The 72089-nt window shown below is 34.0% G+C and overlaps 7 protein-coding genes and 4 pseudogenes across 7 annotated transcripts; 9 read left to right on the forward strand and 2 right to left on the reverse strand.

Moving 5' to 3' along the window:
* The window catches only part of LOC120161437, a 1607-nt pseudogene extending 988 nt beyond the window's left edge, over positions 1-619 (reverse strand).
* Positions 620-10685: 10066 nt separating this feature from the next.
* On the reverse strand, positions 10686-12707 carry LOC120161559 (DNA-dependent metalloprotease WSS1-like). Its single transcript, XM_039171784.1, has 4 exons — positions 12331-12707; positions 12037-12232; positions 11107-11751; positions 10686-11004 (listed from the first exon to the last, which is right to left on the reverse strand). Exons 1-4 carry the CDS (start codon positions 12486-12488, stop codon positions 10813-10815), a joined length of 1191 nt encoding a protein of 396 aa, XP_039027715.1. The 5' UTR covers positions 12489-12707; the 3' UTR covers positions 10686-10812.
* A 201-nt stretch (positions 12708-12908) lies between these two features.
* On the forward strand, positions 12909-21070 carry LOC120161438. The gene is made up of 6 exons (XM_039171688.1): positions 12909-12912; positions 13631-13769; positions 19389-19910; positions 20229-20353; positions 20451-20690; positions 20811-21070. Exons 1-6 carry the CDS (start codon positions 12909-12911, stop codon positions 20885-20887), a joined length of 1107 nt encoding a protein of 368 aa, XP_039027619.1. The 3' UTR covers positions 20888-21070.
* Positions 21071-21404: 334 nt separating this feature from the next.
* LOC120161439 lies at positions 21405-22004 on the forward strand. The gene has a single exon (XM_039171689.1). The coding sequence runs from the start codon at positions 21405-21407 to the stop codon at positions 22002-22004; it is 600 nt and encodes a 199-aa protein (XP_039027620.1).
* A 2117-nt stretch (positions 22005-24121) lies between these two features.
* LOC120161560 lies at positions 24122-25209 on the forward strand (annotated as a pseudogene).
* Positions 25210-25466: 257 nt separating this feature from the next.
* On the forward strand, positions 25467-26400 carry LOC120161440 (annotated as a pseudogene).
* Positions 26401-32170: 5770 nt separating this feature from the next.
* LOC120161650 lies at positions 32171-33717 on the forward strand (annotated as a pseudogene).
* Positions 33718-37434: 3717 nt separating this feature from the next.
* LOC120161957 (nuclear transcription factor Y subunit B-9-like) lies at positions 37435-39201 on the forward strand. Its single transcript, XM_039172159.1, has 2 exons — positions 37435-37489; positions 38486-39201. The coding sequence occupies exons 1-2, from the start codon at positions 37435-37437 to the stop codon at positions 39142-39144; spliced, it is 714 nt and encodes a 237-aa protein (XP_039028090.1). The 3' UTR covers positions 39145-39201.
* Positions 39202-40793: 1592 nt separating this feature from the next.
* LOC120161441 lies at positions 40794-42431 on the forward strand. Its single transcript, XM_039171690.1, has 3 exons — positions 40794-41195; positions 41284-41337; positions 41793-42431. Exons 1-3 carry the CDS (start codon positions 40794-40796, stop codon positions 42429-42431), a joined length of 1095 nt encoding a protein of 364 aa, XP_039027621.1.
* Positions 42432-45397: 2966 nt separating this feature from the next.
* LOC120161682 (probable L-type lectin-domain containing receptor kinase S.7) lies at positions 45398-47423 on the forward strand. The gene has a single exon (XM_039171894.1). It carries the CDS (start codon positions 45398-45400, stop codon positions 47408-47410), a length of 2013 nt encoding a protein of 670 aa, XP_039027825.1. The 3' UTR covers positions 47411-47423.
* A 379-nt stretch (positions 47424-47802) lies between these two features.
* Positions 47803-48644, forward strand: LOC120161442 (early nodulin-like protein 1). The gene is made up of 3 exons (XM_039171691.1): positions 47803-47843; positions 48029-48183; positions 48265-48644. The coding sequence occupies exons 1-3, from the start codon at positions 47803-47805 to the stop codon at positions 48642-48644; spliced, it is 576 nt and encodes a 191-aa protein (XP_039027622.1).
* Positions 48645-72089: the final 23445 nt, after the last annotated feature.

Below are 72089 nucleotides of genomic sequence, written 5' to 3' on the forward strand. Positions count from 1 at the left end.
GATATGAAAGCTTCTTTTATCTTTGCACTTCTCCCCAAAGGCTGCCCTTGCTGTTATGGCATAAGTCATTGTAAATACTAAATACTTTCTCACTCAAATTCACAGGCATTCCTGCATTTGATTTTATCGTTTCCACGAGATTCAACACTTCTCCTTCTCTTATCAATTGGAACGAACCAACGCGAGCCGCGCTCAGAAGCTCTTCGTTGCATATTTTCCGCAGATGTCTCCAATAGTTTCCCTAGGGTGCAAATGCGATATCAGTGCACTCAAAAGTAGTAATCATGGTGACAACAAGGAAAGGCCTGTAAGCAAAGACGAGATCATGAGTTTTCATAATCTCTCTAGCCATTTCCGGGGAAGAAATGACCAAAGTGGAAACTTGACCGAGTTGGAGGTGCATAATGGGGCCATGTTTGCTAGCCAAGTCTCGTAGGGTGCGATGGAGTAAATCAGAAACGGCGAGCTGGTGCAGATTTCCGATCCATGGTAATTTCCATGGCCCTGGAATCACCCTTCGACTCACATTCCTAGCTCTTGTTTTCCTGGTTGCAATAAACAAAACCAGGGGCAGGAAGAAGGCGATGAGAACCTGGAAAAAGGATATGTGGAACTCCATTATTCGCAATAGCGTAAAGAAGAGAGAAGTTAAGTATACTGATCCTTAATCTCCACGGGTATCTATATAAAGTCCGCTCTCATTTTTTTTTATTAGTCATATTCAAATTTAGATTTCGTATTACGATTTAAATATTTGTGGTTATAAAAGCATATATAAAACTATAAACGATCATTGTTAAATATATATATATATAAAGTATTTCACCATATCATCTTATTAACTATATATATATATTTGATCAATGCTTCATTAAATATTACTAGATGAAGTGATTTTCAACTTGCATGATTTCGACTTTCTAGTTGACATTTAATTGTTTAAATCATTTAAAGGGACAACCTTCCCAGCTTTAGGCTATACGTGGTACAATAGAAAATTGAAAAGAAAGGGCGGAGAAAATAAAAATAAGAGTATATCATCTAATTTATTTAGTTTCTGATGTTAGCAGATCTGATGCGGTTTAAACCACTACAGATGGTTATCGTCATGCAATTCTAATTCCTGTTGACATTATTATATATATTTCTCGCTGTCGTTTCCTAAAGGCTTTCCAAATAAAAAAACTAAATAAATGGCAAGCCAAGATTCAACGAAAATAAATGATGGATGGTTATTCCAATGATTTCTGGGATCAAAACCAAATGACGTTAACAACATGGATTAAATGAAGCCCAAGTGTTCAAGGCATCAAATGTGTCTAATTCAATTGAAGATGAAGCTATTACTTTGCCAAGTAGGTAACTATAAAAACAGTGGAAAGAGTTGCTCGTGATTGTGGATTCAATTTTCAAGATTTGGACAGAAAGAATTCTCAAGATTTTGTGGACAACGATGATGATTGTCCCACCTTGCTAAAGATTTAGGATCACATTCTTTTTTTATATAATCTTGGATGATTATAAGCTGCCCCACCGAAAGGGTAAAACTGGTATTTTGAATACATAAATAGATTCTTTACTCAAGCCATCATATTCAACTTTCAAAGTATATATTCAAAAAAAAAAAAAAAAACTTTCAAAAAATACAAAAGATAATAAATAAATTAGTTAAGACAAATGAGAATAACTACTATTTTTAATATTCAAAATAATAAACAATATTTATAATTATTAGTCTACTTGATAAAAAAAAGACTTGTTTTTTTTACCATATCAAGGTTTAAAGTATTTTCTAAAGTTTAAAATTTTACGAGTAAAGAGACAATATAGATATTTAAATATTGAACCTAAAGCTAAATTTGGTAATTTTAAAATTTAATAATTTTGAAAAATAGTTCAATATACTTAATAATTAGGTCAATCTAGCATTTAATGGTAGATTTAAAATAAAAGAATCCAAATGCATTAAGAACAATATCCATAATTTAAAACAATAAGTAAAACTTAAATTAATCTAGTGGTCTAATTATTATCTCTAATATATAAAGCATGAGTTAAAAAAAATTGATTTGACTCAATTTTTTTTTGTAAACAAGAGTTTAAAGTAATAGAAGAAAATCAAGAAGTCAGGCCTAAATCATCTTCACGGGGAATTGAGAAAATAATGTCTGAAGACATGAAAAATTTCATCCCCGTAAAATCATTTTAAACTTTATCATGTAGTTTTAAAAATGATATTAATTAGATATATTAAAATAAACTTTATCGTCATATTAAATTATACTTATTTTTTAAATTAATTATCATTTAGTTAATATTACAAAATCGTATCAAATAAAATTAAGCTTTATGACAACAATATACTATTTATTGTATGTGATGATTTCATAAATTTTAAAATATTTTCATCATTTTATTACTGGCCTAACAAACCCCGATATAAATAGTAGAGATTTATTTCTTAAGGTAATTAAAAACAACGATTTTTATTAATTCTAAAATTCGAAAGGAATATATTACAGACATCATTTTGTTCATATATCAGTTGGATTTTTATATGAAAGTAGAAGCTCTAAGAATGCCCTTTGCCATTAAATGATTGTGAATAGAATGTAGTCCACTTGATGCTAACGTATTAATATTAATGGGGTACCTTTATTGTCAACAATTTACTGTCCTTATTATCCATTTTTTTTTGTTATATGTCTTTATCGGATGCTTTGAAATGATAAGGTAAACTCTATCGAATATCATTAAATTTTAAATTATATGCTAATTTTGTTATTAAGTTTTAATTTTAGAATCAATTAAAGTATTACGACGTTAAATCATCAATGACGTGATGATGTAGTCGTTCCTTTCTCGCGAACTTTAGTATATATCGATTTTATTACTAAATATTAAAATATTTCAATTTTAGACAAGGAATTTTAATTTACATATCAATTTGGTCCATCTAGAAAATTATAAAACCGTCTAATCATCTCTATTGGTTAATTGTCATCTATCATCGATCGTCATTTACAACAAGACCAATATCAAAGCATTTACATTTCTCTCCCTTTTATATTCTTTGGATTAGTTTTTCACGAAACACACAAATTTAACGAAAATTCATATAAAGGTTGAAAACAATCTTTAGAGCAAGTAGTTAAAAGTTCTTAGTTGGCATTTCCATCTCCCATGTTATGGGATTAATACCCACTAGTTTTAAGGTGTATTATTCATCTTCTCGAAATAATGTTTATCTCCATTTCAGTTTTGAACAAACACTACAAATCTCTCAAATATGAGAAAACTCCCAAAACATAAAATTGATGGATTTCATTTGTGTTAGTTCCACAAGTTTTAAAGATGTTTTGAGAAAATCTAAATCAATGAGATCAGTTCATTGGTTTCAATGATTACCACAAAAAAGCGCTAAATAATTATAATTTTTTTATAATGACAAAAAATAGATAGAAAAAATTCCAACTTTGATGAAGAAGATGATGACTATTTTTTAACTTCTATGTTAGTCTCATAATATCATGTCATTCTATTGGGATTTTCGGAAGCTCGAATCGATAACCGGAACGGTTTGCAAAGAGGGGTCAGAACGGTTTTGTGTTTAGGGAGTAAGGAGATTGAAAGATAGAGAATTACACAGCGATTTATAGTGGTTCGAATTTCTCAATCAAAGTCTGTCCACTACCTTGCTTCTCACCAAGATTTCCAACAAATTCACTAATTTGTTCTTTCTTTTGAGGATAAAGAGTTCTATTGGGATTTTCGGAAGCTCGAATCGATAACCGGAACGGTTTGCAAAGAGGGGTCAGAACGGTTTTGTGTTTAGGGAGTAAGGAGATTGAAAGATAGAGAATTACACAGCGATTTATAGTGGTTCGAATTTCTCAATCAAAGTCTACGTCCACTACCTTAGCTTCTCACCAAGGATTTTCCAACAAATTCACTAATTTGTTCTTTCTTTTGAGGATAAAGAGTAACCTTACAAACTCCCTAGTTTTTCCGGGCTAAACTAGAACCTTTCCCTAGCTTTTACACGGGATTAGCTAGAACCTTTCCCCTTTACAAAAGGATAAGAAATGTAAACAAGAAAACCTCTCTAAGGTAGGTGTTTACAAGAATTAAGTTCACAAGAACAAAATATTTACAAGAGAAAGATGAAATAAGATTGAAAAAATCTTCTCTTGTGTTTGATTGCTTGGATAGTTGTTCTGTTGCATCTTCAAGTGTCCTTAGGTTGTATTTATAGCTTGGAATGTGTTTGAAGTCGTATATAGCCGTTAGGGATGTTTTGGAGCCGTTGGAGATGAGAAACAATTAAGAAAACAGCTTGGAGCGTGGGGGGAATCGGTTCCCTAAGTGCAATCTATTTTCGACCGTTAGACAAGTGGGAATCGGTACCCCCTAGGGGGAATCTGTACCCCCTGGACATTCTATTTTCTCGGAGCCAAAAACCTACAGGGGGAATATGTACCCCTAGACAATATGATTTTTCTTGGCTTTGAAACGGTTCTAAATACTTTGTAAAATTGTTTTAAAAATAGTTTAAGTATAAAACACAATTTTACACTTTAGTAAGGATTAAAATGAACTTTGAAACACTTGGAGTAATATTTTGATATTCGAATAATTATATTGAATATACTAAGAAAATCTTTTGTAAAATCTTAAAATTCATTTAACTTAATTTGTTATATTGAAACATCAAAATGTTTTCAACAATCTCCCCCTTTTTGATATAACAAAACATTTGAGTAATTTTAAGATTTTGAAATCAAGTTTGAAATTACTCCCCCTTACTTTAACACTTCTCCCCTTTACCACCTTAACACTTAAATTTTACACTTTAGTAAGGATTAAAATGAACTTTGAAACACTTGGAGTAATATTTTGATATTCGAATAATTACATCGAATATACTTAGAAAATCTTTTGTAAAATCTTAAAATTCATTTAACTTAATTTGTTATATCGAAACATCAAAATGTTTTCAACACATTCAATTATGGTTTAATATTTTAACTAATCCTAATTTAAATTAAAGTATTTTAAAATTAGTGACAATACCAAATCACACTCTAAAATTTAATAATATCTAATATAATTTACTCAAACTAATATTACTTACCGTTAATTAATAAATTATTATTTACAATACAAATATCATTATATATGGCAATATTGTTATCTGTAGTTGAATTAAAGAATGGTATTATAACATTTATTAACAAAATTCTTCATTTTTAAATCTATAATTTCAATTTACCTTTTAACCTCAATGTTAAAAAATATTATTTTTTGAAGATTAGAGTTCAAGTAGTTATATTTGTAGACATTGATTAATCCATAAATACTTTGACACATAAATGCTCCCCATTTATGGAGTAATATAGAGTTTGAGCTTCTTATGTAACTGGTTACGTCTTCCAACTTTGAATTCAACCTCAACATATCCCCACATCATACAAATTCGCAACACAAAGTCAAATTCGCAACGGAATTTCCAATTCGCAACACAAAGTCAAATTCGTAACTGAATTTCAAATTCGCAATTGAATTTCAAATTCGCAACAGGTTTTAGTTTTGCCACACAAATATTTTGGGTATATAACAACGCAACAGCAGTAACTCATAACCTAAATCCCTAAATCACAACTCATTCCATATTCATCTATTACTCTCTCCGGCGACATCCATTCCTATATCCAACGACATCCTTCCCCATCTCTAATTTTTTTTTACATAATTTTATTTCTATATAATTTTTCAATGATTTCTCTGCCAAATTATCAACTATCAACTTAATAAAGGTATGTTTTTCTCTAAGTTAGTGATGATATCTAGTTTATAGCTCGTTTGTTTAGTAAATTAATTTACAATTTGTAGAATGAAATCATCTAATGTTGATTATGTTTGGATAGATTTGTGTTTTGGAGGGTCATGGGAGAATGTTCATGGTGTTTACAATGTTCCTTACCCATGAATCTTCAACTAAAACGGTCATTAAAAAAGTTAACTTATGAAACTCTAATATTACGTATTGCAAAGAAATTGAATTTAGAGCCTCTAAGTGGATTTAGGCTATCTTATCAGAGAAAATGTAAAGTTTATTTGTTAACCGACAATGAAGATGTTGAACGATTCATTGCTTACATTAGTGTTTCGCAAGAAGATGATGTTACATTGTATGTTGTTGAACCTAGAAGTAGTGAAGTTGGGTCACTAGCGGGTAGTAATCAACTAAGTTCTTCAACCCAAATTTTATTGGTTCCACCACAATTTCATCACCAAGCAAATTTTTTTTTCACCAAATTTCCAATACCAAACACAATATCAAACGCAATCTCAAAACCCACAACCTTTTCCTAATCTAAATCCCAATCAACTTTCAACACCAAATTCCGATTTTCGTATTGACCAGTTAGACGATTATGAGCCAACAGAAAAAATTGTGAGTACTAGTCAGTATTCGAATTTTGATCTTGGTCAATACCCAGACTTTGATCTTGGGGAATACTCGGATTTTGATGATGTGATGGAAAAAGAAACATACCATGCATGTAATGATTTTGATATTGGTCAATGCCCAAATTTTGATGATGAAACAGCCGTTGCCGAGGAAGATGTTGTTGATGATAATGAGGAGGAAGTTACGACTGTGAATGAACATGTTGAACATCCATTCTGTAATTCATATAACCCTTAAGGAGAAGAAGAAGTTCCCGAAGAAAGGAAAAAGAAGAAAATGCCACGGGAGTATAACTGGAATATGCCAGAATTACTTTAGATACCGGAAGAAGAGTTGGTAAAGATAGCAGTTGATTGTTACACAAAAGTTTTTCGTATCAAGAAAGATGATTATTTTGATACAAAGGAAGACTTGAAGATAACTTTGTATACTAAATGTGTGGAAGATGGCTATCAACTAAAAGTTAACAAATCAAGCAAAGATCGTTTCAAAACAAGGTGTATGATTGACAAAAATTGTACGTGACGTATGATTGCAAAGAGGATAAAAGATTGTAAAATGTTTCAAGTTAGGACTTTTATTGATAAACATACATGTTCAAGAACCCAAGTTTTTCCTCACCATAGACAAGAAAACAAAAATGTGTTGGGTGGTTTTCTGGCTGAGTTAATGTTTTTGAATGGAAGGGTATATCGGGGACATGAAATTATGACTGAAATGAATGATCGGTTCAAGATTAGTATCTCATATTCTCAAGCTTGGAGAGCAAATGTTATGCTTGGAATTGTTGAGGGGTCGCCAGAAGCATCATTTGCCCAACTGTCGGCTTATTGTCACAATTTAAAGTTGAAAAATCATGGGTCGGTAACTCATATCAAAACAGATAGAGATGGACGCTTTAAGTTATTGTTTATTGCCATTGGTGATGCGGTTAGTAAATAATTATAATTTTGTTGACTCATTTTTGTTAGTTGCATGCATTTCACATTTAAATGATTATATTTCTTGTGTATATGCTTTTGTAGATTCGTTCGTTTATTACTTGCATGCGCCCAGTTATTATAGTTGACGGAGCACATTTAAAAGGTCGATACCTTGGAGTAAACTTATTAGCAGTAGCCATGGATGCTAACAATGGGATACTGCCAATAGCTTACAGGTTGGCAAATGAACCTCTGATTCATGGACATGGTTTACTTTGGGTGTTCATTTGTACAGAAATCTAAATCAAGGTTGCTGGTATAAAAAATCACAAATGGACATACTGGAAGGCTGTAAAGCTTATCGGGAAGTGGATTTTAATAAGCATATAAATTGTTTAAGACGTGTTTTGCCTCAATGTGCTCAAAACTAGAAGATGTCGGGTTTGAAAGATGGTCTAGAGTACATCAACTTGGAGCAAGATATGGTTTCATGGCATCTAATAGTGCAGAATCAATCAACGCTCTAAGTTGTCATTCCCGGAAATTACCCATTACTATGTTAATGGAATTTTTTCGGCCTCTATTCAACAATGGTACTACAAGAAAAAACCATGCATGTATTTCTTTAAATTCGTAACTTATCATATATTTTACTAACTATTATTTATTTAATTCCAGGAACATTGGAACGTCGTGTTACACTATGGATTGAAAAAAATAACGAAACGTGTTGTGAAGTCAACGTCATGGAGAGTTGAACCATGTTCAAACACTTTGTTTAAAGTATTGGATAATAACTTAAATAAGCTTGTCGATCTAAATGCAAAGACGTGTAGTTGTAAGAAACGACAAACATCTGGTTATCCATGTGGTCATGTTATAAAGTTGCTCTCATCTAACCAAGATGATTCAAGCACATACGCTATGGATTGCTACACTACAGAAGTATATCGACAACTTATGCCGAGATTGTCTATCCATGTCCACATCCTTCTGAGTGGGACATACAGAGACTTCAAACAGTTTGCCACCAGTCATGGACACAGGCTACCTGGCTGACCAAAAATCACGACGTATACCGTCTAAGGGTGAAGAGAAGAGGATATCGACATGTAGTCGGTGCAAGGAAAGTGATCATACAAGGTTGACTTGTGGATCACCAGTGCCATCACAATCATCTTTTCCTCTACCAAAAAATGGATCCTCATCAAAATCCAAGCTCAGTGGTGCCAAGCAAATGGAAATCAAATCGCAATCAAAATCAAAATCCAATCACAACGGCTTCACCTTTTGGGACTTATTAACTTAGGTGATTTTTAATGCAAACGTTGTATTGTATTTATGTGTGAATGCATACATTTTCAGTTAGACATTCATTAGTAACTTGAGTTTGAACATTGCTATGATCTGTTCAGTTGTTATCATGTTGGTATTTTCTCTTGTGTTTGATTGCTTGGATAGTGTTCTCTTGCTTCTTCAGTATCCTTAGCTTGTATTTATAGCTTGGAATGTGTTTGATGTTGTATATAACTTGATGTTGTATGTTGCGATCAACGCGAAAGCCAAATTCGCAACGCGAAATAAGCGTTGCGAATTTGACTTTCGTGTTGCGAATTTGTACCTTCAACAGGTATTTTTTTGCCTTCAAACATAATGCAGATTGAATTTTTTAGACACAAATAACTTTTACAAATCAATTAAACAAGCAAAAAAAAATTCTTATTTACACATCAAATTAAACAAATCAACTTTTACAAATCAACTTTTACAAATCAATTAATCAAAAAATAAATCTTATTTCCTCAACAATCAACTTTCAATGTAAAATTCAATTAAACAGTGAAAACAAAGCCAAATATGTTTCAAACTAGCACGGTATTCAACCAAGTCATTATTCCATCATAGTTCACAAAATGCATCAGATAACATTCCAGAAGTAAGCACTTATATAAACATTTAAAAGGACAACATATAGGTTTAGTGCAAGGTTCAAGGACAACATAAAGAGTAGTAGTTTATTCTTGAAACTTAAATTAGCAACACTGTGAAGTTAGTATTTGTCTTTGTTTTTTGGTTGAAGTAATGCAATTCATTCAAGTTTCAATTTGCAGAATAAAAGAAGTTTCTGAAACTTAAATTCGCAACGCAAAACTAAAATCGCGTTGCGATTTTCATTTTTGCGTTGCGATTTTCGCTTTGCGATTTTGGTGTTACGATTTAGGGTTTCTTCAAAAAAAAGATAAAACAAAGACAAATACTAAGCAATTTAGCAGTATTGGCAGCAACCGAATGAATTTACTAAGCAATCTCAGTGAAATGATTAATCTATATATTGAAATTACAGTAAATTATCATCAATAAGAAAAATAATAATACAAAAATTTCAAAATAAAAATAAGAGATTAAAAAAACTAACCCTCGGTGGTTGATTTTCCATTTCTGACCGTGAATGGTTGTGAGGGTTGCTCTGAGAGATGGAAATAGACGGATTTCGTCGGAGATGGGGACGGATGTCGCCGTAGAAGTGAGAGATGGAGATGGGACTGAGTTGTGATTTAGGGTTTTAGGTTAGATATGGTTTGCGATAATAATGTTTACATTTGTGTTGCGAAATTAATATTGTGTTTGCGTAAAACATTGACTTTCGCGTTGCGAATTTGATTTATGTGTTGCGATTTACAAATTCGCGTTACGAATTTGACTTTTGTGTTGCGAATTTGACTATCAAGTTGCGAATTTGACTATCGCGTTGCGAATTTGACTTTAGGTTGCGAATTTGACTATCAAGTTGCGAATTTGACTATCGCATTGCGAATTTGACTTCTGTGTTGCGATTTACAAATTCGCATTGCGAAATTGGAAACTGAGATGCGAAATTGGAGTTCGCGTTACGAATTTGAGATGGCATTGCGAATTTGTTAGTCATTTGGCAAATCCAAAAAAAATTAGTTAAATTCATATATTATAAGGTATTTTTGGTCACTGAGATTATTTTCTCTTGTTTAAATGAAATGTACACATCATTGGGATATGTTTGATTTGTCTAAGAATTATTCATCCAAGTTGACTTTTAAATGAAGTGGTTTGTTATAAAAACCAGTTTGAAATTATTATTTAAGAATATAAAATATATTTATTTTTATAAAGTACAATGTTAGTGACAAAATAAGCTGAAATAAATTTTTCCTCGTTGATATTTCAAAAATTATAAAATAATCATTAAACTTTTGATTCGATTACGAAATGATTACAGTATCGTTAGACTATGTAAAATGCCCCCTGCCACTCTAAACTGGTGAACAGAACATAAAGCATTGCAAAAAGCAACCACAAAAACAGTTGAAAATGTTCCAAATGAACTGACTTGGATAAAAATGAAGAAAATTGGCATTGATGTTGATGAAATATTACTTCTCATGTGCCAGCATTGGGAGCTGGAGTCGATATAGGAGGGCCATGTGAATATCTCCATTGATCACATGCCGAGCATTTATCCAGTTTCACGCAGTTCTCCAAGGTGCAAAACTTGCAGGACCAAAATTTGCACTTGGTGCCGATGTCTCGGGGCCTTTCGGTGAAGCAAGCCTCACATATTGGGGCTAATGGCTGCAACATTTTAACACCAAGGATGTGCAAAGCACGTTCCTATGAGAATCATCATTACGCAAAGTATATGAACGAAGTGATATTGATAGATGAAACACTTACAGGATTCAGTAAAGTACATGATTTGCACTCCCACATTGAAGTTTCACCTTGCTTTTCTGGAGAATCATCATTAAGCACGGGGACAAACGACGAGGAACTTGAAGGTATAAGGTTATTGGATTTACAGCTTCGTTTAAGAGATTTGTCATCTTGATTAACAGCAGACCCAGATACTGGAGATATAGTTAAATCCACAAAGTTGGATTTTGGTTTATCTTGCCCATGGCTTCGTTTATGAGAATTTCCACCAAAAGGATGTCCGCTGGAAACATCTTTCACACTCGATCTCTCTGCTCTTTGATCCGTGTCCAAATGATCCTGCAAAGTATCAGCACTTCCATCATCCTCAGCAATCTCGGAACAATGAGAACCGCACCAGATATCATCTTGCAATCTCCTTTCGGCAGCCATTGCAGCTGCTTGTACAGGACTAAGTGCATTCTTAATGGTGCTGTCACCACCAAGACGTTTAGGTCCAGAAGGTAATAGAGACCCCAAGCGTGCTCTGTTCTCTGCTGCAGCTAATGCAGTCTGGCGAAGAGAAGAGAGTGGAGGTTGTCGGGAAAATCCACCCAAGCGCCTTCCAGGAAGATCAAACCCCTCCCCTGTGCCAGTTATTCCTTTTGACATGAGCTCCTCACATTCCTGCATCGATATAACAAGGAAAAATATGCAAATACATAAAAGAATAGCAAGCTGCCCTACTAAAATATAAATTTTCCAAACTACTTTCATAACTATAGACACTTAATAATTACTTTCTTAAGCCAGAATCTCTCATTTAGCTTTCTATGGTTCTAACGCAATAGCACGAACTTAGACAAGTCTTAACATGAAACTTACTAGACAAGATTCACAGGAACCATCCATAAAACAGCATTTGGCACTGGAAAATGATGATTAAGGACTATCTAAAAGAATGGAATGGACCTTTCTAAGTTCATCCCAAAGCTTGTAAAAACTAGAATTATGTGGACCATGAACATTATGGCAAAGCTCATGAAGCATTGTATCGAGAACTTGATCAAAGGGATAAAAATCCCAATCCCTGTTCGGTCTCCTCAGCCTTAACTTCACATGGATGCCACCTCCCACATTCAACCCTAGCAAACGGGGATTGTTCGGACTATAAATAAGAAAAAAAAATCATCGTATTGAAAGAAAGAAAAATCCTTTCCTTTAACAAAATAAAAGAAAAAATGAATAATTTTTTAAAAAAGGTACCAGAATTCTGAGAGGAGCTTGACTCTCCATTTATGCTTACACATAATGGGTTGAACTTGTTTGGCGATTTTCTGTAAGAATTTTTTGGCTTCTTCTTCTCCAGGTTTCCTTTTCAATGTTTTGATTTCCCACACCCTGTGTAAATCCCCCAAATTCATTTTCTTTTTCAGCTATTTTGGGCAAAATCAAAACCCGAATTCAAATAAAAATCCTTGATTTCTAAAAGGATGAAACTTGAGGGATAATATTCGAACCCAGTGGATTTTGGGGTTTTTATTTTGTAGCGGGATTTTAAATTGGTTTGTGTGGGAAGAAGATCTCTGTTTGGATGCAAAGATTTGGCTTTCCGGAAGAAGTTTAAAAGCCTTTTCTGTTTGTTTGGCAACTTAAGAATATTAATATTTTATATAATAATTAATATTTGATTTCTTAGTTAGTCGATTTAAATTAATATTCTAAATATTTGAGATAAAATAATTCTCTGAAAATAATTTTGTTTTTAAAAATATTGCTTTAGTAATGAAAAATTAACAATACGGGGTGAAATTTCGAAGTCTGCATAGATTGTTAAGAATTAAATGTGTTTAGATAGTTAAAGGGGCAGAGAAAATAAATTAGTGAAAGAATTATTTTCTTTCAAATATTCAATAATTTTGAGATTTATTTAATATCATACGTGTTTATAATATTTTATTTTTAAAATAATTTTATAAATAATTTAATTCCATTCAAATCAAGAAAAAAATATTATATTATTGTAACTTGCATCATATCTAATGATTAGTTACGAAATTCTCATTTGTTAATCAATATATTTGAAGAATTCATTACAAGTTTACTATAATTCAATTTATCTTAAATTAATTGTTTGGATGAGATTAAGAATTTTATAAGACTGTAAAATGAAATTTTAATTATAATTACAGAATTAAATAATATATTATTTATTAATTTTAGTATGTCATATTATTTCAATAAAAATTAATTTTTAAATATTTAATATTAAAATTTATTATAAAATAATTTAATGATTAATTTTAAATTATATCCTACAATAATAAAAAAAAATATATAAAAACTTTAAAAAATTCCCTATTCTTACAAAAATTGGATTAACACTTTAAATTTTCCAATCAAAAGCTAAAAAGCCCTTAAAAGCCTAGATTTTTCCTAAGAAAACCAAACGGTAGAAAAGCTGGAGCTGATAATCATTATGGTAGTGATATAAACCAAAGCTCTCTTTTGTTCATCGTTTTTGGCTGAAGAACAACAAATGTGGCGGGGATAACTATATTGCTAGATCTATACCGTAAAAACCCAAGCTTTTGCTCTCAACAAAGCTTCCACTCTTCTGGGTCCTTCTTTGCCTCAGCTTTCGCTGCATCAGTCGCCGCTACCGTCGCTGCTGGAACCCCTTTTGCCTCCAGGTTCCTTTTTGGGTATGTTTATTATATCCATGTATTTGTTTACTTCGTTTGTTATTTATTTGCTTCGTAGACAGTGGCCATTAGCAGTGTTGGATCATAAACTTGATCCATTATGGGAGCCTAAACCCAAACCCAAACTAAAATGATTAATTACATATTAATTAAATGTTTACATCATTTAAGTAATGATGTCATTGCTTACATCAATTTAGTTAGGTGAGAGTTAGATATTTGTTGAATTTGCAATGGTTTAAATTAGTTTATTTGTGTGGTGTAGGATTGTTTTTGAGTAGTATAAATACACCTTCCCATTTTAGTTTTAAGCATCAAGAAAAATTAAGAGCTTCTAAGTGAGTGAAGAAGCAAAGTCATATAAGAGTAAGTTGTAGTTCTTGTTTTTGAGTGAGAGTGCTCTTGTAATATTTGTTTGAGTTTCAATAAAAGTTGTTTGTGTGAGTGTTTTATTTCCAACAAAGTGGCATCAGAGCGAGTTGGAAAGATCGAAGGTCTCGACGAGAAGAATCCGACGCCGCCAGAATTTTCTCAATCTGAGTTCTGACGCACCGCCAGAAGACTGTTGCCAGAAAATCGAGTTGACTCACCGAGTTGAGCCGAGTCAGCCGAGTTGGAGCCCTTGACCGAGTTGTCCAAGTCCCTCCAAAGTTTTTTTCAGCGTTCCGGATTCATCCGTGCAATCGGATTACAAAATCTATATTGAGAATGGCAAATGGTTGGCACCATTCCAAGTTCCGACACTCAACAACAACAACTACGACAATTGGAGTATCAAAATGAAGGCACTTCTTGGATCACAAGATGTGTTGGATATCATAGAGAAAGGCTACAACGAGCCTGCGGATGATGATGTTTTTGCTACTCTTACACCATCAAATACAACTTTGAAGGATTCAAGAAAGAGAGACAAGAAGGCTCTCTACCTCATCTATCAAGCATTAGATGATGATGGTTTTGAAAAGATTTCAAGTGCAAGCTCTAGCAAGGAAGCGTGGGAGAAGCTGCAAACCTCTTACAAAGGATCCGAGCAAGTGAAGAAGGTTCGTCTCCAAACATTAAGAGGTGAGTTCGAATCCTTAAACATGAAAGCATTTGAGTCTATTTCAGATTATTTCTCAAGAGTAGTAGCTGTTTCTAATCAATTAAAAAGAAATGGTGAAAAGTTAGATGTGGGATAATAGAGAAGATACTCTGTTCGTTGGATCCCAAATTTGAGCACATCGTCGTGACGATTGAAGAAACTAAAGACTTAGAAGAAATGACGATCGAGCAACTCCAAGGATCATTGTAAGCATACGAAGAGAAGCATAAGAAGAAGCATGAGTTTACTGAGCAACTCCTCAAGCTGCAACTCAAAGATATGCATGAAAGTCAACGCAATGATAGAAACCAACGTGGTCAAGGCAGAGGTAGAGGACATGGACGAGGCGGAAGTCGAGGTCGTGGACAAGGCTGTAATTACAACAACAACAATTCCAACAACAACTATGAGAAAGGAGAAAGCTCAACACGAGGCCATTGAAGAATCAATCCGAACTCAAGGCATGACAAATCTCAAGTTCGATGTTATAATTGTCAAAAGTTTGGGCATTATGCTTCAGAATGTAGAGCTCCCAACAAAAAAATTGAGGAGAATGCTAACTACGTGGAGGAAAAGACAGATGGCAAAGAAACTCTTCTTCTAGCACGAAAGGAAACTGATGGTGGCCAAGCAAATTCCTGGTATCTTGACAGTGGTGCAAGCAATCACATGTGTGGAAGGAAAGACATGTTCGTGGAGCTAGACGAGCCAGTAAGCGGAAATGTTTCGTTTGGAGATGATTCCACAATAGCAGTGAAAGGGAGAGGTAACATTCTTATCCGTTTGAAAGATGGGAGGCATCAATTTATTTCAAATGTCTACTATGTGCCCAATATGAAAAGTAACATCTTAAGTTTAGGGCAACTGGTAGAGAAAGGTTATGATATTCACATGAATAATTATAATCTTTCTATAAAAGATGATAAGAATAACTTCATTGCTAAAGTGCCGATGTCAAAGAATATAATGTTCTTGATCAACATACAAAATGATGTTGCAAAGTGCCTGAAAGCTTGCTATAAAGATGCATCATGGCTTTGGCATATTCGATTTTGGGCATCTCAATTTTGGAGGTCTAGAGCTGCTATCTAAGAAGGAGATGGTGAAGGGACTACCTCGCATCAACCATCCTGACCAGCTTTGTGAAGGGTGTCTAGCTGGGAAACAATTAAGGAAAAGCTTTCCAAAGGAGTCAGAGACAAGAGCCAAGAAGCCACTTGAGCTCATCCATACCGATGTGTGTGGACCGATCAAGCCGAGCTCTCTCGGTAACAGTAACTATTTTCTTCTCTTCATTGATGATTTTTCAAGAAAAACCTGGGTATATTTCTTGAAACAGAGGTCAGAAGTTTTTGAAGTCTTCAAGAAGTTCAAAGAAGCAGTGAAGAGAGAAAGCGGTAGAAAGATCAAAGCCATGAGATCTGATTGAGGTGGAGAATTTACTTCCAGGGAATTTCAAGAGTTCTGTGAAGCAAATGGAATTTGTCGACCAATGACAGTTCCTAGATTCCCCTAGCAAAATGGTGTGGCAGAAAGAAATAACAGAACAATCCTCGACATGGCACGAAGCATGCTCAAAAGCAAGAAACTACCTAAGGAATTTTGGGCTGAGGCAGTAGCGTGTGCAGTCTACTTGACAAACCGATCTCCAACAAGAAGTGTATGGGGAAAGACAACCGCAAGAAGCATGGAGTGGAAGAAAGCTTGGCATTTCCCATTTGAGAACTTTTGGAAGTATAGCACATGTTCACGTACCAGACGAGAGAAGAACGAAGCTTGATGATAAAAGCGAGAGTTTTATCTTCATCGGCTATGATGCTAATTCGAAGGGCTACAAGTTGTACAATCCAAACAATAAGAAGTTTGTGATTAGTCGAGATGTGGTATTCAACGAAGAAGGAGAATGGATTTTAACTCTCATACAGATGACTTCAATTTCTTTCCTCAGTTTGAAGAAGATGAGCATACAATGAGGGAACAACTAGATGAATCTCAACAAGAGCTTGCAACTCCACCCACTTCACCAACATCAACCACTCAAGGAGACTCATCACCTTCGTCATCGTCAAGTGGGAGTCAAAGTGAAAGAGTTGTGCAACGCACAAGAAGCCTTAGAGATCTCTATGAGGTAACTGAACGACAAGATAATCTTACATTATTTTGTCTGTTTGCCGATTGTGAACCAGTGAGTTTTCAAGAAGCGGTACAAGAAAAGAAATGGAGAGATGCGATGGATGAAGAAATCAAGGCCATCGAGAAGAATGACACATGGGAACTTACCTCACTTCCCAAGGGACATAAGGCGATAGGTGTCAAATGGGTGTACAAAACAAAGCAAAACGCCAAAGGAGAGATTGAAAGGCACAAGGCGAGGCTAGTTGCTAAAGGCTATAGTCAAAAGGCTGGAATTGACTATGATGTGGTATTTGCTCCTGTTGCTCGATTGGAGACTATCAGACTAATCATTTCTTTGGCAGCTCAAAACAAGTGGAAGATACAACAGATTGATGTAAAGTATGCCTTCCTAAATGGAGTTCTTGAAGAGGAAGTTTACATTCAGCAACCATCATGCTATGAAGTCAAAGGGAACGAAGACAAGGTGTTGAAGTTGAAGAAGGCTCTTTACGGGCTAAAACAAGCACCAAGGGCATGGAATAGCCGAATCGACAAGTACTTCCAAGATAATGGCTTCAACAAATGTCCCTACGAGCATGCTCTATATATCAAGATCAAAGATGAAGATATTTTGATCGTGTGTCTCTATGTGGACGATTTGATCTTCACTGGAAGAAACCCAAGCATGTTTAATGAATTCAAGGATGTGATGATGAAAGAATTCGAGATGGCAGACATGGGGCTCATGGCGTACTACCTTGGCATTGAAGTTAAGTAACAAAATGATAGAATTTTCATTTCATAGGAAAGCTATGCAAAGGAGATACTGAAGAAGTTCAAGATGGAGAACTGTAAGCCAATAAGCACATCGCGGCAGAATACGGGATCAAGATGACCAAACATGAAGAAGGCGAAAGTGTAGATCCAACATTCTTCAAAAGTTTGGTAGGAAGTCTATGCTATCTAACTTGCACGAGACCTGATATTCTTCACACAGTTGGATTGGTTAGTCGCTATATGGAATCTCCAACAACCACCCTTTTAAAGCCACAAAGAGAATTCTTCGCTATCTGAAAGGTACAATTGACTTTGGCTTGTTCTATTCAGCTTCTAACGATTACAAGCTTGTTGGATATAGTGACAGTGATTGGGGTGGAGACATAGATAATCGAAGGAGCACTACTGGATTCGTATTTTTCATGGGAGATATTGCGTTCACATGGATGTCAAAGAAACAACCGATTGTCACATTGTCCACTTGTGAAGCGGAATATGTTGCTGCTACCTCATGCGTTTGTCATGCAATTTGGCTTAGAAATCTATTGAAGGAGATAGGTTTGATACAAGAAGAGCCTACCAAGGTTTGTGTCGACAACAAGTCAGCCGTTGCCTTAGCGAAGAATCCAGTATTCCATGATCGAAGCAAGCACATTGATATTCGCTACCACTATATAAGGGAGTGTGTTGCAAGAAAAGATGTGGAAGTTGAATACGTGAAGTCACAAGATCAAGTTGCTGATATTTTTACCAAGCCACTGACCAGCGAAGACTTCTTAAGATTAAGGAACCTACTAGGGGTCACGAGATCAAGTTTAAGGGGGGGTGTTGGATCATAAACTTGATCCATTATGGGAGCCTAAACCCAAACCCAAACTAAATTGATGTCATTACTTACATCATTTAATTAAAGATGTCATTGCTTACATCATTTAAGTAATGATGTCATTGCTTACATCAATTTAGTTAGGTGAGAGTTAGATATTTGTTGAATTTGTAATGGTTTAAATTAGTTTATTTGTGTGGTGTAGGATTGTTCTTGAGCAGTATAAATACCCCTTCTCATTTTAGTTTTAAGCATAAAGAAAAATTAAGAGCTTCTAAGTGAGTGAAGAAGCAAAGTCCTATAAGTGTAAGTTGTAGTTCTTGTTTTTGAGTGAGAGTGCTCTTGTAATATTTGTTTAAGTTTCAATAAAAGTTGTTTGTGTGAGTGTTTTATTTTCAACATGCAGAACATTTTGGTTTTTGATGTTATTTAGGCAACTGTATCAGTGTCCATGTCATCATGTGTATGTGTATGAGTTACTGAATTTAGGCAGTTGGGTGTTTCTTTTATTTTAGGTTTCATATACATATTTTCATTTGTATATATGTATATTATGTTTCTGAAAGTACATGCCATCATCTGTGTGTACAAGTAACAGTATGCCTTGTGTATTGACAAATGAAAAGTGCTGATTTTGATTGGTTTGGAGTAGGGTTTATGTTAGACTGGTTTGATAGTTTCAACATTTGGTTTTTATTACCGTAATAGGCGGCTAGTTCTGTTCACTATGTTCTGATTATTTAGGAAATTGTTGAAGTAAATTTTCTAGATTTTCGCACATGAATTTGACACCGATAGCCTAGTGATTGTGCTGCAGTTATCCCAAGGTTTCTCATTGTGATGCTGTTGCGGCATTGCCTGAAGATTATATTTCAAATATAAACAAAGTATCCGAAGATATCATTAAGAATGCTAAGAGCTTAAAGGATGATGCTCTTAAAGACTCCGCAAAGGAGTATAAGGTTGAGTTGAAGCCTCTTTATTCAGCCTTTGAGTTGAGGCCACTTGCTATGACAACTTTGAGGTCGTTTCTGATGTTCTATTTGCCTCTTTTGGAGCCTGCTACAAATGTAGACGAGGATGATGACGACGACTTCCTGAAGGACCATCCAGAAGAACAACGTGTGGATTTAATTGTTCCCTTTAAAAAGTCGATGAAGCAAATAGTTCGTGAGGTGTGTTGTTTTCTTTTGATCTTTCCTTTGGCCTTCTTTCTATGGTATCCCGAAGTCTGCCACGGAGCCAATTGCTCGATAGTGTTCATCTGCTTCTCTCTTTATTGCTTGTATCTTATGACGTCTTATATGTTTTCTCAACGAGAGTTAAGCAAAAGCCAGTTGTTTGTATAATTCATGAATAAAAGCAATTAAAGTTCATATACATATATGGAGTTATACAGTTTAGATGATAATTAAATTCAACTTTATGCATGAAGAATATGAATGATTCTTCTTTAAGTGGTGTTCATCAAATCTAAGCTCCAGTCGTAAGTTTTTTGTTGTCGTAGATTATCGAGTCTCCATATTTGAAGCACATTGACTACAATTGAGGAATTCCTTTGCTGTTTTAAGTAATAGCTCAACTTTATCATGTTTTGACTTCTCAGACTACTGTTGTAATTCCACAAAGCCATTATTTGAAAACTTCTTGCTGATAGTTATTATAAGCTTCTCATGAGTTTGACAACAAAAGCAGATGTCCCGAAATCAGCTGTCCGGAAGTCCCAAAGAGGATTGCCTACCACAGTGTACTTCTTCAGAGTTACCAGAACAACTTTCCGAGGTCAATACCATTACCGATATGTCCTCTTATATTGTAAAGAAGTTGCTTTAGCCTTGTAACACCTCTTTCTTTTTCTGTTTTCCCAATGTTTATCCAGGCCACCTTCTTGGAGTTGTGGCTGCGGGGCTTGTTCAAACTGGTATTGAAATCTACAAATTCTTTGCTCGCATAAAGGACTCGGAAGAGGGTGATGGGGTCAACACAAAAAAACAAGCTAAACTTCTTGGAAAGAAGATTTCTGGTATAATCATCAGGTGTGGAGCATCATTGATATTTGCTTCCATTGGAGCCGGGATCGGTGCTACACTTCTCCGTCCTTCAATCGGTCAATGGATCGGTAAGTTACTCACCTACACAGATCGATAATAGTTACCACTGTTGTCGATATCCCGAATTCGCTTACAAGTTTAACTGTCTTATAGTAGCATCATTTTAAATTATGCATTTTTCCCTGTAGGCTGTGCTGCTGGAGACTTGGCTGGGCCAATTATAGTTTCCGTTTGCCTCGAGAAAGCTTTTCACGTCAACCTCTAGAGCACATCAAATTTCACATGTGAATTTTTAGTACCTTCTTTTTCAGAGAATTAAATGAAATTTTACCAATAATATACACACTGAATTGTAGTTTTTTTCTGAAGCAGAAACTGCTTCTCTAGCTGCTAATCCGAATTTTTCCGGTCCGGGGACGATTATTTTTCTCGGATTTTTACCATTGAACTCTTCATTCAACACTTGTACTGTTAGTCTAATATAAGAAAGCAAAACAAAGCTAAAAGTAAAGCATTAATGGCATAGGAGAACAGACCCTTTCCATGAAAAAGAAATCCAAGAAATGTGGCAGAAATGGTGAACACATGTATTACATAAATTAACCCTTACAATTAATATTTTCAGAAACATCGATTATAAGATAATGACATAAGCTATTAGTCTATAAAATTAATGCATTTGGATTTTTTGAAAATAATTTACATATAAATGTAAGAATTTGATCATAAGTCATCCCAGCTTCAACTCAAAAACAACAAAAGAAATTCAAGAATTTGGCAAAATGGATCAAACAGAAAATTGGAAGCAGCAATCTTTGAGTCAGTTTATGAAATCTCGGTTTCATAGAAGACTGACTCATTTGTTTCTTTCAGTTTCAGTCTTTTCCCTATTCTTTTCCTATTCATATTGGCCTTCTTTGCTCCACTCCTTTAACTTCAACTTCCATGATTCACTTCCTTTCCAGTTGTTTAGCCATGCCATAGACAAAAACTGCATATTCCTTGTTTGCAATGGATTGCTTGTTTTTCTTGCCAAATACTCAGGTCTAATCAGTTCTTCATCTATGTACAATGATGATGATCCATCTTTCAATAGCTATGAAGATGTTCCACGAGCTGATCAGTCAGTTGATTTGGAGCCAAAAGCACCATTGTTGGACGACAAGGCTACCTTGGAGAGCACCGTTGATGAGGCAATAAAAAACAGCGTTGAGATAGTAGAGGAAGAAGAAGATAATAAACGGGGTTTGGAGATAACTGTGGAAGAAGAAGAAGATGGGGTCTTGAGTACAGAAGATCTAAACAAAAGGTTTGATGAATTTATTGCAAAGATGAAAGAAGAACTCAGGACCGAAGCTGGACAGCAATTAGTCACGGTTTAAAGATGATTCCAATACAAAGTAATGTGTTTTCTTAGTACTGTATTCTTTTAGGGGATTGTGGCTGCAGTTGCAAGTACATTATCAGTTTTGTGTTCTGTTTATGAAATGTTTAGCTTTTGGTCCTAATGGTCACTTTGCTAGAGAATCACGTAGGCAAATGTGCTAAGAAAGATTCATAATCATAATCCAACTTCAAAGATTCCTACGTCCAAAGAGAAACAAAAATTCATGATGGAAGAGATCAAAGAAGAAGAAGAAATTAGGTATGAAAGGGAATAGCCCTAGGCTCCTAGGTCCCTTCGGTTTCTATGTTAAGTATTGAAATGATATTAATTTAGGGTTCCATTTCAATTAGGCAGAAACGACCCTTTGAAAATGATGGCAATTAAGGATAGCTTCTATTTTCAAAGCCACCGTTTTAGTTGTGGATTTATTTTGATTCGGTGTTTAGAGTTTAGGGTTTAATATAATTTAACTATTTACTTTAATTTAGATCAGTTTACGGAACAAGTAAGTTTCCAATCCTTGAAACGGATTATATAATGTATTTCATCTGTTGGGTTATGATGGGAATTTTACCAAAGGTTTATATTGTATCACTTTACTTTTGTGTATGTGATTCCTATTGAAGGATATACTCGAGTGCAAGTATGAGCAAACGATTTCAAAGTGGACTTCGTGTTCATTAGATAGAGAAGATCGCTAAGATCTTATGGTTCGTTGTTGAACTTATTTCAATTTAATGTGCATTCTCAATATTATGTTTTGAAGATGACTCAAACTTCCACTCTCTTTAGCATGATATTTCGAGTTTTGTGTACGTCTTTATTATTTCACCATCGAGATATCTTGAAAGTCAATTGTATTCTATGAATATGATATCCATCTAATGTAATGTATGAAATATATGAGAAAAGTGAAATGTAGGAGTATTTCTATTAATCGGTTCAATTGAGTTGTTGGTTTTGTTTTATTTTGCGAGAGAGTTAGGGATATTTGCGCACAACTTACCAGTTTCTTTGGGAAAACAGACAAGTTAAAGGCAGGTAGGTAAGAAGAAAATTTATGTACACACCGCAAAACTAGTAGGATAGACCAGTCTAATAACTGCAATATTTAAGAGCTTCAAGATTTCCAAAGCAGCAACATGAAATCTGCAAATTTGATCATATATTAATGGATCTGAGATGTAGGGTTTTAGGGTGCTTTTTTTAAGCCACAAAAGTTGACACTTGGTGTGGGGTGAATTTCCTCCAATATGCATTTTTTCAAAGAAATAATAATGGCATGGAATCAATGATTCTCGTCTGTCCTAATCTTAGATCCTACTTTAAATATATATATATCAAACAACAAGAGATGTTAAAAGCTGAAAACGATATGGTTTTGTTACAACAAATAGTCACAACCATTTGTTTCCGCATAGATTGAAATCTGTATCTGCTAACATTGGACACTCAAAAGAAAGTGACCAAAGCCATTATGGTCCCTTTACACATATATGGCTAGAAACTGAGGACCATTCGTTTTCAATGCCCATATGTGGATTCATTCAACAAACTTTCGATACTTGAGGTCGGATAAGGTGAAAAATCCGATCCAACCCGATTCATTCTCATTCCTAGACACCAAGAGTAGGGGCGGATGTACATGTCTCCTTAGGGGAGCCATTACACACCCATTATTTTGAGAAAAGTGTCAAATTTAGTTTAATTTGTTAGTGAAAATAAAAAATAAAAAAGTAAATTTGTATACCTAATTTTTTTTAGAATAGGATATTAAAATTTTGAACCCCATTATTTAATTTCTAGATCCGCTACTGACCGATAGCATGGGCCTTGCAGACCTCTTGTTTCTTTGAGTTCTTAAACCAAGTTATTTTTGGCTATTGCCTGCTGTTCTGTAACAGATTTCTCATAAATTCCTCATTAACTACTGAATTCTTCTCATTTTGGATGTTCATGCGAAATTTCCCATAAGTTTTATTTGCATGTCAAAACGACATCAACTTGTGATCTTTCCAGGAACATTCCAATGTGTTTGGAACCTAATTTACTTCTATTTATAAGCATTTTAAATTGAATTTCAAACTTGCCATCTCAGGCTTATAACTGAAGAACCATAGCTCAATACCAGATTCTTATACAATTGTCATAATTTCGTTGAAGTCGGTTAATTTCCGGTGTCCTTATCATCATTTTCTAGCTCTATAAAGTTATTTAAATGTCTATAAAGATGTTTTAACCATTAATTTTTATGTTGTAATTGCTTCCATCAGGCGGTCTTAATCATGACAATGGCTGCTGCAGGCTCTCCGAACTTAACAAATGATGGAAATGATTCCAAGGAAAAAAGCACTCAAAGTTTCAAATCCGCTTCCGTCGCTGCGAATCGTACCGTTCCGAGTGCTATCCGGACCGTTCTCCTGGACCTTAAGAAGCTCGGGAAGTACTACGGCATCTATACGAGTCTCGGAACACGAAGCCTTTTGGTATTGAAGGACCATATCGGAGGGAATAAAACAAATGATTTCATTGATTCTCTTTACATGTGTGTGGTGACAATGGCCACCGTTGGTTATGGAGACCTTTACCCCCACGGTATCGCTCCGGAGCTGGCGTGCAGTGTTCACATAGTCGCAGGGGTGTTGCTGTTCGGAATAGCAGTGAAAATAGCTGCTAAATACTTGGTTTTCAAGCAACAAGCGGCGCTGCTCAGTGCCCTGCATGTGGATCTCGGAAAATCGGACCGATTGAAGCCCTTAAAGAGATTGAAACTCTGAATATAGACTACACCAAGTGTATAACATCATTGATCGTCATGGCAGTGCATTTCGTCATCAGAATCTTGGTGCTCTGTACTGTCGAGAAAATGGAGTTCGATGATGCATTCTATTGTGCTGTTAGCACCATGACAACCGTAGGGTTCGGAGACAAGAGCTTCTCGTGCGCATTCGGTCGGATGTTCGGCATGATATGGATATTCACCGGAACGTCCTTTGTATGCCAGCTGTGTCTCTACATGGCAGAAGTTTATACAGATATTGAAGCAAAGAAATTTGTGAAGTGGGTCATTGCAGGCAACGTTATTGACAGGAACGAAATTGAGGATGCCGATGATCTTGAGAAAGACAAAGTTCATGGGTAAAATTACTATGATTTACACCCACAAAATCACTTCATTAATACATTTTTAATGTTGGTTAATCGTTGAAAAACACAAATATAATGTATTTTTATTGCAATAATGATAGGATTTTCTTTTATCTTGCAAATCTATTTGATTTTTTAAAATATTAATTAAAGATAATAAGATTATTTCATAGAGTAAAATTTAATAAAATGTGATTAGAGGTGTAAATGAACATAATATTTAATGAATTGTTAATGAACTATTCCTATAACATTTACTTGTAATTTAAACAAACAAGTGTGGATAAATTTTTTTTGCTTATTTTAATAAATGAACAAATACGAACAAAGGTGTATTTATTTGTTTATGTTCACGAACAAACTCGTTTATTTGCTTGTTTATAAGTTTGTTTATCAACTCGTTGATAATCTTGTTTATTGACTCATTCATAAGCTCGTTTATCCGACTCTCTTTTTCTTTTATTTTTTTATATTTTAGATATTAGGTAAGGAATTAACAAAATTGAACACATGGTAACTTTTGAGTACAAAATGTCAAGCCTAATAAGATTAAGGACTACTGACATTATTTCACCATTTCTAAACATATAAACGAATATATTTACTAAACTGAAATACTCACGAACATTAAATGAATAAATTCACAATTATTAAATAAATCAAAACACAACGCTTTCAAGAATACAAAAAAAATATAAGCACATATAAAAAGAATAAATGAATATGATAACAATCTTATTTGTTAAATTCCTATTCATATACACCTATAAAAGAACTAGATCCAATATGGCATATTGACAGGCTAATCTCAGCCCTGTGTTATTTCTACCCTTTCTTTGATGGTATTCAATATGGCAAGTATGACATAACACAGTTCACCCCAATCCAAGTGCTAATTCAACCGCTTTTCCCTGCCATTACAGTGTTCAAAAGCTTCCCCTTGAATGGGTTTTTGGTGTTCTTGACTCTCTACTTTGTGGTTGTTAGGAACCCAATTTCAGTAGGTATGTGAGGTCCAACTCGATGCAGGCTGTGGTGCTTGATGTTCTGTTGATATTCCCTGATTTGTTGGAGAGGAGTTTCAATCCGAAAGAAGGGTTGGGTTTGGATTTGGTGATGAGCGTGGATAGCACTGTGTTTCTCTTCCTTTGGTTTGTTTGGTTTATGGTTCGTCTTCTTGCTTGTTTGGGCAGTTGCCCAGGTTACCTATTGTTGCTGAAGCAGCTGATAGGCAACTTCTTTGAAACCAATTTGTCGTTTAGATTTGAGAATTTTCATATTTGGGCAGCTTGATTTGCTTCCCCAAACCAGAAAACAACAAGATATAAATCATTCATTATTATTGCTCTAATGTTTTTGTCTGAATGAAAAAGATTAATTTGCTAAGATTATTTTATAATGAAAAATATGTTTCTAATTCAACTTTGTACTCCATTTTATAAATATTGTTGTATATTATATTTTATAAAATAAAATTAAAAGGTTAGATAATTCAATAATATGTACATCCAATTCAATAATATGCCCACGAATAAATTAAGATTAGTAATGAATTAATTGACAAATAAAATTAACAGCATCACTCTCATGTATAACATGTGACACATCCAATTCAATCAATAAACAAATACAATCATAATAATATGGGCTTCAATGACACTCGCATCACCCAATTCAGTCACTAGCAGCGCATGCCCAACAATAGACGTTCTCCGTGCGGGCAATGATCCCGGTAGATGCTACACCCAATGTAATCGAACAATCACTTTGAACGTATGCGAAGGAGGCCTCATTGAATAAACTCGAACATGATTTTAATGTACACTTAATGTAAAAAATTCTACTACTGTGGCAAAAAAATGATTTTTTAAAATGAGATATAAATATCATAAGTCCTTTTGCAAAAGGAAGGATTTCTTCATTTTATAATATATAATTTTATTTTTTATGTTATTTGTAAATGCATATTATATTTTGAATATCTATTCATTATGATTAAATTTAGAGTAAGATGTATGTTTCATATTAGCTCCGATATGTTGTATCTCAAGTTTTTACATGTCTTATGTAAATTATCACAATATTCCAATAACACTAGGATATTTTTATATAAAAAGTAAAATGAGATATACAACTTAATTTAACTTCGTAAATTTTTTAAAATGTATTTATATTTTTTTATTTCAATGTTTAATTTAATACTTATATTTTCTTAATTCGATATTTGAATTTGATTTTTGTTATATAAGTTATTTCACAATGTAATTTCATTAAAAATTTTAAGAGATGAATTTTAAACTGATGTCTAAATTTTTTATACTTATAATTTTAACTAATTTAAACAGGAAAAACAAATTCAAATACTGATTGAATCTTTAAACCTTAAAGTTGAAATTCTAATAGAATTATATTTTTATTACTCATAATATAATTAAAATTAATGGGGCTAAAGGAATTAGGCAAGGAGATCCACTTTCTCCTTTATTATTTGTTCTTTCAATAAATGTCCTCTCTAAGCTCATAAACTTAGCAGCTACTAGAGGAATATTTGGGTATCATCCTAAATGCAAAAGAATAGGCCTTACTCATCTTTCATTTGCTGATGACATTCTTATTTTCGGCAAAAGGTCTACTGAATCTGTTATTGGTGTTAATAGTGTTTTAGACATATTCTACAAAATGTTTGGCCTTAAACTCAATGCTTCTAAATGTGAGTTATTTTTTGCTGGTATGTCCATCCCTAAACTGGAAGAAATTAACCTGCTTACTGGTTTTAAAAATAGCAGCCTGCCTGTTAGATACTTGGGCATTCCCCTGGTCACCAGGAAAATTTCTGAAAATGATTGTTCGACTCTCATTGATAAAATAAAAACAAGATTGTATCATTGGTCTTCTAAATCTCTAAGTTACACTGGAAGGTTGGAACTTATTAAAAATGTTTTATCTAGTCTTACCAACTTCTGGTGTAGACAAATTTTCCTGCCACACTCTGTTCTTAAAAAAGTTGAACAATTATGTTCAAGGTTTTTCTGGAAAAGAGCTGATCAAAAAGCTTCTGGAGCTAGAGTAAGTTGGCACAATATTTGTTTCATGAAATCTGAGGGAGGCCTTGGAATCAAAGATACGAAGACTTGGAACAAAGCTTGCATGCTACTACTCATTAAAAATATTCTCGCAGGTGAAGGTTCACTTTGGGTGGCATGGATTAAATGCTATGTCCTCAAAGATAAAGACTTCTGGAATGTTAACATCCATTCATCCCTAAGCTGGAACTTAAGGAAACTCTTCAAATTGCACCCAAAAGCTTACCCTATTCTGTTTATTGGAGCTACGACAGTGAGAGCTATTTGGGTTACTATTCGAGAAAAGAGACCCCTTGTTCCTTGGCAGAAGATTATTTGGTTCCCACTGCATATTCCTAAGCATATTTTAATCTCTTGGATGGCTTTGCTTGATATACTTCCTACAAAGGAAAGACTCCACCGTATGAGGTTGATTAACGACTGCAAATGTGTTTTTTGTGATGAACCTACTGAAACAAGGGACTATTTGTTCCTCCAATGTTCTATGGTTGACTTCATTTGAAAATCAATTTTCTCTCTTTCTAGCATTCAATTTTTTCCTTGTTCATGGGATTCTTTTTGTGCGTGGGAAATTACTTCTTGGAAAAGAAAATCTTTGCTCACTTCAATTTTGAAGATAGCTTTTAATGCTACTATCTACTTTATGTGGGATGAAAGAAACAAGAGACTGTTTCAAGGCAGATCTAAGAATGCTTAAGAACTGTTCCAAGTCATTAGGGATATAGTAGGTCTGCACTTAAGGAATAGGAACTTCAATAGAAATGATAATGTTAATATTACTCTTGCTAGGAATTGGGATATATGTGATTCTTGATTATTTTTGTAAGTAGGTTGCTCAATGAATTCAAATTCTGTTTTTTGTAGCATGTTACTGTAGCATATTTGCTATTAGGGTAATAAAATTGAAATTATCAAAAAAAATTAAAATTAATGTATCTAAACTTTAATTTAAATTTTGAATTAATGTATCAAAAATTATATTTACCCAAAATATGTTGAGAGTGCAACTGAAGTTTTTTTTATCATGTGATGTACAAATAATTAGTTAATTAAAAAAAACATTAACTTTTGGAAATTAGTTCTAAAGTTCAGCGTTAAGACATGGAGAATCATAACCGTCAAATGTTTACCAGGTTGTGAAACCTTTTTGTCAGTGGTATTACGCTTACGTCACATAGCTCATTCACTTTCGATCCACGTGGCATCGTCTCATTTAACATTTCCCGTCCTGGCTGTTCTTGGGGCACGTAATATTGGTCCCACCACATGCATGAAGCTTAACTCAAGTCCCCCTGTATTACCAAATTTGTCCTTATATTTCCAATCAAACTACGATAATACTCCTAATGTTGACTGGTTATTTCTTATTTTCTCATGAAGTCTTGACCATTTTGAATCTTCGCCGACATCCGGGCACCGTAAAGTTGGCACATGTTGTCAGATCGACGGTGGTAATTTATCCAAGTTTCGGGATCAAAAACATTGACTAACTAACCTTAAACAATTAGATTGATTGCAACCTTAATATAACCGTTGCTGAAGTTGGAGAATATCTATGCAAAATAATTATTTATTTAAAATAAACTTTTAAAGATTCGATATCGCTGTAAATTTTGCTTACAGGGTTTGATATTATATAATAATAGTTTTTATAAATATTTATTATAAGTTTTATACATAAAATGGTGATGAAAATAAGATGAAATAGTCAATCGTGAGTAGTTCATTCTTTTTGTTTTGAGCGATTAATCATAGTCTATGGTAGTACTTTATCGGAAAATATTTTTGAGCTTAGATACACATGTATTAATAATATAAATTTTTCATATAAGGTGAATAAAAACAAAATTTTAGAGTTGACACGATTAATAAAATAATTAATTAATGGAAGAAAATAAATTTCAAAGTGAATTTGTCAATATTTGGTGGGAGACGATCACTAGTCGACATTTCCATGTGAAAGATGATTGGAATGGGAGAAAGAGAATGAATAAGCTCCCCTTCAGTCCTGATCGTGGGATATTCATAATTGTTATAGTTAGTTTTATCATGCATAAAATAATAATGGATATTCGTAGGTAAGTTGGTAGAGTAATTAAATCTTTAAATTTCACACTGATAGTTTATTTTTAGGTCTTTCACCGTTTTATCTGAATGTCTTATTAACACAATATATAGTTAGAAAGATCGATAATCTCACAAGATGATATTCAAAAATTTTAATCTCCGATTGAATAACATAAAAGAAAAAAATAATTTATATTAAAATTGAATTTGATATGATATCTGATCCTGAAATTTTGTAAAATATATGAACCAATAAAAAGGAAGTACATGGGATTGGGTGATACTATTCTATGCTTGCAAAATGGTTTAAGGTGTATGCAATTTAGGCAGCATGTGTACTTAAAATAAGAATGCCTTGATTTCTGATGAAGAGATGCTAATAGCACGTGACTTGTTTCCTTATGCTTCTTTACTCAACCCCAAAACTTTCATTTTTATTTCTATTCATTCATTAATTGTTTTCTTTTTCTTTTTCATTCCCAAAGTGTATCCCTTCATTTTGCAGGTATCTGTGTTTACTTTAACATCAAGTTTGGGTCTTTAAATCCCACGTCTCTAAGCATAGATCCAATTGCTTCCCATCATTTATCCTTTCTTTCTTTTGGAAGCACAATACCCAGCTTTTTAGTTTGACCATAATGATCATAGTTTGCCAAAAGTTGAACATAATTGAAGTTCCCATTGGAACTCACACTTTTAGTTAATTGTTAGTACACAAATTTTCTCTTGACTATAAGACGTTTTATTGATTTTTCGATTATATAAAGCTACAAAATAATCTATTGACTATATGAGGTTGTTTTGTCGATTCTCATAACTATTGACAGTTACAAAATGGTCACATGACTATTCATATGTTTCAAACTCTTTATTTTCCATTAAAAAATGATGATTTCCTGAACTTGACATCAACCTGTTGATCGATATATGATAAAATCATATTTTAACGATGCCTATTGGCATCACTATTTCTTTCAAGCATTGATTCAATGGTACAGTGTAAACAGAGAATCGATACACAAAATACATCCCAAACAATAATGAGATCATATTTTAGCATATTCTAGTACTTATAGAAAAAAAAAACATAACATAGATATATTGTCCCCAATAGCTATAAATTGGTCCCAAAATCCAACCCTACTGACCAAGCCTCTCTTGTATAATCTTCACATAGAGATTATCATCAAAGTATTTGTATTTTGTATCATTAAGATTCTTCAATCAATTTACTTATTAACTTAGACGTTAAATCTGACGTGGAACATATTTAAAGTACATGTATCAATTTATAATCAATTTGAATTTAACATGTTAAAAGAAAAAATCAATTTTTTAAAAATTTTAATGATATTTTTTGTCTTTAACACGTTAAATTCAAATTGTCTATATAATAAATATATATACTTAAAATTTGGTACATATAATTTTAATATGTCCACTCATATCTGAGCTGCAATTTATCACTCATGTTGATGTTAGATGGATGTAATACCAATAACTCGATAACAAAGTTAGAACGTTAATGAACCAATTTAGAATATCTGAATAGTTTGAAGGCTGTTGGTGTAATTAATCCCAAACAAGAATAGTTTTGCTTTTTGGTCGAACCTAAACCAGATCTATAGTTGAGCGGTTCCATGGTTATTTAATCGAAACCCGACCCTATTTACGCAAACCATCCTTTTTCCGGTTCAGCTTTTATTAGACACTCTTAGATAAGTGACAGTCACAAAACCATCTCTAAAACGGGGCCTCTTTTGTTCTCTCTTTTGCCAAAACTTGGAGCAGAGTGGCTCACTATGTAATTTAATCATATTCCAAGCCCCTTTTGTCCTCAAAGTTCTCACCTTTCCCCCTACAAAAACGCTCACTTTCCTTCAGTTCTTCAAACCAAAGGAAGAAACAAACCCATTGAGAGAAGAAGGAAAAGAGAAAACAACACAATGCAGCACAGACAACACCTTGTTCTTCTCGTTTTCTCACTCTTTCTCGCCTTCCAAACATCATATGGCCATAACATCACACGTTTACTCGCAAAGCACCCGTCTTTATCAACATTCAACCATTACCTCACCCTCACGCACTTGGCTCAAGAGATCAACCGCCGCACCACGATCACCGTCCTCACCATAGACAACGCCGCCATGTCATCTCTCCTATCCAAAAACCCTTCCATTTACACCATGAAAAAACATCCTTTCCCTCCACGTCCTCCTCGATTACTTCGGTGCCAAGAAACTTCACCAGATAACCAATGGCACCGCACTTGCTGCCACCATGTTCCAAGCCACCGGGGTGGCTCCTGGGGTTTCGGGATTTGTTAATATAACCGATTTCAAAGGTGGGAAAGTTGGTTTTGGGGCTGAAGATAATGGTGGGAGTTTGGATTCTTTATTTGTTAAATCCGTTGAGGAGCTTCCTTATAATATATCTGTGATTCAGATCAGCAAGGCTTTGCCTTCTGCTGTAGCTGAGGCTCCTACGCCAGGGCCGAGTGAGCAGAATATTACTGGGATCATGTCAGCTCATGGATGTAAAGTGTTTGCCGATTCACTTCTGGCAAATCATGCAGCCATGGGAACATATGAGGTAAGCTGAAAATTTGTGTTTTGTTTTGTAATTATAGTAAATTTGACTGATTGTTTGGTTGATTCATTGCTTAAATATTTGATCTTTTGCTAATACTGAATATGTGGTGGTAATGGTCACTTGTAGGATAATGTTGAGGGAGGATTAGGATTAACTGTGTTCTGCCCACTGGATGATGCATTTAAAGCCTTTTTACCAAAGTTCAAGAACTTGACAGCCTCAGGGAAAGAATCACTTCTCGAGTTTTTCGGTGTGCCGGTGTACCAATCTCTATCCATGTTGAAATCCAACAACGGACTGATGAACACGTTAGCCACGGACGGAGCTAGCAAGTTCGATTTCACCGTGCAGAATGAGGGCGAAGAGGTGACGCTCAAGACCAAGATCAACACCGTGAAAATCACCGGGACTTTACTCGATGAACAGCCGGTTGCAATTTATACGATCGACAAGGTATTGATGCCTAGTGAATTGTTCAAGGCAGCCCCTACTCCTGCACCGGCACCAGCTCCGGAGAAGGCAGCAGATGCACCGAAAGCGTCCAAATCGAAATCAAAGTCCAAGTCGGCCCCGGAACCTGCGTCGGATTCGCCGGCAGATACACCGTACGGCGATGCAGCTGATCAGACAGCTGATGATAATGCAGGTGTGAGTTTTAAAGGTGGAAGGTCTGTTGCTGTTGGATTGAGCTTATTGTTAGTGTTTTTGTTGCTTTAAGTTTTTTACTTCTAATTTTTTTGTTGTCTTCCATTTTCTTTTTTTCATTTATATATATACTGGAGAAAAATAAGTCAGTTTATTACAAGCCTTCAGTTTGTGTATTTTAAGTGTGTTTATGTTAGATTAAGTAAATGTTTGTGATTTTGGTAAGTTTGATTTTTTTTATTGTTGTTATGATTTTGGTAATACACATTGTTACGATTTTGATTTCCACCTTACGTTGAGCTGCGGTTGTTAGGGATTATTATTATTATTTTTATTTATATTGTATTATTATTCATGATCATAATTTTTAGAGTAAATTATGCATTTAGTATCTAAACTATCAGTTTTGGTCCGTTTTAGTATCTAAACTTTCAATTTTTTCAAAATCATACCTAAAGTTTACTTTTTGTTTCATTTTGATACGTCTTCGTTAAAAAATTAACGTGTTTAGTGTCAAACTATCAGTTTTGATCCATTTTAGTACCTAACTTTTTATTTTTTTTTTCAAAACCTAACGACGGAGTATTAAAATGAAATAAAAACGAAACTTTAGTTATAGTTTTAAAAAGAGTAAATTATAGAGTTAATCACTTTTGTTTCGGTTTTATAAACGTAAGAGATTAAAATCTTTCAATTGATACTTTCTTTTTTTCTTTAAATTGTGAGTTTTGAAACCCAGAGTAAAATTTTCCCTTCTTCCATTCCCCTAATAGAATTGTTCAAAGAAAAAAAAACTTAAATTTATTTCTAATTCCATTTTGCTTAATAACTTATAATTCTTTAAGGGATGTTTGAATTTAGAAACATATACTTGAAAGTGAAAAGGCAAAAGACAACAAATAATTGTTTTTTTATATAATTTTTAGTTCATTCATATAATTATTTCACCCAAATTATTTAAAAAAAATTCTTAATATCCTGTATATATTAGAAGATGGAAAGTTTAATGATGAGATTGTTTCAAACTCCACATTTCAGATCTTTAATTTTTTTTTTTTATAAAAGTAACTAATTTTATTAAAAATAAAAATATCCAAAAATAAAATAGTTGATCCTTCTTTGTATTTGATTATGCTTTCATCTATGATCAATTTTATTGAGACCGATAAATTCTCTACTTGGAAGTTAAATATTTTTCTTCATTGATTTTCATATGATTTGAAATGAACGTACAATCAAAATTATAGATATAGAGAAGAACCAACCAGTTGTACTATGTTATGCTTAGGATTTTTTTTAAAAAAAATGAGAGAAAATAATGAAATGAATTTTAAAAAATTAAAAAATGAACCGAGTTAAGGAGGCGTTGAATGGAAGAGAGAAATTGAAATGGATTAAAAAGATGGTATGAAGGGTAAACATTGGAAAGAAGAAGAAATAAAAATTAGTGTAGTATTTAAATATTGAGGATTAGTTTTTTTAGAACTAAGCTTTATGTATAACAATATATAAAGATTAAAAAATAAATTTATTATTATGCTGATAATGTTAAAGGCCATGCACCTCCCACTAATATTTTAATAAAACGGTATTAATTTATAATTTTTGTTAATTGGAATGTTCATTTTATAATTTATTATAATAAAATAATTATATGTTTAATTTAGCAGAAAAAATATAATTTTCAAAGGTACTAAATCATAGACTTAACATTCGAGGATGAGGAAGCCCCTGCCTACCCCTAGTGCTATGGGCAAAGGACATTGCTGCCCCTTAATTGTCGTCCCTGAATTGAACTTACAATAAAAGATGCAAGTAAACGACTCAAAATCTATAACTTCAATCAGTCCTTTTTCCAGTATCCAAATATTCCCACTAATATTTTAGCAACGACCGCATGGACTGTAATCTGTACAAAGAATTGAACTTATACATTCTATCGAGAATATTATCACAACTTAAGAGACTGGGTTAGGATAATTTAGAAGAAACCGATTCGGATATACAGAGGAATCTGCATATTAAGAACCACCGTGACTCCTGCAATGACCTCTCTTTTTAGAGCTAAAACATATGACAATGGTTACCTTGCATGCTTAATAAGTACACAAACTTTAGCTGACAAAGGAAGACCGGATAAATTGCATTAAGGATCTCATGATACCTCATCTACAAAATCATGGATCACCAAACTTGCTTTCTTGTCTTTCTGGGTTTCCTGGTACGTGAAGATTTTAACGGTTTTTATACACCTTTGCTTGTTATAGAGCACCCATTCCTATGTAAGGAGAGCAGATCACATTATCAGAAGTATCCATGCTTCGAGAAATCTCACGAATAGTATTTGTTCATAATATTTTTTAATTGTTAACAATATATATATATCTTATAAACGTAATTTCTCGAATTCAAAATCTTTTAAAAAAATAATGCTTATTTTTAACTAGTGATTAAATGAATTCTTGATTCATTTATAAATATGAGTGTGATTGGACTAAAAATTTTCTTAAAAAATATTAATTTTAGATAACAAAAAGATATGGTCAGCGAAGTCAAATTATTATGCCACCAACCTTAACTGCTATAAAAGTATTGGGTAAATTAAGTATTTAGTACCTAAACTGTAATTTTTTATATGTTTTAATACCTAAATCTTCAATTTTTTTAAAGGATAAACTAAAGAGTTGATCATTTTTTGTTTCAGTTTTATAAACATATGGTCACTGGATTCAAAAAATATAATTCGTAGTCACTTTCGTTTTGTTTTAATAAGATGTGGTCACTGAAACGTTAGCTTCCGTTAGTTTGATGACGTGACACGTTAGTAAAAGGGTTTAATTTTTACTTGAACTCTTGAACTTTAGATAAATTACTAAATATGGGTCTTTTTGTAAATTCAAAATAGTTCAGGCATAAAATGTCAATTTACCCATTTTTTCCATATGTTTTCTTCCCCAGCCCATCTTCTCCGCTTCCCCTGCTTCAAAAGGGTTTTGATATCTGTTTTAGGACCCTTAAGATTCTTTACCTGATTTATATTAGTTTGTGAAGTTGTGGGATTTGAGTCTCTCTCTCTCTCTCTCTCCTTGCAATCTTTGTATTATATTTTCATTAAACTTTCTTCCATTTGTTTCCCACTTCAACTCCAGCTGATAAATGTTTTCTTAAAGTGTACATAATATTGCACTAGAAGTTTAGACTGTTTATATGAATGAACTAAAAATTTTCTAAAAAAAAAAATATTTGTTGTATTTTGCCTTTTAACTTTCAAGTATATGTTTCCTTATGTAAAGTGGAATTAGAAATAAATAAAAGTTTTTTTGAACAATTCTATTAGGGGAAAGGAAGAAGGAAATTTTTTCCTCGTAATGGGTTTCAAAACCCACAATTTAAAAGAAATAAAAATCAATCGAAAGATTTTAATTCTTTACTTTAAAAATTACTGATATAAATACGAAATTTTTAACGTACATATATAAAAATTAATTCAAATAAGAATGACTTGTCACAATTATGATATACCAGCAATAGCACTTCCCGAGGTAAGAAGTCATTAAACATATAATTAAAATATATTTGATTTGATTTATATAATTATCTTTTTAGAACATTATATTTGAAAGGTAGAGATAATTTTGTGTTTAAGAACATTTTAAGATTGGCCACCTGTAAATCCCGGTAAGGGGAGGCATTGTCCAATGAGAGAGGTTGGTGTGACCAGCAATACTCTTTAGAAACGTCGGTTTGACATGTGGAGTGTGTTTAGCACTATAAATCCCCTACTTGGAACGGTCATGTACCCATTCTAAGGACACAAGTCCCTTACTCAACTTCCTTTTTAAAACCCATATTTTACAAAAAAATTTCCCTTCTTTTTTGAGAGACGAAGGCATGGAACGTGGTGATGGGTTCAATCGTTTTTACAAGCATGCAAAACCAAGTTCAGGTAAGCCAAAAACAACAGCAACGAATCCCCAAACCAAACCCTTCAAGTTTTTGTTTTTAAATGATGAGAGTTCGATCTCGAAATTCTCGTTTGGATTTAACACAGTGTGTTTGTTAGTTTATTTGCATGCAACGCTTCAAACTTGTTTTGTTTATTCCAAATCTCCATTTTTATGTCTTCTTTAAATCTTTAGATACATCATTGTTTCAGTTTTAGCTTCAAAGCTGAATATATTCAAACCAGCTTTTTTGACTTAAAATCCACTTCTTCTGAATGTTTATAGTAACGGTTGCTCACTCTCCTTGTCTCTTTCTCTTGCTACGAACTCCTTTTTTATTTCTTTAATAACTATTTATCACGTAATAAAAATATAAAATGTGGTATATTATCAAATAAGTCATTTATACTTGTATCTTAATTCCTTTTCAATAATGGTTTGCATGCATGAACTCGAATATATCCTGTATGTTTATATTGCCTGATATAATACGGGCGAAAGTGACGATCCATACACTCATATCTTATTTGTTTTCGTTATTGTGTCATAATTCCATTATTTTAATAAGTTGTAGTATCATACTTTTGAGTTTTTCATTTTTTTTTCATGTTGTATATTTATATATCTTTTTTGTTTCTGAATCATGTCTAAAAGTGAAGGCATGCTTTATTTTATTTTTATTTAGATTTATTCAGTATTTTTAATTAAAAATGAAAACATTCCCATAAATAATATATATAAGTTGTGTTTGAATTTATTATTGAGTTTTGGGAAAGATGAAATCTTAAAATCTGGAAAAGGGGAAAGGGCTTTGACTTTGATCTGATAAATAAAGAATCTAAACAGTGATAGGTGGGCCCAATTAATTCCCATTAATATTTGGTTGATTTTTTTTTAAAATTTAAATTTATCTAAAACGTAATGGAATTTCTTTATATTATGGGACTTGGAATGATAAACTCATGTTTTTGGTGCTCGTAATTAATAAATTATCTCAGGGTTGAACATCATACATGGTGGCTCCTCAAACTCCAACAACGACAATGGCATCGTCAGTAACACCGCCGGCACCAACAATGGCAACGCCGCCAACTCAAACACCATGCCTCCGCCGTCTACGGTACGTGAACAGGATCAATACATGCCTATAGCCAACGTGATCCGTATCATGCGCCGCATCCTCCCGACGCATGCGAAAATCTCCGACGACGCCAAGATAACCATCCAAGAATGCGTCTCGGAGTACATCAGCTTCATCACCGGGGAAGCCAACGAACGTTGCCAACGCGAGCAACGCAAGACCATCACCGCCGATGACGTGCTTTGGGCCATGGGAAAGTTGGGTTTCGACGAGTACGTTGAGCCGCTCACCGCTTTCTTGAACCGCTATCGGGAAACCGAGAACGAGAGGACTTCACTGCGTGGAGAGCCGATTCTGAAGCGTGGTATAGACTATGGGTCGTCGATAATGATGGCGCCGCCTTACGGACCACCTGGTTTCCATGTGGGACATCATCACCAGGGGTTTCTCGATGGGACAACCGCCATGGGAGGGTATTTAAGAGATGGTTCTGGGGGTGCTGCTGGAGGAGGATCATCTTCTTCACAGGCTTCTTTGACTAATAATAACTTTGATCCATTTGGTCAGTACATGTGACAAAGATAAAGATGAACAAAAAAGCAAGAAAAATATGTGTAAACAGATAAACTCGAGAAAAGCATTGGTGTGGCATTTGGGGTTTTATTTTGTTGTTGCTTTAATGCAGTTGGGTGCATTCATTGGTAAGGTTAAACATCTTTTGCTTTAACTGTCTTTTACTTTGTTTTTTGAAAGGGTATTTCGAGTTTTCATGTACATTTGAAGTAAGCCTGTTGAACATGTTCCAAGTAACTGACATTTTGATAAAAACAAAGAGGAATGCAAACCTGTTAATTTAAATCATTTTCATTTAAAGAAATAAAATTTATAAATCCAAAATTAATAGAAAGTTTGTACAAAGGCAAAGTAGGTTTCACCTTGATATAAATGAAAACAGGCAAAGAGGAATGCAATCCTGTTGTTGATAAGTTATTGGCATTGTTAAAGCCTACTGCTATCTCTGATGAAACATGTGTTTCTAGGAATGCAAGAGACCACCGAAGCAAGGTAAAGGAAAGCAATGTCCATCAAGGAAGATTTAGAAGAACCAGAATTTCTACGCATTCCATAACTTTGAAAATGAAAATTTGAAGCTGGATAGTTGTCCTGATAAGAGAATCAATGATGGCATTTGCAGATCAATGCAGTTTCCCTGTCATGTTAGTGATCTTAATGTATTGCTTAAGCCTTTTGATATCACAAATTTCGAGGATCAAAATAATGATGGTGGTACCAGATCAAGAGCTAATTCTAGAACAAAGGTGTTTAAACTTGATTCCTCTAATACTCTGGAGAACAAAGTTACACAATCCAAATCAACAGCTTCCAACCAGTTCCTATGTGCAAAGTCATCAGAGAGGTCTGAAGCGGTTGAACATATGGAAGTTTCTGGTACTCAAGTGGATTCCTTGCCTTGTATTGATGGTAGTGATCTTGCTGAATTCAATCAATGTGATGCATTTGTTGCAGACACTGCTGCAGGTTCTGTTGAGTTAGTCGAGGCTTCAGCTAGTTCCGCCTCTAACTTGGATGGTGGTAACGATCTTTCTCTTATCAAGTCATTGAATAGGTATGAAAGAGTTGAGTTGGAATCCACAGGAAAAAGTCCACAATCTTCATTTGCTATGATGGTGTTGCCCAAGCAACTTGATTTTGATGATTTGGGGGAATGCACTACGAAGAAAGCTTCTAGTCTTATATTGAACATTGAAAATGTGATCAACTCATTGGAGAAAAGTTCTCTTACACTACTTCCTTCTGCAGATAATCCAAATGAAGTAACTTATATTCATTACCAAGAAAAGCACAATTCATCCCTTGAAAAGCAGTTGCCAGAGGAACAAGAAGCTTTTTGCAAAGAAGAGAAACTGTCTGGAACAGCTTTTAGCAAGACATCTGGTGTTAGAACTTCCAATTTAAATGTTTTCTCCTCAGTAGAAGACACACCAGACGCCTGTACGGATGCCGTAACAAGTTCTGTACCTGAAAGCAAAGAAATCCCCGAACAGGAAACTTTCATGGAAGATCTTTCAACTACCTTTAAAGTTTCTTATGATGCTTTTCGTGGAAATTGGCTACATGATGTTGCAGGATCTAATATAACTGTCGATTCTGGGATAGATCATCTCTTTGAGAAGGATTTTGGTTAGGTTGCAGCAAAACCTGTAATGTTGGTTCGAGAAGCTAATAATCTTATTACTGATTTATGTAGTGTTCCATCGGTTCGTAGCCCTACCCTGCTAAGGGTAGCAGATGCAACTTCCAAGAATGCAATTGGGCAGTCTAGTGCTGCATTGTTTGAAGAAACAAAGGATCATTCTCTGAAAGAGATAATGGGGTCAAGCCCTTCTCAAAATCAAAACGAAGTTATAAAGGGAAGATTTATTCCTGGTGACATTGATTCTGTTCTTGATCAAATAAGTGCAAAATCAAGTGACGAGAATGTTGCAGTTCAGTCCATACGACAAGGTAAACATTCTAGCTTCCATGTGGAGGGTTCTTGGCCTCATAAGTGGAGGAAGATTAATGGTCAACAAATTAATTCCCTGTCTTTTTCATTAAGCTTGAAGGTGAAGTACTTGAATTTATTAACTGGTTAGTTTTGCATAATATAATCCTAAGCATATTCTAAATCTAAAATGTTCTTTTATGTCCCAGGAGGAAGATGCTGAGCAATTAAGTGCTAAGTTTCGAGTTGATGAACAAAATGGGGTATGCTACAGAATGGGTGGATCTAAATCTTCCTTTATTTCAATTCCTTATTATAGTGATACCTATTACTTCCTGTGAGCCAGGGATGTCTTATACCTCTTTTCCTGCTATAAAATGCTTACACTTTCACTAAATTTTATCTAGAAAACAATTGATTAAGCTAAAGTTAATTGTTTCTTTCAATGAGAGTACTACTTCTATAGAGGCTATCCCATGTGGAAAAAAAACTTTTGGGGCAAGGATCTCAAATTCTCTTGTCTTGCACTTTGCTTACATATTTTCAATTCAGTTACTCAGAAGGTACTATGTACTCGGTGACGTTTTTCCCCGATTTTACTTTTAATTTCATAATTAGCACAATATGTAGAACGTGTATTTTTATATTACACAGGTTACTTTCTTACTGGCAAATCGAACACTCTAGCCAAGTGAATGTCTCTTTTTTATGTTGCCAGGGGAAATATGATCGAAAAGAAAGGGGCGGAAGTGAAAACACCTCATCCACTTTTATGCATAACCAATTTGATGTGGCTTCTGTCTCAAGTTTGCCACTAGAGTCCCTTGAAAATCTTGATCACTCAGTGGACAGAACAGAAGCAGTAGATCCATCCCGAATCATGTTTGGTTCAACAAAGAAATGCCCTGCAGATGAGAAGCAAATTATATTGAAGGTTGGGGATAAATATGATTTTGCTAATATTCAACATTTGGCTTATAATCAAAGGAGCAACAAAGAAAGAAAATATCAACTGGGAGAAGATGGTGAGTTTTCAACTTATCTAATCAGTTCTCCTTGTCGACCACCTTCAGATTTGATCAAGGCAGATCAAAGAAGACCAGAACTTGAGGGGTTTATTATTCAGACTGATGGTGAACAACTATGCAATGGAGGAGAAGGCATTAACTTTGAAAAGCTGCACCTTCTGAGTACCACAATAGGATGTACTAGCCTTCTGGAGCAGCTTTGCAAATATGCTTGCATCCATACCCCATTGCCTCAATTTCCATCCACATGTAGATTGCACCAAGTAACTGGTCTTTACCAATCTGTTCCTAATGAACTTCTAGAATGCACTGAAGAGCACTCTTCCTGAAAACGATGATAGAAAAAGCCACTTCAAAGTTAGCAGTAGTTGCTTTGGTGAGGAAACAAACCATGCAACCAGTCTTCATCAATCTGTTCCTAAAGGACTTCTAGAATGCATGAACCTGAAGAGCACTCTTCCTGAAAATGATGATTAGAAAAAGTCACCTTAAAATTAGCTGTAGTTTCTTTGGTGAGGAATCAAACTGTGCACTGCTTGGAGGAGTCTCTTCTGATTGCTTGCCATTGTCTAATTCTCAGCTTACTGGAAATGTGAAGAACCCTTATCTTTCTCCAGTTGGCAAGTTCTGGGATGGAATCTCATCAAACTCTGACAGTTCAGAGAAGCGAGGTATCCTAAAGCATTAATGAAGAAAATGAGAACATGGAACTATGGAAGAGGTGATTGATGCATTTCAGGAAGGCACTGCTTCAAAAACAGTTACTTGCTCTGCCAAAAGGGAACCACTTGCTGAGATTAGGGAATGTCCAAAAGCTCCATCAGTTTCTGGATCTGAAATAGAGATAGCCTGGACTCTGTGAACACAGCCTACAGCTTCATTGGGACTGAGAAGGGGACCAAGCAAAAGGTTCGAAAACACAATGCCACGAAGAGGAGAGATACAAATAAGTTGAAAGAAAACTGCAGTATAATGTCGGGTAAATTCTACCAAAAGGGCAAGTCAATCGCGTCGTAATAGGTTCGGTAAACCAAAACCATCTGAGAAAACTAGTCCAAGAAAAGTTGGACCAAGTTTCTCACAAAAGGAGTCGAAGATCAATAAATAGTTTCAAATGTGACTTCGTTTATTCCTATTGTTCAGAAAAAACAAGCAGCTTCCATTGCTACCGGTAATCATTCACTCATTTCTTCTGCATCCATTCTCTTTTTCTTTGTCATTTCTCCCTAGCATTTTACGAAAACTTGCGTCACACACCTATAGATTATGCAGATGCTTTAAGTTGTTTGTAATTCTTTATTCTGTAAACTATGTCTTGTTTTTAGAACTTCCTTTCTGCAAAATGGCATTAACAGTTTAGATTGTTTATACCAACCGTAAAACCTTGCACTATGTTGTTTGCTGTTGGACTATCAGTTTTTCACCTACGTAGCTCTCTTGCCAAGAAAATTCCAGCAAAATGGCGCAGGTTAAATTGACTTTGAAAAACATAGCATCTTCTGCCAACTTAAGGAAAGCTTTTGCATGATTATAAAGGTATACTGTCTCTTCAGTTTCATTGGCATTCATAGACCTAAATATCTTGCTGAGACAACTTTATAGACCTAAATAGCATGTGTAATTGTACTCGAAAGAAAATATGAGTGGAGCAAAGCTAAGAGTTTTTAATGTTCTAAAAATGTTTTAGAAATTCTCACTCTTATTGGTTTAGGGTATAGGATTGACAACATTCTTTTATTCCTTTAGAAATCCTATAAATAGTATACTAATTTCTTTTCTGAACAAAATATCTCACTCAATTTTTTTTAGAGAAGCAATATCGTTTCATCCTTTTCGTTTATATATATAGAAATGTGGAAGTATTATATTAACTATAGAAACGATGTTCAATTTATATATACAATTTATGATTGTATCGATCGATATGAAATCATTTCTAAAAACAATAGCTTGTATCACAATACCTCGACCGTTTTAAGTATGGTACACTAAGCCATACCTTGACATTACCAAAACCTATTTTCTTCTCTCTTTTGATTTCCTAACCCCCCCTCCCCCACCTTCCATCTTTAGATGCTTTTAACTATATCATAAATGTAAGTTTTGATTAATGAAGGTTGGCTAAGACGAGGGGTATAAATGAACTGAGCTTTTAGTGAACTGTTTATATTTCGTTCATATAACATATGTTTTATATTCGTTTGTTAAGTTAAATAGATACTAAAATTTTAGTGTTCATTTAATAAATAGACGAGCACAAACATATGTGTGTTTGATTCATTTATGTTCACGAACAAGCTTGTTTATCGACTCATTCTTTTATGTTCACGAACATGCTCATTACTTTGTATTTTTTTTTACATTTTAAATATTGGTAAATGTAGTGACTAAATTGAACACATGATGGAATATGGTGTTTATATTATGAAGCTTAAGGAGTTTAAGTACTAGTGACATAGTTTTATCATTTTTTAGCTTGCAAATGAACATGTTCGTGAACATATAAACAAACATGTTCACGAACATATTCACAAACACATAAATGAATATGTTCTCGAACGTTAAACGAACATATTCGCAAACGCTAAATAAACGAACACAAATACCTTAATAAATAAATACAAATAAGATATTAAAAATTTAAAAGAATATATACATATTCTTTTTATTTGAAGGAATATAGACATATTCTTATATGTTCAAGCTCGGTTCATTTACACATTTTTGTTAAGTTAGAAGATATTTTAAGTTTAAAATATACATTAATGAAACAAAATCTCGGTAGACCATGCCAATGTTAATCGATAAAAATCAAACAAAGGAAGAAAAATAAATCTTAGGGTAAAGTAAAAGAAACCTTTTAGAACATTGGGAAATTATAATTTGTCTGATTTTATCTTCTAATACACACTTAGTTGCGTTGCTACTCATGGTCCTTTGATTGAAAAATGAAGTCAACACACCGACATACAAAATCCAACTTAGGATCTCTCGTCTCATTCTTATTAGACTTTAATCCACCTAAAACTACACCGTTTGCACATTGATCAAATCAATTATCTTCGATCTAACCGTTATATTTCCATTGTTTAGTTAAAAGAAGAAAGGCTCCAAGAAATGTTACTTGTCCATGCTCTTCTTTTCATCATCTTCTTCAAAAACCCAATGGCGCCTATTTTCCAACCCTTTAAACCTCTCTCTTTCTCTCCATTTGCAAAAACTTCAAACACTTTCATAACTTAGCATCGATTTGGGTAATTTGTTTCTCCAATCACAGAATCCGATATAAAAAACAATGCTACCAAGAAACCTTCTTGTTTTCTTGCCGCTTCTTCTCCTTCTCCTCCTCCTCCTCGTCTCCTTCGATTCCCCATTTCTAATCTCTGCTGAAAGCACCAGCTTCAATTTCCCATTCTTCACTGTCAGGAACATCACTCTCCTCGGCGATTCCCATCTTAAAAATGGCGTCATAGGCCTAACCAGGGAGACTGACGTTCCTTTTTCAAGCTCTGGTACCCTCATCTACAACTACCCAATTCGTTTCTTCGATCAAGAATCCAATATCACAGCTTCTTTCTCCACACGTTTCTCTTTTTCCATCACCAGCCCCTATCCAAGCTCTTACGGAGATGGCTTAACGTTCTTTCTTTCGCCTGATAACCAAATCCTCGGAAGTCCAGGTGGGTATCTCGGTCTTGCTAACTCTTCGGGTTTGGCCAAGAACAAGTTTTTAGCCGTTGAGTTCGATACCAAGCTCAATACTCGATTCAATGATTCGAATGACAACCATGTCGGTTTGGATGTTAACTCGATCATCTCCATAGAGGCAGCTGATGCATTGTTTCAAGATATTGATTTGAAGAGTGGGAATTTGATCAGTGCTTGGATTGTTTACAAGAATGATTTGAAGGTCTTGCATGTTTTCTTGAGTTATTCGACTGTTAAACCTCCGACACCATTGTTGTCTGTTGACATTGATTTGTCTGGTTACCTTAAAGAGTACGTCTTTGTCGGGTTCTCAGCTTCAACAGAAGGGAGTACAGCAATTCATACAGTTGAGAATTGGAGTTTCAAGACTTCTGGTTTCCTTCCCGTGAGACCAAAATCACATCCTCATAATGTATCTGGTACTTCAGTTACGATCATACCGACTGTTCCTGCATCAAATATTCCCAATAAACACCACAGCAGGCTCCCTTTAGGACTCGGAATCGCCAGTCCGGCTTTCTTTTTCGTGGTTCTTTCTGTTTTCGGTTATGTTTCTGCGAAGAAATGGAAGGATACGAGAGTAGACAAGAATCTCAAAGCTGAGATTTTGTCAGGGCCTCGGGAGTTTAGTTACAAAGGACTGTACGCTGCCACAAGAGGGTTCCACTCAAGTAGAATCATCGGGTGTGGGGCGTTCGGGAATGTTTATAAGGCTGTTGCTTCTTCGGGTTCTGTTAGTGCAGTGAAAAGATCGAAACACTCAGGCGAAGGTAAAACCGAGTTCCTTGCTGAATTGTCCATTATAGCTGCTTTGAGGCACAAGAATCTGGTTCAGCTACAAGGTTGGTGTGCCGAGAAAGGTGAATTGCTGCTTGTTTATGAGTTTATGCCTAATGGAAGCCTTGATACGGTGCTTCATCAAGACCCTGCGAATGGCGTATTGCTCACATGGTCCCATAGGCAAAATATTGCAGTAGGATTGGCCTCTGTCTTGGCTTATATGCACCAAGAATGTGAGCAACAAGTCATTCACAGAGACATAAAGACGAGTAATATAATGCTTGATGGTAACTTTAATCCAAGACTCGGTGATTTCGGATTGGCAAGGTTGATGGATCATGACAAGAGTCCGGTTTCAACACTCACCGCAGGAACTATGGGCTACCTTGCCCCTGAGTATCTTCAGTACGGGAAAGCAACCGAGAAAACCGATGTTTTCAGCTACGGTGTTGTGATTCTCGAAGTAGCTTGCGGTAGAAGACCAATCGAGAGGGAAGGGGGACTAAACAGCCAGAAGATGATGAATTTGGTTGACTGGGTGTGGGGTTTGTTTGGTGAGGGAAGGATCATTGAAGCTGCTGATAAAAGGTTGAATGGGGATTTCAAGGAGGACGAAATGAGGAAGATGTTGCTCATAGGTTTGAGCTGTGCACACCCCGACGATGCCGTGAGGCCTTCAATCAGGCGAGTCCTTCAGATCCTCAACAATGAGTCGGATCCGGTAGCCGTGCCGAAGATGAAACCGAGTCTTACCTTCTCTTGTAGCTTAACTGTCGAGGACATTGTTTCGGATGATGAAGAAAGCGAAACAACTGCTTGAGAGGCCACCAGGGTTCAAAATTCTTTGATTGTTTGATTCTTTCATTGCCTTGCTTATATACCGTCACTATAATCTTACCTAGGAGTTCATTGGTTTGAGTTCAAAAGAAACGTATTGAACTCTGTGGCCTCTGATGTAATCTGAAGATACATTTCCAAAGTTTTGAGACGTGTTCTCTTACTCTGATCCGTCACTTCTCCTCAATTAATACTCAATTGATTATCATCCCTTAATTAATAAATGAGGCTTAAAAACTATTCTTTAAAAAAAAAAGGGTTTAAGAACTGCAATGGCATGAATGTCAATTCTCGTATCAGTGTGATCAACAAGAATCCGAGGATCACAACCGTTGAATAAATTGATCATACTGGATTTCAATCCAGGGGATAACAATGAGACCAAGTCAAAGTTCAAAACAACGTGGGACTAACAAGTCATTGACTGTAGAACCCCACAATCAACCCACGCAATAAAGGTAACTAACATAACTGCCATTCCACCGCCCACTTTTGCAATTCCCTTATAAAGTTAGCAACTTTGCTCTTCACCGTGGTTCTATCTATCAGCTCAAATTCCACAACAATTCAAGCTTTAAAAATGGCTTCATTTGATCTTCAGAACTCTGGTTTTCATCTCCATGGTCACCGTCGCCACCGCTTCTTTTCAGTTCAAAGTTGGTGGGGACAAAGGTTGGACAAAACCCACCGGAAACGAATCCGAAACTTACAACGGATGGGCCTCCAGGAACCGCTTTCACGTTGGGGATTCTCTTTGTAAGTTTACTACATATATACATACATACATACAAACGTATAGTTTTGCTTATGTTTGGTTGTGTACTTGTGTGTTGCTAGATTTTGAGTACAACAATGACTCAATGTTGGTGGTGGATCATATAAGCTACACCAACTGCAATGTTGGTGATCCGATCTTTAAGTTGAAAGACGGGAAAAGGGTTTTCGTGTTCGATCGGTACGGGTTCTTCTACTTCATCAGTGGGGAGCGAGGTCACTGTCAAGCTGGTCAGAAACTGATTGTTCGAGTAATGGTGCACCCTGCGGCTGCGATCAGCTCTCCTCGGCTGGCACCTTCGCCTATGGAAGACGATGATGGGGAGGGTTGGGACTCGTTTTGGGGGCCGCAGCCGCACAATTCGACCATCAAGCAGACGGTTGCATCTTATTTCGTGACGGCTCTTGGAGGAGTGCTGGTTATGATGTATTTGCTGATGTAGTTAATTATCTTATTATTACTATTATTTAGGATCTGCTCATTGTTAGTTTCATTTGATATTCTTGAAAATTAACTGCGTTTTTCTGTGTTTTGAAGACTGTTTATGTCATGATTTGATTATAATTTACTTCTTAATTTGTTGCAAATCTTTTTTTCTTAATTTACTCCAATAATCGCCATTCCTAACATTTATTTTGGCAGTAACGGTCCTAATCTAATATATTGTATCGTAGATGGGTGTGTTTGGAAATTATTTTATTATTGTATAAATGTTTAATTATTATTTTAATAATTATTATTCAACTTGTGGAATCCCGATCTCCATTGGCCCCTATCATCCCTTATAACACCTCTACAATAGGATAGATCCTTTGAGTTGTCCTTTGCACCATCTATGCTTAATTTGAGCCACCCTTCTGGAGGTTGTGTCCATTTTGTTTCCGCCCTTGATTTACATCATTCAATGGCCTGTATTTCCTTTTCCGCTGTTGTAGCCTTGCAAGTCTCCGCTTCTACCATTTACTACGTTCCAATACAGTTTCTTCTTAGACATTTTCTGGATCAAAGAGTTTTTTATTCCTCTGTTTCCAAATATTCCTTAGAATGGCACAAAATATTATTTCCCATGTTTCCCAATTTCTTACAAATTGCGATGGATTGGCTAGGTTCTCGTATATCCAGTCTTTTATGTTTGTTGAGAAGATATCTGCCCATTTATCTTCTTTTATAAGCATCATCCACAATGAGCTTGCCATTGGACATTTTCGTAGTATATGATCCACATCCTCCTATCCATTGACATAGCCTACACAGCTTGCATCAGTTGCTATATGTCTGCGCACTCTTTCTCCATTCGTTAATATTGCTTTTCTTGTCACCAACCACAAGAACGTCTTGATCATTTGTGTCCCTTTGTGATTTGCAATCACTTTCCATATACTTTCCTCTCCGTCATCTTCTTGCTTTGTACAAGATTCATAAGCGGGTTTGACTGAAAATCTTCTATTTATGTTCCATTTTCAACCTAGTGAATCATTTGGAAAGAAGCTAGCGGAGGTTTGATCGCTGCAATCTTTACAAGAATCCGTTGTGGAAGATAAGGCTCAATTTCATCCCACTTCCATTCACCTTCTTCATTCACCAGAGAAGCAACTGAGTTTGAAATTATGCTCGGAAATTCGTCGCCCGTGATATGGTTGTATAAAGGACCAATTTCTTGCAACCACGAATCCCTCCAAAACTTTTGTTGATTGGTCGTTACCTATATTCCAAACTACTCCAAAGCATATGTTCTCCCAAATTTTGGCCAGTCTTCTCCATAAATTTCAGCAATTTGCTCTTTTGATGCTTATCGGTAAATTATCCTTTCATTTGTATTTTGACCACAATAGTTGAACCCACAGCTTATTCTTGTTACTGAGTAACTGGAATGCGATTTTCATGAGGAACGCCTCATTTTGTGGTATTATATTTCTCAATCCTACGCCTCATTTTGTGGTATAATATTTCTCAATCCTACGCCTCATTTATTTATTGGTTTACATAATGCATCCCAGTTCACAGGGTTGGTTCATTTCTTAACTTCCGAATGACCCCACACAAACTTCCTCATAATTCGTTCTATTTCCAAGCATATACCTTTAGGCAAGGAAGTGGATTGCATTGTGTAGGAATGTATTGTTGCCAACACCGCCTTGGCTAAGATGATTCGTCCGACTATAGAAAGTTGTTTGGTTTTCCAATCAGTCATCTTTTCATGCATATTTTGCACTAGGTATTGATACGTGGTTCTTGTCACCTTTCCATGAATTAGAGGCACTCCTAGGTATTTACCTAGTTTTTTTACCTTTTTAAAACCAAAATCCTCGCTTATTAACTTTCGCTCACCCTCTGTTACATTCTTTGAAAAAAAAAGATGTTTGTTTTTTCAATGTTAATTTTCTATCCGGAGGCTAAACAAAAGTGCTCAAGAACCCTTTTTATAACCTCTAGTTGGTTAGTTGATGCTTCAGCAAAAAGGATCATATAATCGATGAAGAATAAATCCGAGATCTCTAGACCATTCTTATTTTTTTAAAAGGTTTCCAAAGCTTTTTGTGCACTTCACCATTTATTGCTTGAGATAGCCTCTCCATCCGCATCACAAATAGGTATGGTGTAACATCCCAAATTATGGGTTAGTGACTAAATTGTAAAATCTCAGAATTTGGTGATTAAAGTGGAAAAGTTGAAAAGTTTAATGATTTATGTGAAGATAATCCCTGGAAGTTTTTAGTAATTATCCAAAGTAGTAAAGGGTAAAATGGTCATTTGACAATAAAGATATTTTTATCCCCTTTAATAGGAGATTGAAACGTGGAAGATGAAAACATTTCATCTCTTCTTCCTTTCTTCTTTCTCCTCCCGTAAGAGCTCAAGGGCAAAGGTAAGTTTCTTCATTAGTTGATTATTTGTTCAACTAAAGGTTGGGTTTTGATCATTGGATGGTAATTAAGCTTAAGGAAAGCTTAATTGGTTCTAAAACAACAAGATGAAAGGTATAGGAGAGATTAAAGATTTTGAGTTTTTGAATGAAATCTTGAAATAAAGTTGATAAGTTGAATTTTAAGTTGAATTTAACTTGTCAATAGTTGAATTAAGAGATTTGGAGTGATAGAAAGGAATTTAGAACATGTTGAAAATTGAGTATAATTCTTGAATTTCATTAAGAGGAGAGGATTTTGAGAATTAAGATGGATTAAATGAGTACAAATGGGCTTAAGTATGTGTGTTTGAGTTTAGTATATAGAAGAGGTTGAAATATGAAGTGTTTAAGATGAAATGAAGTAAATTTCGTGCTGAAAATATGATTTATGGGTAAGGGGAATCGGTACCCATTCAAGGGAATCGGTAACCATTCAATGGGGAATCGATACCCCTCAAGCGAACCAGAAATTCCAGAATCTCATAGGGGAACCGATTCCCCCACAGGAGGGAATTGATTCCCCCTAAAGGAAAAATATGAATATTGGTTTAATAAGTTCGTTTAAGTTGCTAGTATCCAATTACAAGGTGTAGGTATCTAATGATTGCCTCAAAATGTACATTTATGTAGATTCTGCGCGTAAAGCAATTCCGGAACATTTGGCAAGTAAGATCGATCAAGGGAAAGATAAGAGATTGGAATTGACTAGTAAGGCCAATGTGAGTGCATACTAGTGATATGTAGTGTTTAATGGAAATAAGACTTGCGATGAGTCTATTTCCTAGAGTAATATGCATGAAGTCATGGACATGATTATGTGTTGTTATAATTATATGTGATTATCTGTATTACATTGATTGTATGTATGCATGACTAAAGATAATGTTATGCTTTGTATATGCTATATGATTTATGTAAAACTTTATTATGTAATAATGGAAAAACATGGAATAAGTTATATGATAGAGTCATAAGAAATGAAATGAACACGAGAGAATAAGATAATCAAGTATAAGTCATATGATATGGTATAAGTGATTATACGAGAAATGTTAGGAGACTCTAAGAGAATATTATAAATTCGAGGGCATAAATAAGGATACATAAGTTGTATACGGAAGATTGATAAATTAAAGGAAACTATGGTTTATGTATTAAAGTGAAGAGCTACAAAGTTTTATTAAAGAGTATTGTGGAAGTCATGAGAAATTGAACTAAATAAATAGATGGTTTATGTGAGTGGAAAAGGAAAATGATATAAAATAAGTGGAAATTATTTATAAGATAGAATGAGACTAATTGAACCTGTAATATAAACTTTATAAAGGAGTACTTGGGTAAAATCATTATATGATACAATTATAGAGTATTACTATACAAATTATATTAAAATGATATATGAGAATATGAGTAAGTTTATAGGTTATTGATAGGACATATAAGAATATATAAATGTATGATGATATGAAAAAGGGAACTAAGTTTAATGATGTTGAACCCTATGAGTAGAAGTTATGTGATTATAAGTAACATGATTATATGATCACAATATATGATACATGATATGAGATATATGAAAGAGAAAATATATGTTATATGAAATATTATATGACTATGCGATTATATGGAAATGTTCTACGCGTAAGTGAACCATGTGTTTATATGTATATGTGATATGTGATTTATATGACGATGAGCTATGTGAAAGAAATACATGACTATGTGTATATGTGAATGTATGTTAACATAAATATTAATGCCCATGTTATGTGTCATGAGAGCTAGGGGTATAGTTGGCATGCTAAGAGGGTCTGCGCGGTCCTTCGGGACATATATGTATTCTTTGGAACATGTGTGAAGTCTGGTGAGACACATACTTGATCCTTGGCATATGTATATGATTCTTAAGGAATGATATGTGGTCCTTCGGGACATATATGTATTCTTTGGAACATGTGTGAAGTCTGGTGAGACACATACTTGATCCCTAGTATATGTATATGATTCTTAAGGAATGATATGTGGTCCTTATGGACATTATTATATGGAACTAAGGTGCAATTCTACGCGGCACTCCGATGCAATTCTAAGTGGCATTTCGGTGCAATTATACGAGCTGTGGTGACAACATAGTTGCACAACCTCTATAGACTCACATATCTATAGTTCTCACATGTATACATGGGCTTTGAAAAGAGAACATAATTTGATATAATGATATGTGTATTTCTCGTGACATGGTAGAAGTGCATATATGTCATGGTGATATGAGATACTATGTGTTTATGTATTATATGATTATAGAAATTAGTAATGTATTGTGGCATATTAAAATAATATATATAATATGTTTATATTCATTATATGCTCATATGACGGAATTGAAGTAATGACAAGGGAATTAGTAAGGATAAACAGGTTGGTGATATGAGAACAATGTATGTGATATATGTATATGATGTGTGATATGAATTGCATGATATGATATATGTGTGATAGGGGGTTATGGTATCTGTTACATAATATACATGAATATATGTTGATGTATATGTAATTGAGTTGTATAATTTGATAGCATAAAACAATCATGCATGATTAGTGGGTATGAATTCCATTATATGTGTTTTCTTTATGTCTCACTAAGTCATCGACTTAGCGTGTGAGTGTTTCACACGCATGTTACAGAAAGTGAATATAGAAGCTGTGAGGAGCAATATAAGTCAGCATCTTCCTTATAAAATTTCAGATCAGAAAATAGAGGATTTAAATGTTTTAGGTTATTTTGAGTATAGTTGGCATGTACTAATTGGTTGAATTAAGTGTGCTCTGATTGATTTTGGTTATTGTGGTCAGTTTATGTAACTAAACCACTTTTACTTTAATGAAATGTTTAAATTTTCTTTGAATTTTATCAAGAGTCAAAGTTTGAAAAGTCAATGTGACACCTCATACTCGTATCCGGGTCGGATACGGGTTGGGGGTGTTACATTTAATGGTATCAGAGCTAAGGTTTAGCCGATTCTAGGCATAAACCGAAGTCCAAAGTGTCATAAAATGTGTGCATGCCAACTAAGGTGAAAAATTCTGATATGATAGTGTAAGGAGTGTGTTGTCTTGCTAATAGAATTAGATTGCTTAGTTATAATAGAAGTATGATTATATTAATTTCGAAGTGAAGTAAGAGGCGATATTCCTGATTGTGATAGCAATTCACTTGCCCTGGCCAGGCAGGGGGAAGAGCGGACACTTCAGAAAGTGCCTCATAAGATCAAAGACTGATTTCAGAAAGTTGAAATCATATTAGAATAGTGTTAGAAAGTTTTCACATGTCTGAATCAGAAAAGTGATATGAAGTATTCTTATTATTTCATGGATACGATCGAATATGGTGAACAAGTGTCACCATAAGAAAGTTAAAAGATCTAAGGATGTGGCTAGAATTGTAGAAGAGTTCAAGAATAAGTGAATCAGTGACCAATTTATAAGATAAATGCAATTAGTGTGATGAATTTGAAACAAAGAGATAGTACTGGGTATAAGCAAAATGTGGATATTATAAGGGTTTGCATTCTAGATGAAAAGAGTTAGCGTTGGCTAACCAGTTTATGTGACGAAAAGTGTATTGAAATTAAAGGATTTGAAGATATTATTAGGATAAGTTAACCGAATATGAAACGGATATGGATATAGTTGTGTATCTCGACCATGTAAATGTGATGTAGTGAAGGAGATAAGGATTCATATGGTTAAGTAAAGTTATAAAGTAATAGAAAAGTTTAAGAATCAATATATCAACAATCAGTTTGTAAGACAGAGAAAGTTAGAATGCTTGATTTTGAAAACAGAGGAATCGTAACGTGTAGGGATATGAATATAGTTTGATAAGTTGAAGAAATTATTGTTAAGTTATTTGAAGGAAAAATGATGTATGTAAGTGAGGTATGGAGGGTTTGTGCCTAGACAAAAAGAATATTATTGATGTTAAAAAAATTGTTCTTTTCAAGAAGTGATGAATTGTATTAAAGATCTAGAGAGATCTCAGAAGAATTAAGAGAATTCATATCTCATAAAAATTGATATTATCAAAGAGAGACATAGATTATGATTGTCAATTACAGACTCGATTTGAATTAGTTGTATTCCATAGCAAAGGATCAAAACTTGATGAAAGACAGATACGCTTGAATAGTAGAGTCTGGTACTGGAAGATTAAATAAGGAGTTAAAAATGAATATGAAGTTAAGTTAGAAGGGAAAGTAATGGATTGGATTAAAAGTTCTGCTAGAAAATAGGTAAAGCAAAATTATTTTAAAAGGATCAAGTGATATAGGTATTGTTTTGCAATGGTTTAAGAATAGGTGCATTGATGATTGATTTATAAGATAAAGGAAATTGTAATGCCTGAGTTTGAACCCAGAAAAATTGCATTGTGAATGAGTAAGAATATGAGTTGAATGAGTCAAATAAATTAATGCTGAGTTAGTTTCGACCGGAAAGAGTAAAGGATTAATATGTTTGAATGAAGTCAAGTATATGTGTATTATGATTTGAATAAGGACTTTACGAAGAATAAGGTATGTGCAAGGAGTGTTGATTATCAAAGTGATGAAGAAATGATAAAGATTAGTAATCAGAGATGAGCACAAGTGAGAGGAAAAGAGTATTTGAGCATGAAAGAAAATATATGATTTATGTATAAGGAGATTTTGATTTTGAATAACTAAAGGTTATGTTTCTTGGTCAAGCAGATTTAGTCAGAGGAATAAAGAATAATTTATATGTATTAAGGAAGTTTAAGAAGTAATTAAGCGATGATGGAATAAAGGTTGGTTATTACTGCAAGGTAATTAAAGATTGATAAGGAATTTGATTGATTAATGATTTTGAGTGATAAGAACTGATGCTATTGGTTATATGATAAGTGACATGATAAGGATGTATAAAAAAAAGGGTAGTTGAAGAACTAAGGGAAAGAAAGATTAAGTAAAGGAAACAACATGAGAACATTAACATACATGTTCTTATCAAGTTGTGCAGTGAAAATTCGAGGACGAATTTTCTTTAAAGGAGGGGAGATTTGTAACATCCCAAATTATGGGTTAGTGACTAAATTGTAAAATTTTAGAATTTGGTGATTATAGTGGAAAAGTTGAAAAGTTTAATGATTTATGTAGAGATAATCCCTGTAAGTTTTTAGTAATTATCCAAAGTAGTAAAGGGCAAAATAGTCATTTGACAATAAAGATATTTTTATCCCCTTTAATAGGAGATTCAAACGTGGAAGATGAAAACATATCATATCTTCTTCCTTTCTTCTTTCTCCTCCCGTAAGATCTCAAGGGCAAATGTAAGTTTCTTCATTAGTTGATTATTTGTTCAACTAAAGGTTGGGTTTTGATCATTGGATGTTAATTAAGCTTAAGGAAAGCTTAATTGGTTCTAAAACAACAAGATGAAAAGTATAGGAGAGATTAAAGATTTTGAGTTTTTGAATGAAATCTTGAAATAAAGTTGATAAGTTGAATTTTAAGTTAAATTTGACTTGTCAATAGTTGAATTAAGAGATTTGGAGTAATAGAAAGGAATTTAGAACATGTTGAAAATTGAGCATAATTCTTGAATTTCATTAAGAGGAAAGGATTTTGAGAATTAAGATGGATTAAATGAGTACAAATGGGCTTAAGTATGTGTGTTTGAGTTTAGTATATAGAAGAGGTTGAAATATGAAGTGTTTAAGATGAAATGAAGTAAATTTCGTGCTGAAAATATGATTTCTGGGTAAGGGGAATCGGTACCCATTCAAGGGAATCGGTACCCATTCAATGAGGAATCGATACCCCTCAAGCGAACCAGAAATTCCAGAATCTCATAGGGGAACCGATTCCCCCACAGGAGGGAATCGATTCCCCCTAAAGGAAAAATTTGAATATTGGTTTAATAAGTTCGTTTAAGTTGCTAGTATCCAATTACAAGGTGTAGGTATCTAATGATTGCCTCAAAATGTACATTTATGTAGATTCTGCGCGTAAAGCAATTTCGGAACATTTGGCAAGTAAGATCGATCAAGGGAAAGATAAGAGATTAGAATTGACTAGTGAGGCCAAGGTGAGTGCATACTAGTGATATGTAGTGTTTAATGGAAATAAGACTTGCGATGAGTCTATTTCCTAGAGTAATATGCATGAAGTCATGGATGTGATTATGTGTTGTTATAATTATATGTGATTATTTGTATTACATTGATTGTATGTATGCATGACTAAAGATAATGATATGCTTTGTATATGCTATATGATTTATGTAAAACTTTATTATGTAATAATGGAAAAACATGGAATAAGTTATATGATAGAGTCATAAGAAATGAAATGAACACGAGAGAATAAGATAATCAAGTATAAGTCATATGATATGGTATAAGTGATTATACGAGAAATGTTAGGAGACTCTAAGAGAATATTATAAATTCGAGGGCATAAATAAGGATACATAAGTTATCTAGGGAAGATTGATAAATTAAAGGAAACTATGGTTTATGTATTAAAGTGAAGAGCTACAAAGTTTTATTAAAGAGTATTGTGGAAGTCATGAGAAATTGAACTAAATAAATAGATGGTTTATGTGAGTGGAAAAGGAAAATGATATAAAATAAGTGGAAATTATTTATAAGATAGAATGAGACTAATTGAACCTGTAATATAAACTTTATAAAGGAGTACTTGGGTAAAATCATTATATGATACAATTATAGAGTATTACTATACAAATTATATTAAAATATGATATATGAGAATATGAGTAAGTTTATAGGTTATTGATAGGACATATAAAATATATAAATGTATGATATATGAAAAAGGGAACTAAGTTTAATGATGTTGAACCCTATGAGTAGAAGTTATGTGATTATAAGTAACATGATTATATGATCACAAGATATGACATGATATGAGATATATGAAAGAGAAAATATATGTTATATGAAATATTATATGACTATGCGATTATATGGAAATGTTCTACGCGTAAGTGAATCATGTGTTTATATGTATATGAGATATGTGATTTATATGACGATGAGCTATGTGAAAGAACTACATGACTATGTGTATATGTGAATGTATGTTAACATAAATATTAATGCCCATGTTATGTGTCATGAGAGCTAGGGGTATAGTTGGCATGCCAAGAGTCGAGGGTCTACGCGGTCCTTCGGGACATATATGTATTCTTTGGAACATGTGTGAAGTCTGGTGAGACACATACTTGATCCTTGGCATATGTATATGATTCTTAAGGAATGATATGTGGTCCTTCGGGACATATATGTATTCTTTGGAACATGTGTGAAGTCTGGTGAGACACATACTTGATCCCTAGTATATGTATATGATTCTTAAGGAACGATATGTGGTCCTTATGGACATTATTATATGGCACTACGGTGCAATTCTACGCGGCACTCCGGTGCAATTCTAAGTGGCATTTCGGTGCAATTATACGAGTTGTGGTGACAGCATAGTGCACAACCTCTATAGACTCACATATCTATAGTTCTCACATGTATACATGGGTTTTGAAAATAGAACATAATTTGATATAATGATATGTGTATTTCTCGTGACATGGTAGAAGTGCATATATGTCATGGTGATATGAGATACTATGCGTTTATGTATTATATGATTATAGAAATTAGTAATGTATTGTGGCATATTAAAATATATATAATATGTTTATATTCATTATATGTTCATATGACGGAATTGAAGTAATGACAAGGGAATTAGTAAGGATAAACAGGTTGGTGATATGAGAACAATGTATGTGATATATGTATATGATGTGTGATATGAATTGCATGATATGATATATGTGTGATAGGGGTTATGGTATCTGTTACATAATATACATGAATATATTGATGTATGTAATTGAGTTGTATAATTTGATAGCATAAAACAGTCATGCATGATTAGTGGGTATGAATTCCATTAGATGTGTTTTCTTTATGCCTCACTAAGTCATCGACTTAGCGTGTGAGTGTTTCACACGCATGTTACAGAAAGTGAATATAGAAGCTGTGAGGAGCAATACAGGTCAGCATCTCCCTTACAAAATTTAAGATCATAAAATAGAGGATTTAAATGTTTTTGGTTATTTTGAGTATAGTTGGCATGTACTAATTGGTTGAATTAAGTGTGCTCTGATTGATTTTGGTTATTGTGGTCAGTTTATGTAACTAAACCGCTTTTACTTTAATGAAATGTTTAAATTTTCTTTGAATTTTGTCAAGAGTCAAAGTTTGAAAAGTCAATGTGACACCTCATACTCGTATCCGGGTCGGATATGGGTTGGGGGTGTTACATTTAATGGTATCAGAGCTAAAGTTTAGCCGATTCTCGGCATAAACCGAAGTCCAAAGTGTCATAAAATGTGTACATGCGAACTAAGGTGAAAAATTCTGATATGATAGTGTAAGGAGTGTGTTGTCTTGCTAATAGAATTAGATTGCTAAGTTATAATAGAAGTATGATTATATTAATTTCGAAGTGAAGTAAGAGGCGATATTCCTGATTGTGATAGCAATTCACCTGCCCTGGCCAGGCAGGGGGAAGAGCGGACACTTCAGAAAGTGCCTCATAAGATCAAAGACTGATTTCAGAAAGTTGAAATCATATTAGAATAGTGTTAGAAAGTTTTCACATGTCTGAATCAGAAAAGTGATATAGTATTCTTATTATTTCATGGATACGATCGAATATGGTGAACAAGTGTCACCATAAGAAAGTTAAAAGATCTAAGGATGTGGCTAGAATTGTAGAAGAGTTCAAGAATAAGTGAATCAGTAACCAATTTATAAGATAAATGTAATTAGTGTGATGAATTTGAAACAAAGAGATAGTACTGGGATAAGTTAACCGAATATGAAACGGATATGGATATAGTTGTGTATCTCGACCATGTAAATGTGATGTAGTGAAGGAGATAAGGATTCATATGGTTAAGTAAAGTTATAAAGTAATAGAAAAGTTTAAGAATCAATATATCAACAATCAGTTTATAAGACAGAGAAAGTTAGAATGCTTGATTTTGAAAACAGAGGAATCATAACGTGTAGGGATATGAATATAGTTTGATAAGTTGAAGAAATTATTGTTAAGTTATTTGAAGGAAAAATGATGTATGTAAGTGAGGTATGGAGGGTTTGTTCCTAGACGAAAAGAATATTATTGATGTTAAAAAAAATTGTTCTTTTCAAGAAGTGATGAATTGTATTAAAGATCTAGAGAGATCTTAGAAGAATTAAGAGAATTCGTATCTCATAAAAATCGACATTATCGAAGAGAGACATAGATTATGATTGTCAATTACAGACTCGATTTGAATTAGTTGTATTCCATAACAAAGGATCAAAACTTGATGAAAGACATATACGCTTGAATAGTAGAGTCTGGTACTGGAAGATTAAATAAGGAGTTAAGAATGAATATGAAGTTAAGTTAGAAGGGAAAGTAATGGATTGGATTAAAAGTTCTGCTAGAAAATAGGTAAAGCAAAATTATTTTAAAAGGATCAAGTGATATAGGTACTGTTTTGCAATGGTTTAAGAATAGGTGCATTGATGATTGATTTATAAGATAAAGGAAATTGTAATGCCTGAGTTTGAACCCAGAAAAATTGCATTGTGAATGAGTAAGAATATGAGTTGAATGAGTCAAATAAATTAATGCTGAGTTAGTTTCGACCAGAAAGAGTAAAGGATTAATATGTTTGAAGGAAGTCAAGTATATGTGTATTATGATTTGAATAAGGACTTTACGAAGAATAAGGTATGTGCAAGGAGTGTTGATTATCAAAGTGATGAAGAAATGATAAAGATTAGTAATCAGAGATGAGCACAAGTGAGAGGAAAAGAGTATGTGAGCATGAAAGAAAATATATGATTTATGTATAAGGAGATTTTGATTTTGAATAAATAAAGGTTATGTTTCTTGGTCAAGCAGATTTAGTCAGAGGAATAAAGAATAATTTATATGTATTAAGGAAGTTTAAGAAGTAATTAAGCGATGATGGAATAAAGGTTGGTTATTACTGCAAGGTAATTAAAGAGTGATAAGGAATTTGATTGATTAATGATTTTGAGTGATAAGAACTGATGCTATTGGTTATATGATAAGTGACATGATAAGGATGTATAAAAAAAAGGTAGTTGAAGAACTAAGGGAAAGAAAGATTAAGTAAAGGAAACAACATGAGAACATTAACAGACATGTTCTTATCAAGTTGTGCAGTGAAAATTCGAGGACGAATTTTCTTTAAAGGAGGGGAGATTTGTAACAACCCAAATTATGGGTTAGTGACTAAATTGTAAAATTTTAGAATTTGGTGATTATAGTGGAAAAGTTGAAAAGATTAATGATTTATGTAGAGATAATCCCTGGAAGTTTTTAGTAACTATCCAAAGTAGTAAAGGGCAAAATGGTCATTTGACAATAAAGATATTTTTATCCCCTTTAATAGGAGATTCAAACGTGGAAGATGAAAACATATCATCTCTTCTTTCTTTCTTCTTTCTCCTCCCGTAAGATCTCAAGGGCAAAGGTAAGTTTCTTCATTAGTTGATTATTTGTTCAACTAAAGGTTGGGTTTTGATCATTGGATGGTAATTAAGCTTAAGGAAAGCTTAATTGGTTCTAAAACAACAAGATGAAAGGTATAGGAGAGATTAAAGATTTTGAGTTTTTGAATGAAATCTTGAAATAAAGTTGATAAGTTGAATTTTAAGTTGAATTTGACTTGTCAATAGTTGAATTAAGAGATTTGGAGTGATAGAAAGGAATTTAGAACATGTTGAAAATTGATTATAATTCTTGAATTTCATTAAGAGGAGAGGATTTTGAGAATTAAGATGGATTAAATGAGTACAAATGGGCTTAAGTATGTGTGTTTGAATTTAGTATATAGAAGAGGTTGAAATATGAAGTGTTTAAGATGAAATGAAGTAAATTTCGTGCTGAAAATATGATTTATGGGTAAGGGGAATCGGTACCCATTCAAGGGAATCGGTACCCATTCAATGGGGAATCGATACCCCTCAAGCGAACCAGAAATTCCAGAATCTCATAGGGGAACCGATTCCCCCACAGGAGGGAATCGATTCCCCCTAAAGGAAAAATTTGAATATTGGTTTAATAAGTTCGTTTAAGTTGCTAGTATCCAATTACAAGGTGTAGATATCTAATGATTGCCTCAAAATGTACATTTATGTAGATTCTGGGCGTAAAGCAATTCCGGAACATTTGGCAAGGAAGATCGATCAAGGGAAAGATAAGAGATTGGAATTGACTAGTGAGGCCAAGGTGAGTGCATACTAGTGATATGTAGTGTTTAATGGAAATAAGACTTGCGATGAGTCTATTTCCTAGAGTAATATGCATGAAGTCATAGACGTGATTATGTGTTGTTATAATTATATGTGATTATTTGTATTACATTGATTGTATGTATGCATGACTAAAGATAATGATATGCTTTGTATATGCTATATGATTTATGTAAAACTTTATTATGTAATAATGGAAAAACATGGAATAAGTTATATGATAGAGTCATAAGAAATGAAATGAACACGAGAGAATAAGATAATCAAGTATAAGTCATATGATATGGTATAAGTGATTATACGAGAAATGTTAAGAGACTCTAAGAGAATAGTATAAATTCGAGGGCATAAATAAGGATACATAAGTTATCTTGGGAAGATTGATAAATTAAAGGAAACTATGGTTTATGTATTAAAGTGAAGAGCTACAAAGTTTTATTAAAGAGTATTGTGGAAGTCATGAGAAATTGAACTAAATAAATAGATGGTTTATGTGAGTGGAAAAGGAAAATGATATAAAATAAGTGGAAATTATTTATAAGATAGAATGAGACTAATTGAACCTGTAATATAAACTTTATAAAGGAGTACTTGGGTAAAATCATTATATGATAAAATTATAGAGTATTACTATACAAATTATATTAAAAAATGATATATGAGAATATGAGTAAGTTTATAGGTTATTGATATGACATATAAGAATATATAAATGTATGATGATATGAAAAAGAGAACTAAGTTTAATGATGTTGAACCCTATGAGTAGAAGTTATGTGATTATAAGTAACATGATTATATGATCACAAGATATGATACATGATATGAGATATATGAAAGAGAAAATATATATGTTATATGAAATATTATATGACTATGTGATTATATGGAAATGTTCTACGCGTAAGTGAACCATGTGTTTATATGTATATGGGATATGTGATTTATATGACGATGAGCTATGTGAAAGAACTACATGACTATGTGTATATGTGAATGCATGTTAACATAATTATTAATGCCCATGTTATGTGTCATGAGAACTAGGGGTATAGTTGGCATGCCAAGATTCGAGGGTCTACGCGGTCCTTCGGGACATATATGTATTCTTTGGAACATGTGTGAAGTCTGGTGAGACACATACTTGATCCTTGGCATATGTATATGATTCTTAAGGAATGATATGTGGTTCTTCGGGACATATATGTATTCTTTGGAACATGTGTGAAGTCTTGTGAGACACATACTTGATCCCTAGTATATGTATATGATTCTTAAGGAATGATATGTGGTCCTTATGGACATTATTATATGGCACTACGGTGCAATTCTACGCGGCACTCCGGTGCAATTCTAAGTGGCACTTCAGTGCAATTATACGAGTTGTGGTGACAGCATAGTGCACAACCTCTATAGACTCACATATCTATAGTTCTCACATGTATACATGGGCTTTGAAAAGAGAACATAATTTGATATAATGATATGTGTATTTCTCGTGACATGGTAGAAGTGCATATATGTCATGGTGATATGAGATACTATGCGTTTATGTATTATATGATTATAGAAATTAGTAATGTATTGTGGCATATTAAAATATATATAATATGTTTATATTCATTATATGCTCATATGACGGAATTGAAGTAATGACAAGGGAATTAGTAAGGATAAACAGGTTGGTGATATGATAACAATGTATGTGATATATGTATATGATGTGTGATATGAATTGCATGATATGATATATATGTGATAGGGGTTATGGTATCTGTTACATAATATACATGAATATATGTTGATGTATATGTAATTGAGTTGTATAATTTGATAGCATAAAACAGTCATGCATGATTAGTGGGTATGAATTCCATTAGATGTGTTTTCTTTATGCCTCACTAAGTCATCGACTTAGCGTGTGAGTGTTTCACACGCAGGTTACAAAAAGTGAATATAGAAGCTGTGAGGAGCAATACAGGTCAGCATCTCCCTTACAAAATTTAAGATCAGAAAATAGAGGATTTAAATGTTTTTGGTTATTTTGAGTATAGTTGGCATGTACTAATTGGTTGAATTAAGTGTGCTCTGATTGATTTTGGTTATTGTGGTCAGTTTATGTAACTAAACCGCTTTTACTTTAATGAAATGTTTAAATTTTCTTTGAATTTTGTCAAGAGTCAAAGTTTGAAAAGTCAATGTGACACCTCATACTCATATCCGGGTCGGATATGGGTTGGGGGTGTTACATATGGTGATAGAGGTCGCCTTGTCTGATGCCTCTTGTATGTTTGAAGGACTCTATTGTGGAACCATTCCATAATATTTGTGTAGATACTAAAGACACATATTGCATGATCAATCTTCTTAATTTGTGCGGTATTCCAATGTCCTGAAGTGTGTCCTCGATGAATGACCATTCTAATCGGTCATAAGCTTTTTCAAGGTCGATTTTTATAACCATCCAACCTCGTTTTCTTTTATTTTTTTCTTATTGAATGAACCACTTCTTGTGTAATGATAATGTTTTCTATTATAGAGCGACCCAATACAAAGCTAGCATGTGTGTGGGAAACCATTCTGGAAGGCATGGTTTGATCCAATTAACCAAGATTTTCGTAATTACTTTGTACAATACTCCACATAAGCATATCGGTCGAAATTACCTCATATACTCCTGGGATTTGACTTTTAGAAGTAGGACAAGAAATGTGCTGTAACATCCCAAAAAAAAGATCAATTGACTAAAATGAAAGTTTTAGAAATTTGAAGTCTGATTTTGAAAGATTTATTTTATTGTTCAGTAAATAACTGATGGAATAAAGGGTAAAATGGTCATTTGATAAGTAAGATTTTTATTTTTTTTCCTTTATAAGATAAAGAAATCACGTGGAAAGGGAGAGATGTCTCCAGAGTTCTCTTCTTCTCCTTTCTTCTTCTTCACGTAGAAGTCAAGAGCCAAAGGTGAGTTTTCTATTTAGATAATTCATGGTTAAATTTAAGGTTGGGTTATGATCATCTAAGCTTAAAGAAAGCTTAAGTTATCTTAAAATCAAAAGATAAAGGAGTTAGGGAAGATTAAAGATTGGGAGTTCTTGAGTGAAATATTGAAATAGAGTTTATAATAAGAATTGAAAGTTGAATTTGACTTGTCCTCTATGAGAATAAGAAGTATGAAGTGTTAGAAGTGGAATTAAAACATGTTGCAAAGTTGGTATAATTCTTGGATTTCACAAGGAGGATAGGATTTTGAGGTTTAAGATAAAATAAATGAGTATATATTGGTTTAAGTATGTGTTCTGGAGTTAAGCATATAAATGGGATTGGAACTTAGTGAGGCCAAGGTGAGTGCATATTAGATAGTGTATTATATTTAATGGAAATAAGACTTGTGACAAGTCTATTTCCTATAGTAAAATGCATGAATTCACTAATACGAGCATATGTTTGATATGTTACATGTGTGTTATTGATGGTTGCATGTGTTAATAATATGTGTGAATACATGTTTATATGATACATGTTCAGTGTCCATGGTATATGTACACATGATAACATGATATAAGTTAAATTATGTAATATGATACATAACTATAAGATAAGTGAAGGAACGTATATATGATAGAGATTATGTATGAGATATATGAAAAGAGGTAGATGTGATTAAGTGAAAAAGAATACAAACATATATTAAGCCATGTTATATGTGATAAATGAATAATATGAAAAGTGAGATAAACAAAGTATGGTTAATATAGGATAATATAAGAATAGCTCATAAGTTATATGATAAAGATGAAACCATATAGGAACATTAATTGAGTACTTGATAATAAGTCATAAGGTTATATGCATAGGTAATATAAGTTATAAGATGAGAATATATAGGAATATCAAATAAGTTATGATATAAGTTATATGATATTAATATATAGGCTAGATGAAAGTATACACATGAATACATGTATAAGTTTATATGTTATTTTATATGCTATGGGATATACCCATGAACATATGTGATGTGATATATGCTATGAGAAATGACCCATGTGACTAAGTGTGAAATGATATAAGTTATGTGATATGAAGTTATGGGTATATGTGTCATATATTATTATATGTGACATGATAGATATGAGATTATGTGACAATAAGTTATATGAGGTGAATGATATAATAAGAAGCTATGTGATAAGAAGATATGAGTTTATGTGATATAAAAGTGTATATGTGAAATAACATGATAGGTGATAAAGCCGTGAGCCTATATGATTATGTGTTATATGTTACATGATATGACATGCGAGTTACATGAACAAATGAGAAATGGTATAAGTCATATGAACGATCTACGTGAATACATGCACTGTGATACATGTGATATGATATGAGATATATGGTTACACATACATGTGACAGAAGAGAAAGAACAAGTGATATGAAATGTTATAATGATAATGCCCATGTTATGTGATATGAGAGCTAGGGGTATAGTTGGCATGCCAAGAGTCGAGGGTTTACCTATGTCTTTTGAGACATATGGACAGTTTACCTAGGTTCTTCGGGACCTATAGACAGTTGTCGAGGTTCTTTATGACCTCTGGATAGTTGCCGGGGTCTTTGTGACCTCTAGATAGGTCCTTCGGGACATTTTATACGAGCTGTGGTGACAACATAGTAGTGTACAACCTCAATAGACTCACGTATCAACAGTTCTCACATGTGTACCATGGGCTAATAAAGAGATAATATTAATAAATTGGATATGATGATATGTTTGTTTCCTTGTGAAATGTTATGTGTGATATATGATGGTATAAATGGTAATTATAAGATTATATGATAAAAAGAATCAATGATAGTGATAAGAATGAAGATGATGATATAGTTACTTGTGTATATGTGATTTACGATAGGATATATGTTTTACATGACATGATATATATATGTTATATGGTATACGTGAGTACATGTTAAGGTATATGTGAATGAGTATAATTGATTGACATAATGATATAATAACAAATCTATAAGATATATGATATGGATATGGATATAAAAGATCATAGGAACAGGAGATAAGAGATATGAATGATAATGATATATATGTATGTATGTACTTGTTACATGTAAAAGTATATGAGTTGTTTGAAATGATGGTCGTAATTGTTTATGTATGATTACTAGTTAAAGTTATATTATATGTTTATTGTCTCACTAAGTCATAGACTTAGCGTGTGATTGTTTCACACGTAGGTTCAGAAGTGAGAAAAGTAAAGAGCAATGTGGAGCAAGACAGGTCAATTTACTTACCAAAGGTCAGATCAGAATAAAGGTGAATAATATGTATTTTAATATATAAAGTTCTAGTTAGCATGTATTTAAAAAAATATATTGTATAAGCTCTGAATGGTTCTGTAAATGTTTGAATAAGTTATATGTATAAAAAATTTTAAATTACTCACTATTATATACAAGTAAATGTTTTGAAAAGTCAATGTGACACCTCGAACTCAGATCCGAGTCGGATACGGGTTGGGGGTGTTGCATGTGCAGTTTAGACTTTCATCTAGAGTTTCATCCTTAAAGAATTTTCTGAGTAGTTGGCAAACAGATTACCCCACTATCCGTCAGTTACATTGAAAAAATATTGCATACATGTCGTCCACCCCCGGTGCTTTCCATGGATTTATCTCTAGCACTACTCTCCTGATTTCCTCGTTAGTGACTGACAATAGTAGTGCTTTATTGATTTTTGGCTCAATAATTGGGAAATTTCCTTGCATCTCATACCCATGTCCGTTTACACCCAAACTAGTGAAAAGATTTTGGTAATATTCAACCGCCATTGCTTTCAATTTCTCCTTATCAATGCACCATGTTTCTTATGTTGTTTTAAGCGCCACAATTGTATATTTTTGTCTCCTGTTCATAGTGGATGCTTGAAAAAATTTGGTATTCTTATCTTCATGGAAGATCCATTTTTGTCTTACCTTTTGGAACTAAAGTTTTTCCTCCTACTCCAGTATAATGGCGAGTTTATTTTCAATTGTTTTTCAAGCTTAATTAGAAAGTCTGAATGTTTTTTGTCCAATTCTTTCTCTATGCCTTTCAACCTTGCGAGCAACTCTTTTTTCTTCCTGCCGATGTGACCAAAGGTTTCTTGGTTCCAAACTGATATTTTAGCTTTGAATTCTTCCACATTCGTTTTTTTCATCGTTATTGTTGTCCCAATTATTTTCCAAGAACTCCCTGAAAAGATGATGATTGTTCCATGCAGTTATGAAGCGGAATGGGCGATTTGTTTGTTTCTTCTCTTCTATTTTTGTTTGGAAGATTATAGGACGATAATCTAACCCCATCCTATCAAGGTGTGTAACCAAAGTATTTGGATATTGTTTGAGTTAACCCTCGTTGTTTAAGAATCTATCCAACCTTTGATACAAATTGCCTCTTTGCCAAGTGAATTTAGGACCTACGAAACGAACATCATGTAGTCTTAGGTCAAATATGAAATCTGCAGAAGCTTTGTTTGTCTTATTTCCTTGTGGAGATCCACCCTTCCTTTTGTCCCCATTCAAAATTGCATTGAAGTCCCCTCCTAGAACCCATGCTTCGTTACTACCAGGATCAAGTTGTTTTAGTTTGTCCCATAGTAGTTTTCTTAACTCTACTTGTGGGATTAAGTAGAGTTATAAATACCAACCATCTACTGCTTTCGTTTTTTGCATCTTCCATGTACAAATTGGTTGGCTACTTGTTGTATTTCCATATCTATATTCTCCCCCTAAAGTATCCAGATACCACCACTGAAACTTTGTGCTTCAACTCGAAAGGAGTTTGCGAAGCCCAATTTCTTGATAACATTTTCTGCTGTTTTTTACTGGTTCTGGTTTTCATTAGTGCCACCACTTGTGGTTTGTTTCTTCGGATCATGTCTTTAACTATTCTTCTAAACGAAGGGTTAGCCACCCCTTGGATGCATTATCTACTTTTCTACATCACAAACGTGTTCCATCTTGAACCTCGACTTCCACCAGTTCACTATCTTGCCTTTTATGATCCAAATCCTCAACACTTGTGCCTTCCTTGAATTTTTCCAATTTGCTGGTTTCTAGACTGGTGGTGTCGTGGCTCGGAGGTATGAGGGAATTCAACTGATTAGCTATTGAATCCACCCAGTCCATGATTTTGGGTTTATTCAGAGGTTGTAAGTCATAATGTTTCCTAATTATTAACCCTCGTTTCGAGCCTTAGTTGTTCTATCGAATGGGACCTCCTACTCCTAAGTTTTTTCTTCATTTTCCTTCTCCTTTAGCACCGTCCCCTTTTCTAATATTGCTATCACAACATGTTTGCTCTCTCCCCTTGTTATTTCTTGTATTACCACCTCGGGTATTTGTCCCTCTTGGCTGGGCACCACCTTGATGCTTTCTAATATAGACTCTTCTAGTTTCCTCACATGTTCTTTTACGGATGTTTCCATGTTTTATTCAGGTCTAGCTTGGCTCTTACCGACATGGGTATGGTTCTCTATATCTATTACTTAAATATTTTCCTTTTAAGTTGCGCCTTCTGGGTTTTGCTTCTTCGTAAAGATCTTTGGCATCTGATTAGGTTCGTATTTCCCTTGATCATTTCCTTTTTCTCCCATGGTTACTACTTGTTTTCCTTTGTCACGTTGGTTCTTGTCCTCCAAACTCGGTACCTCTTCTATAATTTGTTGTTGTTTCGGTTCACCTATGTGTTCATCTCTCTATAAGACTGCAAACCTCGATCCTTTATTGTACTCGCCTTTGTTGTTGTGAACATTGGTATTGGCAGTTTCTTTTCGTGGTCGGCGACGCTTAGTTTCCGCCACCATCCATGGATTGTACATGTTCTCCTATTGATTGTTTTCCAGTATTTGTTCCAGTTGGTTGTGTTGGTGATTCTCTGGAGTGCTCATTCCTTCTTTTTTGGCAGGACCCATCGGATAATCAAATGATGGACAGTGCTCCTCTGTGTGTCCATACAAGCTGCAGATAAGTTGAATACCTTCATATTCTAATTTTTGGATGAAGCAATCGATTCATATGCATGGTAGTAAGGGTTGTTGAGGTCTACCAGAATAGCTAATCTTGCAAACTTGCCCCGTTCACCCTTACTCGTACGGTAATCTACCTTCATAACCTTTCATATCATTGAGGTAATCATGTTGAATAATGATTTTTTGTAGTATCTGAAAGGCAGCCCCGGTAGTCTGATCCAAACCACTACATGTGAATGATGTTTTTCCAAAGTAGAGAATGAGCGGCTTCATGCTTGTACCGTAAGGTAGCTACCATAAATTGTCCAGGGGCCTTTCGTTAATACCTTAACGTAATCTTCATCGTATCCGAATCTAATGATGAAATAATTGTTCTCTAGATCCACCAGTTGGAATCTACCTTGTGGTTGCCAGAGAGTTTGTATTCTTGATTCTAATGCCTTAAATCCTACAGCCCTACCAATAAGGCGTACTATCACTGACTTCAACATGTTTTTGTCGATTAAATTATATATGCGCTCTGAAAATCTGATGGTGGGATATTCCTCATTATTGTCGATAATGTAATCACCTTCGTTCAAAGCAATCTCGTCTTCTTCTAGCATCGGACAGGATTGTACTCTGGACATGGAACTCCCAATTACCATAGCGGCATATGATTTCCTCCCTTCTATTTGATGAATCGTTGAGATAGGATCATCAATCTTGTTGGTCTCATGATGAAGTTCAATGATATTATCTTGCATGGGTACGTCGCCATCCTTCCCTCCTGTAAACAAGTCCTTCAGCGCTCTCTCCTTCTCTCTGATTAAGTTCGTCTCCACCTCTTGTGATGGGATATCCGGTGGCCTGCCGCTCCCGGTCTGGAAATCTTTCGTAGGTTTTCTGTGGTAACTCCCGTTAGGGTTTTCCATGTTTTTTATGTAGTACAATATATTTAAAATCTGGGTATACACACAACATTTTTTTTTAATTATTTCTTACGAGTTGAAAATTTTGTTTGAAACTTCATTTATTATTGTTAATATTTAGTGAGTGGGTGATATGATAATTAAAAAATTTAGTAGGACTATATATTTATTTCTTGTTATTTATACATTCTATCAATTTGATCATAATTTTAATTTAATTAGTAGATTATATTTATTAAATTAAAACTAGACTCACATTTATAGAGCATGTAATTAACATGGATCAAATGTGTAATTATAAAAAAAATCAATTGTCACGTCATTTTCTACGTTAAAGATTGGTACTTTAAATAACAACATTTAAATAATTAAATCATTTGATTGATAAAATTGAAATATCGATGATCAGATTAAAATCTCTTATAATTAAGGGTAAAGTAAACAAATGATCTCTCAATTATAGGATATTATTTTTTAATCTCTTGACTATTAAAAATTATAAAATGGTCATTTGACTATTCATATGTTCCGAACTCGTCATTTTCGTTAAAAAATTGACGATTGTATGAGTTGAACGTTAACTTGTTGATATGATAAAATTATATTTTCATAATGTCTAATGGCATCATCGTTGGTTTCAAGCACTAGCTCAATGG

Source organism: Hibiscus syriacus, unplaced genomic scaffold (genome assembly GCF_006381635.1).
Source record: "Hibiscus syriacus cultivar Baekdansim isolate YM2019G1 unplaced genomic scaffold, ASM638163v2 tig00111402_pilon, whole genome shotgun sequence".
Lineage (NCBI taxonomy): Eukaryota > Viridiplantae > Streptophyta > Magnoliopsida > Malvales > Malvaceae > Hibiscus > Hibiscus syriacus.

Coding starts and splice junctions, on each gene's coding strand:
- LOC120161559 (XM_039171784.1), bottom strand. CDS start 12,488: ATGAATTTGGGGGATTTACACAGGGTGTGGGAAATCAAAACATTGAAA. Junction 12,233..12,330: donor AAGCTCCTCTCAGAATTCTG/GTACCTTTTTTA, acceptor TCTTATTTATAG/TCCGAACAATCCCCGTTTGC. Junction 11,752..12,036: donor TTTGGGATGAACTTAGAAAG/GTCCATTCCATT, acceptor ATATCGATGCAG/GAATGTGAGGAGCTCATGTC.
- LOC120161438 (XM_039171688.1), top strand. Junction 19,911..20,228: donor GAGTTAAGCAAAAGCCAGTT/GTTTGTATAATT, acceptor TCTTGCTGATAG/TTATTATAAGCTTCTCATGA. Junction 20,691..20,810: donor TTCAATCGGTCAATGGATCG/GTAAGTTACTCA, acceptor TTTTCCCTGTAG/GCTGTGCTGCTGGAGACTTG.
- LOC120161439 (XM_039171689.1), top strand. CDS start 21,405: ATGGATCAAACAGAAAATTGGAAGCAGCAATCTTTGAGTCAGTTTATG.
- LOC120161957 (XM_039172159.1), top strand. CDS start 37,435: ATGGAACGTGGTGATGGGTTCAATCGTTTTTACAAGCATGCAAAACCA. Junction 37,490..38,485: donor GCATGCAAAACCAAGTTCAG/GTAAGCCAAAAA, acceptor AAATTATCTCAG/GGTTGAACATCATACATGGT.
- LOC120161441 (XM_039171690.1), top strand. CDS start 40,794: ATGTTGGTTCGAGAAGCTAATAATCTTATTACTGATTTATGTAGTGTT. Junction 41,196..41,283: donor CTTTTTCATTAAGCTTGAAG/GTGAAGTACTTG, acceptor TTTATGTCCCAG/GAGGAAGATGCTGAGCAATT. Junction 41,338..41,792: donor GAGTTGATGAACAAAATGGG/GTATGCTACAGA, acceptor TTATGTTGCCAG/GGGAAATATGATCGAAAAGA.
- LOC120161682 (XM_039171894.1), top strand. CDS start 45,398: ATGCTACCAAGAAACCTTCTTGTTTTCTTGCCGCTTCTTCTCCTTCTC.
- LOC120161442 (XM_039171691.1), top strand. CDS start 47,803: ATGAGACCAAGTCAAAGTTCAAAACAACGTGGGACTAACAA. Junction 47,844..48,028: donor AAACAACGTGGGACTAACAA/GTCATTGACTGT, acceptor TTTGATCTTCAG/AACTCTGGTTTTCATCTCCA. Junction 48,184..48,264: donor TCACGTTGGGGATTCTCTTT/GTAAGTTTACTA, acceptor GTGTGTTGCTAG/ATTTTGAGTACAACAATGAC.